This window comes from Rhinolophus sinicus, chromosome 1, assembly GCF_057876585.1.
Source record: "Rhinolophus sinicus isolate RSI-liver-muscle chromosome 1, RSI-T2T, whole genome shotgun sequence".
Lineage (NCBI taxonomy): Eukaryota > Metazoa > Chordata > Mammalia > Chiroptera > Rhinolophidae > Rhinolophus > Rhinolophus sinicus.
In genome coordinates, this window is record NC_142501.1 from 197,979,454 (window position 1) to 198,051,542 (window position 72,089).

The 72,089-nt window shown below is 45.2% G+C and overlaps 1 long non-coding RNA gene across 3 annotated transcripts; it reads left to right on the forward strand.

Moving 5' to 3' along the window:
- The first annotated feature begins 977 nt into the window (after positions 1-977).
- LOC109453822 (uncharacterized) lies at positions 978-49,152 on the forward strand. 3 transcript variants are annotated; one of them, XR_012492830.2, is made up of 8 exons: positions 978-1,120; positions 7,405-7,589; positions 15,919-16,007; positions 26,962-26,997; positions 41,301-41,409; positions 42,503-42,644; positions 43,022-43,115; positions 43,504-49,152. It is a non-coding gene; the product is annotated as an uncharacterized LOC109453822 (long non-coding RNA). The 3 variants fall into 3 exon arrangements; XR_012492829.2 differs by having other exon boundaries at positions 42,526-42,644; positions 43,504-49,151; XR_012492831.2 differs by lacking the exon at positions 15,919-16,007 and having other exon boundaries at positions 42,526-42,644.
- Positions 49,153-72,089: the final 22,937 nt, after the last annotated feature.

Genomic DNA, 72,089 nt, shown 5'->3' on the forward strand with positions numbered 1-72,089 from the left:
AGATGAGTCCCTTGTGGTGCGTATCTAGCAGTATGGAAATCGAGGTGCCCTGCGAAAATTGTTTTGACACTTGTAGTTATTGAATGAAACATTATTTTAATGAAAAAGCAAGCAATTGTTAGTAAATGCAATTTAACTATAATGAGGTTGTAAAATCTTGCATTTTATCATTGATCTTATAAGGACTGCAAGTAAGAAGAAATGGTGGAAATTAAAGGTCATTTTCTTTTTATTAGACATTTAATTATAGTCTTTCCAGACGAAGCTTATTTCCTGGGTTGTTTAAACTTTGTGTAATCAAATCACCTGAGAGTGTCTGCAGATTTTTTTTTCTATTTGAATGGCAGTTATCCTATTGGCACTTCATGTATTAGTTTTAAAGTGTACTCTATAGGCTAAAGACTTTCAGATATAAGTTTATATATTTGTGCACATGTGGCATTGACATGTGTGAAATCAAATTGTGTTAAATAACTCACTATGAACCATGTGGAAATGCTGCTTCATCTGACAGAATTTATTTTCTTTGTTTGTTCTCCTGGAAGATGCCATAAGTCAGTCATTCCATACCTAGGGTGAGAATCAGGGTTTGTTTCTGCCAGGGGCTGGTGGAAAGACAGGCTCCTCTCTCTTCTCTAGCCTTATGCAAATATGTCTCCTCCCCACGCTCAGTCTTGGGGGAGAACATCCCCCTTAGACTTCATCAGAAATGACATAAAACTCACAGACCAGAATTTTCCTATTGGGAAAATCATTTTACCAAGTACTTTTACACATAGAAAGAAGCTCTCATTTTTTTTATTATTTTTTTTTTGCCTTCTTTTAGCTTCTAATTTTGAGTCTCTCATGTGCTCGTCCACAGGCCTTTATGGAGCATTGTTTTATAGTGATGAATAGGACAGAGGAAGCCTCTGTTCTCATAAGGCACACATGTTCAGGGAAGAGAGTGACCCAAATCTGGTAAATAAGAGATGAAATAACCATGACAATGTTAGATAATAGAATTGCTGTAAGAAAGTGAAACAAGGTACAGTGGCCAAGAGTGACTGAGAGCCATGTTCAGTGGAACGCTCGGGAAGGTCTTGGAGGAGGAGACATTGGCCCTTGGGCCTGTCTGAAGGTATTTTATCACTTTCTACCTTGAATCATAGTCATTGGTTTTAATCTGCCATTCTGTATTCTAAACTTCATAAGGGTATTATCTCTATCTAACTCATCTCTGTATCCTGTAGTGTAGCTTATGCTTCGTGCCTTCTTCTCAAGAGGTGCTCAGTCAACAGTTGTTCTATCAGCGATATTATCTCATATATATCTACAAAGCTCACAGGTCTACCAATTATTAACCATGTTATAGAGACAGGTCAAGTTACTTGATTAAGGTAGTAAGTGGGGGTATTGGAATTCCAACCAGCTCCAGCATGCTGATCTTTCTGGAAGCCCATAGGTAGTTTTTGGAGAAGCATGGGAATGCAGTTTGAGGTAGGGGATTTCAAACTTTGAAATGGAAATACCAATTTAAAAAATATAGACCACCCGGATCATGAAATGGACAAGTCTGCAGTGTGACCGTCGGGAAATGATGAGGTGGGATACAGAACAGGAGAACGGAATGTTATCTAGGTTATAGTTACCCATTTTTAGAGCCTCTGAGTGGAGAGGTGATTTAGATCGCAGTCCAAAACAAAAACAAAAAACAAAGGTTTGGCCGTTTACAATTTAATTCTAATTACCTAGTTTCTAGTAAAGCCCAACACTGTCAATGAAGTTCGTACTGGGAAGTAGGAGAGTAGAATCGTGCAAATTCAGGACATAAATGAAGAAAATTCTCCAGTTATCATCTGGTTTAACCACATATTACTTCATTGCCCTTTTGTGACTTTTGTTGGACTTGGTGATATTTTAACCTAAGTTGGAAATCTATGTTTTTCAAGGTACCCATTCCAGGGAAGAAGATGTGAACAGAGTTTTGGTAACTATTAATCAGAAATGTTTCATTAGAGAAGGAAAAGGGACAAAGTTTAGATTATGGATAGATTAGATTATGTGTTAAGTTAGTGAATGCACAGGAACTTGCACAAACAGATACTGTGGGAGAGCGGAGGAGAGAAGAAGGGGGAGGCTGTTAATTGTTTACATTCTTCGGCTTGTGAGAGTGCGATGAGCCAAGAGCACAGTTGGAGTTCAGATGGACAGAGCATCTCCTCCTCTGTGTGAATGATTTTGTCATGAGAAAAGCCACGTGCAAATGAAGGAGGAAAAGTCGCATCACTTTGGGAAAGGTTTGCTGAGGCGATTAGGAAGACTTGTGCCCTGAACAAAGGATGAGACTTATTTATAGTGCCAATGCAAATAATTTTACTTCCAATTGTGGACTTGGTAACTTCTTGAGTAATGCAGACCTGGTGCATTTCTTGCTGACTAGGACACCGGGAGTATAAATTTGACAGATGTGGGTGAATTCACATTGCCTTACTTTTTTCCAGTGAGGGTTTTCCTGTATGGACGACACCAGGAACTATTCCTCTCATGACTATATTAAAATGGCTTGAACTATCAGCAATTGTGGTGACTTGTTACTGTTATTATTTTCCTGCTTCCCTTTGCTATCAAGGTTGCATGTCTGTGAGAGACCCTGGATTAGGAGCTCCCATTTCAATTTACGGGGAATCGTGACCCTCATAAACTGTGAGATAATAAATATTTATTGTTTTTAGCCATACAGTATGGCATAATTTGTTATGCAACAATAGATAACTAATACAGAAAGAAAAAAAAAGGGAGGGTCAACAGAGATACATGAAAGAGAAAGAAACAGCTTCAATGGAGCATTCCAACTCATAGTAAATTTTAAAACAGTACATCACTAAACCTGCTTCATTGTAATTCGAAAGCCATGATAATACTTGATATATTTGTTAAACTGTTTATAAATATGAAGGACTTCGAGCATATTTTTTATATCTGTTACTTTATTGACATTCTCTATTGGAAGAGCCATTCTTATACATTTCTTTAGTTATTTAGACATGACTTCCTTTGGTTCTTTGAACATATTTAAAATAGTTGAGCATATTTTTATATCTGTTACTTTACTGACATTATTTGAAGAGCCATTCTCACATATTTCTTTAGTTATTGAGACATGACTTCCTTTGGTTCTTTGAGCATATTTAAAATAGTTGATTTCAAAGTCCAAAACTTGTGTGTCTGCAGAGATAATTTCAATGGACTATTTTTTTCCTATGTAAAGGCCATACTTTTCTTGTTTGTTTGCACATCTTGTGATTTTGTTGTTGTTGTTGAAATTGGACATTTTGAATGAGATAATGTAGCAATTCTGGAAGTCAGATTCTCCCCCAACCCCTAGGTTTAGTGTTGTTGTCATTTGTTGTATTGTTTGTTCATTTTGTGACTTTTCTGAACTAATTCTGGAAAGTCTGTATTCTTGGTCATCACTGGTTTCCCTATTGCTCTATTCCCTCTACCAACGTCCATTAGCAAGTCGTTAGAAGGATCTTTTGGCTCTATCTCCAAAATCCAGTCAAAATCTCTACACTTTTTTCCAGCTTCCACACTAGTCCAAACACCAGCTTCTCTTTTCTAGAATTCTCCTAAATGGACTTCCTGCTTCCTCTTTTGCCCCTCTAACAATCCATTCTCCACATAGCAGCCAGAATGGTTGGACTCTTCCCAGTTCATCTTGAAACACTCTACCAAGGTTGCCTCACTGTGTCCTGCATGTAATAGGTGTTAAATCAGTATCTATTTGCACATAGTCAATTAGATTCTGTTACTCCTCTGCCTAAAGCTCACCAGTGACTTCCCGTTGCACTTAGAATAACACATTCACTTCCCTTCCAAGACGCCTGAGGCCCTGGCAGATAGAGCTCCTGTCCACTTCTCTGATCTCATGTCCTCCCACCCTTACCCTCCCTCAGTGGGTTCCAGCTGTCTAGGTTTCCTACAGTTGCTTAAACACACCAGGTTCATTTCCATCTTAATGTGCCTTGACCTTTTTCCTTTCTTGTTTGGAACATTCAGCCCAACATTTTCATGTGGTTGCTTCCTCTGTATTATTCACTTCTCAGCTCAAATGTGCTGTCCTCAGAAAGGTCTTTCGTGACTATCCTGTTTAAAGGAGTGACTCCCCAAGTCTGTTTCAAGTCTTCAAGTCAATCCCACAATCCTGTTTGATTATCCTCACAGCACACATCAGTATTAGAAATGATCTCCTTTATTTAATTTGTTGTCATGGTGGTAGTCTACCTTCTCCTGGAGAATATAAACACAACAGGAACAGGGCTCTTGATGGTATTATTTTCTACATGCTTGACATGTAGAAAGTAGTAATTGCTCAATAAATATTTGTTGAATGGATGAAGGAATGATTCATTGAATGAAGGAATAATGGATGGTATACACACAAAAGTAATAAAGCATGGATGCATATTAAGAGTGAGGTCTGAAATAATTATAATAACAATAGTAATAACTACCCTGTTTCCCCGAAAATAAGACCTAGCTGGATAATCAGCTCTAATGTGTCTTTTAGAGCAAAAATTAATATAAGACCGATCTTACTTTACTATAATATAAAACCGGGTCTTATATAATATATATAATATAATATAATATAATAGTGGGTATAATATAATACAAAGCAACGTCTTATATCAATTTTTGCTCCAAAAGACGCATTAGAGCTGATTGTCCAGCTAGGTCTTATTTTCGGGGAAACAGAGTATTATAAAAGCCTCAGATGGGACTGGTCCCTAGAAGCAGTCTTTGTTCTCATCTTGTTACCATAAAATAGAAGTTGGCTCTTTGTCACATCCAACCCAAACAACAACAACAAAAAAATTGAATTTCAGAAAGTATTGCTAAGTAGTAATAAAGTGTGTATGAGGCTGATTGTAAGCCCTTTACATGTATTAACTCATTTAATTCTGACGAGAACTTTATGAGACAAGTGCTATTATTATCTTTGTTTTACAAATAAGGAAACCAAAGTATGCAGATGTTCGATTAAATCATTTCAAGTTGCAAAGCCAGTGGTGTGTGAGGGGCCAGGAGTTGAAGCAAAGCATCTGGCTCCAGAGTCTGTCTTCTCAACCACCCTGAGGGAAAAGCTGGTGAAGACACACAGGAGAAATGGCAGACCGTGTTACATCCCACTGCACAGGGCACAACAACGGAAACCCCCATGAAGTTCTTCCTGTAATGTTTCTTTTTAGCTAATAATGGCTCCTGTTACCCCACATTTTCCTCGAATAGAACCTGTAGCTTGAGGGGTACCAGCAGTTCTGGCTGCTCCAGAATTCTCATTTCCCCCTCCCAACTCGTCTCTTCCCTCTTCCTTTTTCTTCAGCAACACGAGCTGGCTCTCCGAAGCCTTTCCCCAACTTGCACACTCACACTCGCCATCTCTCTTAGCGTGAACACTCAGAGAGGAGTCCTCTTTAGAACCCAGTGGGGAATAAGAAATTAGTTTTCCTGCCACAACTGTATTTTCCCTTTTGTCACACTACAAATATTGATGTTAAAATTAGGATTTGGGCTGATAGTTGTGAGAGATGTAATAAGGTTTCCCCTTCTAGTTTATTTTCTTCCTCTAAAAAAAGAGAGCATGGTAATACCAACTAAATACATTTCCTGACTCTACAAAAATCACTTACCCTCTGGCTCTGTTTGTAATTGTACCTGGGAACAAAGGCACCCTATAGAGTGAAGATGAAAGTATGAAGTCAAAATAGAAAGAAAGAAGCTGAATGCAGAAATAATACACTTCAGTAGATTTTAAATAGGCAAAAAGATGCTAGGCCATACTGACCCTTGGGAGGGAGAGATACTGAAAGACTTGGGTGTATTCTATTTCTGCAACACTGTATAGCACCAAGGGATCTGTCTCCCAACCCATGTAAACTGAAGAATGCCCACCTTTCAGGGAATCAGCTGTACTTGATAAACCCTCCTGACCCTTCCCTTTTTGCCGGGTAGCCTGGTTTATCCCTGAGCGTACCCACAGACCTCCCTGCCCTGGGGAAGGTCTTAGCTCATCAACCCTGGAGCCCAGAATGACCTGGTCTGGGTGACCCTGGCCCTGAGGCTCAGGAGGAAGCTGACCCTCTGTTGAGTACCTTATCCCCACATGCCACCTCACAAGATAGGGGCTAGAACTTCTTGTGTGTGCTTTAGGTGAAGGCATTGGGCTGCAAGTATTTTGCTTAAGTTTGGTGGTTTTAAGCCCATACTCACACTCCAGATTTCCAAAAAAAAGCAAGGACAAAGTATTATAATCACATAGAGTTTTGAGAATGAAATCACTTTATAAAATGTTACCACTGGAAGGCCTTTGCGGTTCTCCAATCTAATCCACTGATTGAATGGAGGAAGAGCTGAGATCTGGAAGTAAACTGACTTGCTGTCGCCAGCTAGGGGCAAACAGTGTCAGGACTCCCCATTCAATGCGCCTTACACCCCATGATGCCACCCTTCGTAAAAGCTCGATTCCGCTCAGCTTTCAAGCAGAAGCCTGTAGACAAACACATTAGCGGAAGTCACACATCAGTCTGAAGATGGCCATTTGTGAAGAAAAACCAAGGCCACCTAGAGCTGGATTGGAAAGCATAGATGTGTTACTATAACACTTCTCTTGACCCTGTGACCCCACTTACCAAATGTCCTATTACTCTTACTTCCTTTTGAGACACTTGGTTACAAGAGACATGTGTACCTGTTGTTTCCTCTCCCTTTTACTGTCTATGACTCAGTAAAATTTCCTGACTAGACGTCTCTTTAACCCCCTGTAACTGGGCTTCTGTTTCCATCACTTTGCTGAAGCTGCTTTGGCAAAAGTGATCAATGACTTCACATGACCAAAGCTGATGGCAGATTTCCACATCCTTCCTTTTCTTTCTAGAACTCTCTGCTGTGTTTGACACAGTTGGCCTTTTTCTCCATCTTCAAGTAGCTTCCTTGTTTTCTGTTGCTGCTTCCTGCTCTCCTCCTATCTCTTTGAACATTTCTGCTCAGTGTCCTTTGGGGGCTAGCTTCTAATCACTTAAAATTCTTGTTCTCCCCAGAGTTGTCTTGTTTTATTTTTATTTTTTTATGTGCTTTCTTGGAGATACCCAATCTCAATGTGTTGTTGATCTTTATCTGTTTTGGTGACATGTTGCTACAACAAACCACCTGAAACTTAGTGGTTTAAAACAACAATAAATTATGATCTCCACAGCTCTGTGAGTTAAATAGGTGATTCCTCTGATTTTTATAACATTGGCTGGGGTGCTCAGAGGGCTGATAGTTCCCAAATGGCCTCACACAGCTGGCAGTTGGTGTTGGCCACTGACTGGGAGCTCAACGAGGGCTGACATTTGAAGGCCTTGGTTTTCTTTTATACAGACCTTGTTCTCATGGATGTCAAGCTTCCTTAGAGATGGTGGCTATGTTCCCCGAGGAAAGAGGTGGAAGCTTCCAGTTCTCTTAAGATGGAGAGTTGAAAGTGCCAGATGTCCCTTCCACTGCATCATATTGGCCAAAGCAGTCACAAGGCCAGCCCAGGGGAAATAAACTCTACCTCTTGATGGGTAAGTGTGACATCGATTCTCTTATTGACCAAACGCTACTCAAGCTTCCCTGAACTCTTTGTCAACTAGGCCTGACTTTTGGACTTCCATGTACATCTGTGTTGTCCAGTTTTAGCAAGAATCCTGCTAAGTTGGTTTAGCCAGAATCCCCCATCCTCCATATCTGATCACCCTCGATATCTAATCAGATTCTTTATCTTCCACCATCCCCCAGGTGATGTGTGATCACTCTGGGTCGTCTTCAGCAAGAATCTTGCTAGGTCAGTTGAACCAGAATCCGCCCTTACCCCAAAGTTCCTTTTTAGTAATTTTTCATCAACTGACCACCCCCTACACATACACACTGCTTCTTGGCTATAAATCTCTACTCTTTCTATCTTTCATGTTATTGTAGGCAGCCAGTCACTCATTATTCTGCCAATCCACACAACTCATGTCCCTTATTCTTAAATCTTCAGTAGCAATTTCCTCACTGCCCTTTCAACATCTGTATCTCTTAAAAGCCCTTCCAGCTTCTGCCTGCTGCCAGATTCCAAAGCCAATGCCATGTGTTAGACTTTTATTATAGCAGCATGCCACTTTCAGGTACCAATTTCGGTTTCTATTGCTATGTATTAAACCATTTAAAACTAGTGATTAAAATACACCACCAACCATTTGTTATCATGATTCTGGGGGTTCATAGCTTGAGTTTCCTCGTAGCATGGCAGCTGTATGCCATCCTATGTTCCAAGAGGAGTGTTCCAAGAGGAATTAACTTAAAATTACCTGCCTTCTTAAGGCTTGAACTCAGAAGTCCCAGAATGTCTCTTCCACAGCATTCTATCAGTCCAAGCATTTACAAGTCTAGATGAAATTCAAGGGGAGGGAAACAAATTCCTCCTGTGGGTGGGGGAGTGGCATACACATTCAGGGAGGGAAGAAAGTGATGGTGGTCATCTTGGAAATTAGCTATCACAGCCTCTAGCCAAGTTTACGCTGCCAGTGCTGACATAGCTGTCTGGGTTTCAGACCCATCTACTTCCTGTACCTGGATGTTTTCTGCATGTACCTCAAATCCATATGCCTTAAACTAAACCCATCACCTTCTTTCCTGGATAGGTTTTTCATTCTATGTGCTATATTTCAGTAGATGACAGCCATCCGGGCCAGAACCCAGCATTCATCCTGGCTCCTCTAATTCTGTTACCACCCCAGTTCCCGGCTCACACGTAGCTGACCAGTTTTAACCCTTAGCGATTTCTCAAACGTGCGCCCACTCATTTCTAGTGTTATTCCAGGTCAGGCCGTCAGCATAATCCCTCGCCTGGTTCATTGCAGTGACCTCCTACATGCTCTTTGCACCTCCATTTTCATCCCTGTGGTGAAGTTGAGGTATGGTTTGGGGCCAATTTAGCCACTTGGTGAAATAAGTAAGATATGAGAAGAAAGGAGAGGAAAAGGAGGAGGAGGAAAGGAATTGAGGAAATTAAAAAAAAAAAAAAGTGAAAAAGAAAAGAGGAAGAAAAGAAATCTAGTCACGCATATGTTAAAATTCTTCAGGCTGATGGTGTCATGGTTTAATTTGTATATTTAAGAAGTAAATACTATGTTTGGATTAAGAGACTAACTTTTAGTAAAAAAAAAAAATTGTAACTTCAAGATATACCTCTTGGCCCACTTTCCACACAGTTGCTGACACAGAGCCTCCCGATAAAGAACTACTAGAGAAGACAGATAAACTGGTCCCTCTCCTAGCCTGGAAAAAAGAAAAAAAATGACCTGCAACAGAGTTGCTAAAGTGACCTTTCAAATATCATACTACTCCTTTGCTTAACCCCCCTCCCTCCCCACCGCACACACAGGCCACTAAACGCCTTAACTTGGCCCACGAAACACTATGCTTGGCTGGACTCTCGTGTTCATTCAACAGATGTATATGGTCTGCCTTTAATGTGTTAGGTTCCCAGATATATCTCACCCCACCCTCTTCCTCATGTTTTATACCATCCTACCCTCAAACTGTGTGTTGCTTCTTACACACACACTTTTTTTATTCCTGCTGCTTTGGTTAGTTTCCTTCTGCTTCTTCAGCTCCCTAAATCATTCTTACCCACTCCCCAAGATTCTGGGTAGAGCCTACTTTCTCTAGGCAGCCTTTATCCCCTCGACTGGACTCAGGGCTTCCCAAACACCCTGCTCATATCCATCGTCTCTGTCGTCATAATATTGGTATTACCTGTTTATGAGTCCGTCTCCCTGTAACCTTCTTGAGAAAAGAAATTACGTCTCAAGAGACACTGTAACATAGTGATTTAAGGCCCAGACTCTGAAGACTTATTGTCTCAGTTTACATTCCAGCTCTACCACTTACTCCCTGGGTAATTCTGAGAAGGTACTTAGTGTTTTGGTGCCTTGTTTCAGCATCCTTGCTGTGGGTATGACACTAATAGGTATAAACATTATAGTTTTGTTATGAAGCGTAAATGAGTTAATACATATGATATACTTAAAACAGCGTCTAGCACCTGGAAGGAGGGTTGCGAACATGAGCTGCTATTCTGACTATTGTGATTGTGATGATGAGTCAGCCAGCACAGCACCTAATGCTTAATAAATAGGTGTTGACTTGAATTCCTTCTTTTTCCTGTTTTTACTTTATGGTGCAACTTTCCATTCTTTTGTCAGTTTCCACAATTCTCTGTTTAAGTCACAAGTTGTGTTTAACCTTTGAAAGGTGGGATTTCCCACCCGCACTCCCTCTGACCTGGAGACAGATGCAGAGGTAGATGAGATTCCAAGATATACTTCTGTTTGCGTCTCTTAGTGCTGGTGACTGTCTCCTTGGCTGATTGCAAAGGTTCTTTCCCAACACCAGCCAAACAGAGACAATATCTATCTGGTTGTTACTAATTCTTTATCTGCCCACATCCTGAGCAAGACAGATGGGGGAATTCTTCACATACCCAGAGGAGTCCCAAAGGTAAATGGTCAAATCTGAACGCTTGATTGCCAACCATGATTCAAAGAAAATGTGGCAATAAAAAAGCACGTGAGTCCCTCGCCATAAAAACAAGGCTCCGCCTGAAGAAGGGAGCGTTCCCTGAAAGCTAGAACCAGCCAAGAACCAGGAATAGTGAACTCGTTTCTTCGTTATCCCTCTGGTTTCCTGTATAAAAATAAAATGAGGTTAATCATGTTTGCACCTTAACTTCTGCCAATATGGCTACCCCAGTTGTCAGGGGACATTTTCCTACAGCCTTATTCTGAGAAATTCTTCTTTTTAAAAAATTCCTTGAATTTCCCTGGAACTTCCTGCCCAGGCAGTCCTGACTTCTGACTTCACTCTTATTTTTGAAAAGGTCACATGATTCCTTTGTTGCAAAGGATTACATGATTCCTTTTCTGCTTCTCCCCAGTAATAGAGAGGGAAGGGTTTTGCACTGGTCTTTTGTCCCCAATTCTCTTCATGCTTTGTGTGCATGAGGTAGTAAAGTAGTGTGGCCTTTGACCTGTGGGCTTGGCTGATCCCTGAGAACCGCTTTGTAATATCTCCTGGAGGAAAAGACTTTCTCCTGGAGCTCTTGATGTGAGTGTGGCATCTGAAAGGATGGTTTTACTCTGAAAAATGTCCTTCACTCCTTTCTTGGCACTTTAGAAAATATGTCTATTTATACAATGGCAAAGAATGATTTGGTTATGTAAAAACCATAATACGATAAAATAAAAACACCCCAAAATGACAACAACCTATCTCAAAACCAAAGCAAATACAAACAGTCATATCCCTTCTCCTTATCACATAGAAGTTGAGAGTGTCATACAGATTCAGCCAGGAACAGCCTGAATTACTCTAGTGCAGTGCTTCTCCCTGGGGGCAATGCAGGAAGTTGAGCTTTCTGGGTCCCTGCCTTCTAAGAGCCAGTAGTGCCCCCATCTCCACCCCCTCCCCAGATATAGAGACAGTCCAGTAGAATTCCACAAATTTCCAAATGCCATCCCCCATCCCAGGGGGCAGTACCACATTCTACAACATACCCAGGTGAAAATCCTACACTAAAGCAAGCAAGCAAACAAAAACGTTATATTAATTTTCCACATGCCCTAAAACCTGCCCTTAGCTGAGTAATCCAGTCTAGTCCAAGTTCTCCAGGTAGGCATTTATGGTAGACACTGATTCCAACGGTTGCTGGCTAATAGGACCACCTGCTCCTGCCCTTAGCTGAGTAATCCAATTGAATCCAACCCAGTCCAATCCAGTCCAGTCCAACCCAACCCAACCCAACCCAACCCAACCCAACCCAACCCAACCCAACCCAACCCAACCCAACCCAACCCAATCCAATCCCATCCCATCCCAACTGGGTCGGTCAGCCTCTTTCCCTCCAGAATTGATCACTCAGAACTTGAAGTTGTCCCATGCATGTCAGCTCCTGCTGCTGAGGACACTGATTGTCCCAGTCCTTGCCTTTTCCACGGTGCATTAACTTTCCATTTTGGGGGGTTAATCTCTCAAGTATCCTTCTCTGCAATTACCTTTCTTCTTAGGCCACCCACAATTGGTTTTTGCTAGAAGCCAGAAATCCTTAGCTGATCTATCATTTGAATCCCCATTTCCCCCACTTTGCTGTGTGGTCGGTCAAATGATAGGTCAGGGGGCTCAACTATCAACCAACAGGGGAACCACCAATGGGTTCATATATTGCCAAGCGAGAGGACCAAGCACTGAGTCCTCCCTTGGAAGCATCCATGGCCGCCCATGCCTAGCAGGGATGAGAATGTCCAGGCCATGGTACTTCTTCGTCTCTGGAAAAGTCCACCCTGACTTTCAGCCAGAAAAAAAAAAATTGTCTATGCTCATATATTGGCAAGATACACCTCTTGCTACAATAGACAAGATTGCTTTTCGGGGGGCTTTTGGATAACTTTCCCTAAAGCTCCCTGCATCTTTTTGTCTTTCTGTCATCTTTGCAACCCCAACAAACATTGTCCAGATCTCAAACATATGATTAGCTGGTTTTTTTTTTTCCCCTTTAAGTTCATTAGCCTTTCTGATATATTAGTAGATTATCAAAAGCAGTTTCAGTATGTCATAAAATCTGTTTGGTATTAAGTTGATACATGATGTGTTTTTCTCCATCCAGCTAAATAGTTTCCTTCAAATCTGGACCAGATGAGCACCCTGGGACTTGCATGAGCTCATGTGTGCGTCTGCATGGAATGCAGTGCACTGGGTCCCACTGGACGTGTGCACAACGCACTTGGCCCAAATGGAAATATCCTTAAGCACTGATGCCTCAATTAGGGAAAAGATAAAGAAACACGATCAGATATAAATTTGTAAAACAGTAACATCCTGGTGGTGCTCTATTTTTCGGTTCTGTGTGATGGCTGGTTTAAGCAAAATGGTGATATGCATGGACTCGCCTTTATTGAGCACCCCTTTGGGAATAGCACCCCATCTCTGCCTAGAGCTGCCTCAAACTCACTAATGCCCCATTGTGTGCTCTTGCTCATGCATTCAGTAGGTCTCTTTCGAGCATCTATATGCTAGATATAGGGAAAAGGCAAGAATAAGAAAGTCCTCTTTCAAGATACAGAGGAGGGAACAGAACTGTGACCAGACAGCTGTCCTACAGCAGGATAGATGTGTGGTCAGGCACTATTGGAGCAGGTGAAGGGCTCAAATTAGGCTGAGTGTGGATCAGCAAAGGCTTCCTGGAGAAACAACCAAGGATCAGAACCTTGAAGAACAGCCAGGAATTAGGGCTGCAGCCGGCCCATCGGGTGCCTTTGTGTGACTAAGAGAAAGGTACCCCTTCTGACAAAGGGCAGAGGACACAGCTCGGCAGGCCCACTGTGATCTGGATTTCTTTCCTCCTTACCCTCTCAGCTAGGTGCCCTTGTGACTTCAGCAGCCTGTCAGCCTTGGATGACACCCTGGGGACAACCCAAGTATATTACTTTCCTATGGCTACTGTAACAAAGGACCATAAACTGGCTCATTTAAAACAACAGAAATTTATTCTCTCCCAGTTTTGGAGGCCAGAGTCTAAACTTTAGGTATTGCCAGGGCCACACTCCTTCTGGAAGCTCTAGGGGAGAATCCTTCCTGCCTCTTGCAGCTTCTGGTGGCTCCTGGCATTGCTTGGCCTGCGGCTGCATCACTCCCATGTCTGCCTGTCTTCACTTGCCCCTCCCCTCCGCCTGTCTCTGTCCAATCTCCCTCTGCCTTTTTCCTATAAGGACACCTGTCATTGGGTGTAGGCCCAGCCAGTTCATCTAGGATGCTGTCATCTTGAGATTCTTAAGTGCACTACAGCTGCAAAGATCCTATTTCCAAGTAGGGTCCCATTCGCAGGTTCTGGAAGTTCGGACTTGGGCATGTCTTTCTGAGGTTCACTATTTAACCCACTTCGCCATGTGAAGGAGGGAAGGAAGGGGTTTTCAGACAGACGCAGAGCATGTAAAGACACAGCGATGTTTGAGGATGCTTTGGGTCCTGAGAATGGCAAGGATGCAGGACACTGGGTTCTGGGGCTTGTGTAAGAGCTGAGGCTGCCCGGGAAGCAAGGAGCCTATCATGGAGGGGCTGGTGGGCTGGCCGACAGGCTGGGACTGTGCCCCAAAGGCAGTCAGCAGGCTTTGCATGATCTTCGTTTTAAACTTAGGAAGATTACTCGGCTTGAAGGTTAGAGAATGGATTATAGGATGGCAAGACTGGAGGCGAAGAAATTCCTCCCAGAGCTTATTGCTGCTGCTCCGGTGAGGAGTTCGGTGGCCTGGCCTGTGGAGAAAAGGAGGTGATCTTGTGATTCTGAGGAAAGGGGACCTACACACAGTGATTGGTGACAGATGGGAGCTGAGTGGGAGGGAGTGAAGAATCCGGACAAGGTTTCTGTCAGTATTCCAGCCACAGCGTGGTGCCCACCCCACCATCCACGTCCACACGGCACTGGCACATGAGCAGGGTTCTTTAGAGACAAGCCATTTGTTCTTTAGAACTTGAAAATGAGTTTTCGAAACAATTGCACTTCAACTTAAAATAACATCCCTCTTGTACTGGGTTGAATAGTACACCCTCCCCCCCCTGCCCCCCCCAAATTCATGTCTACCCAGAGCCTGTGGATATGCCCTTATTTAGAAAAGGGTCTTTGCAGAAGTAATCAAGTTAGGATGAGGTCCTACTGAATTAGTATGGCCCCTAATGCAACGACAGGTGTCCGTGTACAAAGAGGGAAACTTGGACACAGAGGTACACAGGGAGAAACTTGAAATGGTGGGGGCAGAAATTGGAGCGATGTGTCTGCAAGCCAAAGAAGGCCAAGGATTCTGGCAACCAGCAAAAGCTAGGAGGAAACAAGGAAGGATTCTTCTCTAGAGCCTCTAGAGGGAGGGTAGACCTGCTGACAACTTGGTTTCAGACTTCTTGCCTCCAGAACTGTGAGAGAATACATTTCTGCTGTTTTAAGACATCCAGTTTGCGGTCATTTGTTACGGCAGCCGCAGGAAACTAATACCTCCCTGAAAGTGGATTTCCAGATTCTGTGGACAGTCATGGGGAGTGATATTTCTGGGAACTTCGATGCGGTGCCGAGGAAAGAGCATGGACTGTGGCATCAGGACATGGGGCCCAGGCCTGTGCCATGAGTCTCAGTAAGGACCTTTCCCTCAGAGGGATCTTGTGAGGATTAGATGGGAAAACAAGGATAGATGTCTATTGAAGCATTGCTTAGAATGGTCCAAAGAAAGGACAGGATGGCAGTGTGACGGGAGGGAGAAACAGTAGATTGGGTATATAAATTGTAGATTTTGCATACCATAAAATTAAAAGAAGCTATATATGTATACATATTTTATGTATGTATGTATGTATGTATGTATGTATGTATACACATTCACTCTACACACACATACAGTCACTCTAATGTACTGTACATAAGAAAGGTAGTGGCCATAATCTATATGCCTTTTTTCCAATGAACTGAAATATATATATATATCTGTATATACATTTTTGTGTGTGTGGAGAAAGGGAAGGAAAGATACACGACTGATGATGTTTGGTACCTCCAGGAGAAATGATAAACTTTGAAAGAGTACATCCACGGAGGGCGTGTGTATATACAGCCACCTCAACACCCACACATACACACAAAGGTAGTTCTGTTCATTATCTTTATAATCCCTTTGCTCTTTCATACCTCTTTGCTTCCCAATCTGCAGTCCCATATCTTGATAGTTAAAGGTAACAGCTTCTTTTATTTAAAAGTAGCCTTTTTAAAATTATTATTATCATTAAGTCAGTCCAGAGTTTAAGGTCATTATTTTTCTTTTTCTCTACTGTCAGGAGCTCCTTTTGCCCTGCCTCCTTTCCAAGATGGCCTCTGAGAGGGTTGGAATGGAAGGTGCTCTTTCCTGGTCCTTCCCCATCCCCAGGTATCTGTCACAAATGCCTATTGGGGTGTAGCTCAATGATTTCGTGACTTTGGGGGGCTCCCACTGCAGAAGTCCATGGACCCATGCCTTCACTTCTTACTGAGATTCCTGCATGTAGAGGCCTCCTGGTCCCCATTTTCCAGGTCTCCCCTGGTCTATTGGTCCTTCCACATCTTCTTCATGAAGTCACACAGAAACTCCAGTATGACATTCCATGGGAACTGGGGTGTTTCCTCCATCTGTACGCTTACACACTCTCTCAGCCTCCTTTAAACCACATCTGGGCAGTACCTTATTGCTTGGCCACTGTGATAAACATGGGGCTTCTTGAAGGGATTTCCAGTTGTCTGAGCTACACCCTGAGTACCCATCAGCAAGTCCCTGGCACTTGGAGTTCCCAATTGGTCTGCATTGTCAGACTCCCCTCCCTTCTCCCCACCTAGGCTTTTTTACCTCAAGGTGGGTGGGGATCCAGATAGAACCTCAATCTGTCCTCTTGCCTTCACCTTCCCCTCTCCCCTTCTTGACCTGTCCTGGGACTGGGTGTACTCTCTCTTCCCTTTCTGTCCCTATATCCTTCTTTTTTTCCTTTTACCTTTTTTCCCTCCTTTCATTCTGCTTTGTGGTATTTGCCCTCTCCTGAGACAAAAAAAAAAAAAAAAAAAAAAAAAAAAAAATGAGGAAAGGCTGTAAGGAGGGAAATGAGTCTATTGAAAGGGGAAAATACATTGACAAAATTTTCCAAAACTTTATAACTCCCTCATATCCATCTTTAAATTCTATCACTAGTTAGTATGGTGGGTTGAATGGTGGTCCCCCCAAAAATATGTCTGTACCCTAATCCCTGGTACCTTTGAATGTGACCTCATTTGGAAAAGGGTCATCGCGGGTGTAATTAAGTAAAGGATCTCGAGATGAGATCATCTTGGATTGTAGGTGGGCCCTAAACCCAATGTCAAGTTCCTTACATGAAACACACAGGGAGAAGAAGAGAAGGCCATGTGAAGACAGAGACAGTGATTGGAGTGACGCAGCCACAAGCCAAGGAACACCAAGGATTTCCTTGGAGCCCCCAGGAGCTGGCAGAGCTGAGGAGGAGCTCCCCTCTAGAGCCTCCAGAGGGAGTGTGACCTGCCAACATCTTGATTCTTTTGCTTTTTGACCTCCAGAACAGTGAGAGAAGAATTTTCTGCTGTTTTAAGCCACCAAGTTTGTGGTAATTTGTTATGGCAGCTCTAGGAAACTAATACAGATTGATAATGAGCATGAAATACTTTTGACATTAAAATAAGAAGAAAAAGGCAAATGCACATTGCCTATAGAGGACTCGGCATATGGGAAGTCTCTTGTAGTAGCTGTTCTTGTTCTAATGGGAGCCAAAAGCCTTTGCTACGTCTCCAGGGACCAAGCTGTCTTGACCTTCTTAGCAAGTACACTAATCCCTCCACCTGTTCTCGTCGCTAATATAGCTGTTCTTTCTGTCATGCCAGCATACACCCGGGATGCTGACAGAGTTCAGAATCACTGTCTTTTGATACTGATCATGCAATAAAAATGGCAAGCTGATTAGTCAGCCAGAGAGGAGAAGCCTTTTTTCCATTATAAGCATGATCTAATGCTGTAATCACCTAGCCTGCTGCCAGCGGCCAAGTGCTTGTGGTCAGGGAGAGGCCCATAACAGGTGAACTCTGTTAAAAGGCATCCTGCTGCATGGTTTCAGCTGTCCTGCAGACCAGTTTAAGCCTCATTCCCTAAAACGTAACAACCACGTAGAGCTCATGTGTCCCTGAGTTTGTTACAGCCTCCCAGGGGCATCCTTATTTAAAAATATGCAAATCACCCAAGCTTCTAACCCATTAAGACTTCGAGAAACCCAAGGCTCTTCCAAGAGTGTGGACATAACCTCCATGGTCAGTTATCATTCTCCGTCTGGATGGTGTCCCTGACCCTGAAATGGACTCAGTGCGTGCTTTACCTTGGAGGCAATGTGAACAGGAGCTTGACTGAGAAGTTGAAGGAGTATCAGTGCACAAAAGGGAACGTGAAGTTCAGTGCCAGCTAGGACCGCACACCAAGACCCAGGGCCGTGTGTCACCCGGTCCCCACTGGTCTTCCTTGACCTTCAGGTTCCCAACAGATTGCTGAGTCTGGCCCTGCTTCCTCCTCACCTCTGCACAGGGCTTCACTCTGACTTTCCTCCCCAGGGCCGGCTTCCAGCCTCCCCTTCCCTCCCTCCCACCAGAAAATACGCACATCCATTCACATCAGAACAACTCCCCACCCCTTCACTTTGCTATATGCAGCATTTGAAGGTCTCCTTGTCTAGGCGTTCCCATTCCAGAATGGAATTTCCTTTTGTACCAATAAAAGCCCAATTAAATGCTTTTTTTTTTCCCCTACAAAAAGCCTTGGCCACCACAAACCAATTTGAATTTCCATTTTTAGCAGCACAAAGAATTGGCAGAAGCTTTGAAATTACAATTCTTCTTTAAGGGCTCCGAAGAGCCCAGATCCAACTCTCGGCCAGGATCAAAGTCCACAAACTGAGTTTCCCTCCCCTTACCTCCATTACAGGGATAGTTTCCTCCAGCCCACTGGGAACTTGGTCTTTACAAAGCAGGAGACACATTTCTTCTTCCATTTACCAGGCATTGCGTGACTTTGGGAAAGAAGGTTAACTTGTCTGAGCCTCAGATTCTCTATCTGTAAAATAGAGTTCGTAACACCTTTTGCATAGGGTTATTGTAAGAATATTTAAAGAAGGAACTTAAGAAAACTCTCGAGCATGGTGTGTGGCACACAAAAAATATTTGAGAAATCCTAAGCTCGACTTCTTCCTCTCATTATATGATTAAACAATGGTCTGCTTTGTTGCCTTATACAAGTATTGTAACGGAGTTCTAAGGACTATATGAAGGTTCAAAAACTAGTTAACAAAGATACACGAGACCCCAGAGAAGCCAAAATGCTCTGCCTTGTTGAGCTTCCTTTTAGCTGTCTTTGCACATGTCTCTACTTGTTTCTTTAATATTAATACCTAGATGTGGAATTGGCGGTCTAAGGTACATACATTTTTAGGACTCTTGCTAACCATGGCCACATTGCCCTCCAGAAAGTTTGTACCAGTTTTCATTCCCCACAGCACCGTGTCAAAGTGCCTTTTTTCTTGAAGTCTTGAGTTTTTCTTAAACTTCATTAATTTGATGGGCAAAGTGTGTTCTCTCATGGTAGTTGTCGAATTGCTTTTCAAACCTGGAAAACAAGAATTTAACAAGACCAACTCACATATTTTAAAGATGAAGATCCTAAGTCAGAGAGATTAAGGGACTTGGCCAATTCCTCTAATTAGTAATGCAGCCCAAATTCATATCCCATGTATTCTGACTCTGGAATTCTTTCCATTATATCATACCAGAGAGGGAGAGGGAGCCTGGAGGTGAAACCACTCAGGACCTACTTAATAAGAAGGCTCAATTAGATTTGAGGAAATGTGTGGTAGAGGAAAGAATCAATGAAGGGAGCTTTAATTAGCTAATTTATCATGAGATAATGAGTATCGGCATTCTCCATGTTAGCGCCACCTACTGGTGACAATTCCAGCTGGTACAGGGTCAAGTTGAAGGTAGGATGGGGAAAATCACTGGGAGATTTGGACTAGTTTAAATGGTCTTATTCTAGGAAGAAGAAGATAGAAAAAAAATTCAGTATGGAGTCACTGAGTCGTGAGCCATTGGGACTTGCGCTTCTGTGGTCTCCTGAATTGCTGGGAATGAAGTTCCAATTTCCTGTAGCAGCAAAGTCAGTTTCCTGTTCCTTCCTATTGTATACACAGAATGTAAGCATCTTCATTTTTCTATAACCTCATTTCTAGTTTAAGCCCACATTCTGGTGGTGGCAGGAAACTTCATATATAGGGACTTCCAGAGAAAAGTCACTCGTGTTGGTGTTTACTCATTTTGGTTTCAGTCACTTAATTCAACATTTCATTCCTTTCCCTTCTTCCAGGGGTTGCAGCTAAGGTCCTGGAAGCTTAGGATTGTTGAAGTGTCAAAAATGGGGTGCCAGGGGAGTGAGGAAGGGAGGGGGCGGTCTGGTCCACAGGCATCTTGAGACTGTTGCAGGCCTGATCTCGGCTGTTGGCATCTCTTCATACTGGTACCCAGTGGCCATACTTGGGCTTCTGCCCAGGTCCCCGTTGTTAGGGGGCCCTCCATCTCAAATGTATCCTCCTCATTCCAACTTCAAGCCCTGCTCAGGTCTGCTGATCCTGTTTTAGCCATTTTGTGTCCATTTGGGGGAGGATGGCGAGCAAGGGAAATGATGTTCTTCCTACTTCTGGCTGGGGGAAAATCAGAGGGCTTTCCCAGGGCTCCGCTGCCTCTTTTGCCCTGCTGCTCTGCCTTCTCTACTGTTGCTTAGCACAGAGAACGGGGGTTGGCAACCAGTGTCCTGGAAAGGGTCAGATAGTCGACATTTTAGGCAAGCCTTCCACTCTGCCAGTACAGCAGCGAAAGCAGCCACACACAGTTTGTGAACCAATGGGCATAGCTCTGTTCCAATAACATTTTATTTACAAAAATGGTAGCACTCTGAATTTGGCCTTTGGGCGGTAGTTTGCTAACTGCTAATGTTCATCTGTGAGCCACCCCCTAACTCCAGGCACCTCCCAGAAAACAAGGCACAAATTCTCTCAGGTCTTGGCATCTCCTAAATCTATCTTGGAGATTTGTTACCCCACCACCCAAAGTCACAGGTGGGGGAGAATGCAAGGTAAGGCACCTCAGGGATTTGTCATCCTCTAGCCCTCTTCTCCCCTCTCCTCTCTCTCTAGCCAGAGCAACCATCCTCTCCTGTCTTTCCATTCTCTTGGGTGGAGTATAAACTTTATGTCATGCTCACTTGGGAGTTAGCCGTTAGACTTGATCAGACCTAGCTCTTGCACATCACAAAGCTTCACTCTGGAGGCTCTAAACTCTGTAATAAGAGGCAAGAGCCTAACTAGCTCAAGGTCAAGAACTTGATGTTTTTGTTCTCCATGACCTTCCTAATCCTTCCCTTCTCTGGGAGCAGTCGATGTCTCAAGTGCCTGGAAATAATGGTCAATGATGTCTTCTCAACTCATGTTAAGTTTGGGGCCTAGACCGAGTCCAACCCATATTCTAAGGGCAGCCCAAAAATATTTGGTTGGTGCAAAAGTAATTGTGGTTTAAAAGATTTAAAAAAAAAAATTGCAAAAACCGCAATTACTTTTGCACCAACCTAATAAATGTTCTGGCCGTAGTCTGTTCATTTGAGTTTATCTTAGGAGGAACCGAGAAGAATAAGGTTGACCTAAGATTCTTAGGGGAAAAAAATGGCCTACTCATGTGAATAGAAATAGATGCTTTCAGGGCAAAACCGTTTAGAACAGAGCTTTTCAAACTGCAGGTCGCAACCCATTAGGATGGGTAGGCCAACTCTTTCAGTAAAGGGACAAAAAATAGTATTTTTCGCTTTGTGGGTCATACTCAACATATAACTCTCCACTCGCAGCTACTCAACTCTGCAATTATAGCGTGAAAATGATCGTGGACAGCACATAAGTGAATGAGCGTGACTAGGTTCCAATAAGACTTTACTTATGGACAATGAAATTTTAATTTCATATAATTTTCTCATGTCATGAAATCTCATTCTCCTTTTGATTTTTTCCCAACCATTTAAAAATGTAAAAGCCATTCTTAGTTCGCAGGCCATATAAAAACCGGTGGCTGGTTGGATGTGGTCCTTGGGCTGTAGTTTCCTGACCTTTGCATTAGGGGGTCAAGAAATCAATTAAGGGAGGCTGGGTCAGGGATTGAAAAAAAAAAAAAAGAAATACAACAAGGGAGAATGAAGAAGACAGAAAATGTTAGACTGCAATGTACCCAGAAAAGCCTTTGTGAAATGTTTATTCCCCTTAATTCATCTATGTGTGTCCATGGAATTGTGATGCAACATTTATTTCTTACTGTGGAGTGTGGCTAAAGAAAGGTGAAAATCATCCATTTTGAGAAATATTCCTTTCTGTATGACATTTTTATCTCTGAAGAGTTACTCGTCTATTCATTCCACAGACCTCAAGATGTGATGTTCGTATTATCAGAATACAGGACAGCAAGTTCAATTTTAATTTCAGATGTAAAAATATAGTATAAATATGTCCATACTTTAGTATACTCGTAAGTATGTCCCATGCAATATTCGGGAAATAGTTATACTGAAAGTATTATTCATTTTTTTTAATGTGAAATTCAAATTTAACTGAGCAGCCTATATTTTTTCCCCTGAAATCTGACACCCCTATTTGGTATATTGGTATATAATGAATTGTTTTCATTATTATTGTAATGATCTTAAAAGTCGGGTAAGGGCAGTCTAGTCCAGTCGGTAACTTAAAGAAAAAATCTGACATTTAAAAATTCCTCCGATATGCCAGGCACTGTACCCTTTCACAGTAGCGTAAGTACTAACCCTCATTACAAGCTCTAAGAAAGCAACAGTTTTATTGTTTCATTTCACAAATGAGGAAACTGAAATGCAGTTTGCCCACAGCGAAGGGTGGAGCAGGGATAAAAGCATGGCTCTTCTGACTCCAGTTCCTTGCTACCTCACCAGGTTGTCCTGGGAGGTTGTTCTGAGGAAACCACGCCAGCAGATGTTGGTCCCAGCGCAGAGGAGGGGAAGGGGACAGTGGGAGATCCAGCCAAGGTGCAGACGATAAGGAGTACGGTGCTTGTGGAGAATTTAAGCACCATGTAAAGGCGATTCAGGTCTGTTTTTGCTATCACTACAGGATGCCAGTGATAAACTACCCCTCCTTATCAGGGCAGACTTACCCACGCTACTGAATATGCCGCTACTGGGTGCATAGTTGGTGCTTAGTAAAGTTACATTCCTCTTTCTTCCTTCTGTCTTGTCTTTCTTTCTTTCTCTCAACCTGGGGTTGGCAAATAAGTTTCAAACCACTGGCCAACTCTAATTGGTGATGGCAGTCTGGGTTGTTGTGTTGAGAAAGACTCTGAAGTGGAGTCTTTGGGCAAAAGAGTGCCCTGCTTGATCAGTGATATCTGCCACGGAAGGGGAGTAAGGAGTGGCAGCACCGATCCCACGTGTTTGCCATCCTGGAGTTAGACTCTGCAACTTCCAGGCAGCAAATGGCTACACTGAGCATCTATTAACCGTGAATCCAAAGCTCCCCCAACTTAAGACAAGGGAAGGAGGGAAGAAGGAGAGAATGTCTGTCCCTGGTATCACCTCTCCCATCCCCCAAACACACACAACTCCTGCGTGACCTGGAGCTCTATGAAGTAATACAATGGAGGCAAATCAGGCAGGTAGGGAAGGCGCACGTGTCCTTGGGGCCAACAGCCAGGCGCAAATTAATGTCTCCCATCCCACAGCCTCTCACCCCCTTAAGCTTTTGTGTGTGGCTTGTGCATACTCGTAGTGTGACCAGAGGCCTCTGCTCGTGTGTGCCCTCTTGGAATCAAGGAATACCTTTTCTTGATGCAGACGTGTGTATGGCTGAAGACAGGGCTCAAAAATAGGCCGAAGGCAAGACTTTCCATTCCTCTGTATCCCCAAAGCAGTTTCCTCTTGGACACAAACCTTCATCTTCCTTAAATTCCCAAATTGAGTAACTACTTGGAAGGCTTTCTTGGGTTTTTTTTATGTTAAAATTATTTTTCCAGCTGTAATTTTTCTTCAGTCTGGAATTTTGCTCTTTCTGCTTCGAACTTCATTGTAAAGCCAAGTTTAAAATCAGATTTATTATAAATAGCCTTTGTGTACGGCAGGCGTTTGGGTGTGCCATGTTTTAACCTTGAAACAGTCTCCCGTTTAGATGGCTCCATGATTCCTCTGCACCTCAGTTTATCTCCCTGCCCCGGAAATTAGAGGTAATAAAAGCAAGGCAAGTCTTCAGATGGAAGGAGTTGATAAGTTTAAGAAAGCCTTCAAGGTCAAAGTAAAGGAATGTTCAAAGGCACATAAGGGCATTTGGATATTTAATAGTATTGGCAATACCTTCTTGGATCTTTAATAGCGTTGGCAATACCTTATTTTGTTGAGTCAGTACCTTGTGGGTCTAGAAATGGCTTCTAAAATTATCTGGTCAGTTTCCTCTTAGAGAGTAGTGATGTGAAGGGGCAACAATTTCTCATACAGTTCAGACCAACTTTACATTTTGTACAGAAGTCAAGATATTAGTTATGATATAAAGAATATAATCTTTTTATGATTCTGGCATACGTACATCTAAAAACTCTGGATTTATTTTTTCTTAACACAGCAGTGAGACAAGGATCTCCAAAGAAATATGGCTCTACTTGTGCTTTGTTTTGTGTTGCTTCAGCCAAATGATTTAGTGAGTCATTCATTGTCCTTTTCCCTATGGATTCAGTGTTGTTTTCCATTCTGTCCTTAAGCCCAACTTCTGGGCTACTTGGTTGTGTCTCTTCACCAGACTTTCTGGAGCCATATTAATTCCTCCCTTGGAAACTTTGTTCCTGCGTAGATACCCCAGCTTGTCTCTCCCCCTACACCTATTCCCCTCCTCAACTTAGCCTTCAAGGTACCATGGACATCAGGTCAATCAAGCCATCCTTGGCTATTTGTCCAATAGTCTAGAATTTCGCCCATCTCTGATCTCCTGTCGGGATCACTGTCAATATTCAATCTTTGTACTTGATCTCTGATGACCTCCTACAGTTGTTCAAATTTTTCTTGAGGGAAAAGACCACGTCTTATGCTTTTTCTATGTTTTCCAAGATGTCTAGTCCACGTTGGGCATCCCTCAAGCAATACTGGATTGATAAATGGTTGAGAAGTCTTAATTGTGCTTACAGTTTACACATCTAAGAACAGGGAGCTTCCCTTATTCTTTGTGGTATTTGACCAGAATTTGCTCCCAGCCTTACCCGATTACAGGAAAAATAGTGTTTGAAGTAGGAAGCTAGTTCTGTGAATCCACATTTCCTTTGTTGGGCAATGATCTAGCTGCATGTGGCATGACTTTTGCTGACACATAGTGTACTCATTCTTTTCCTTTTTTTTTTTTTTTTTTTTTTTTTTATGTCAGAAGAAGACTATTTCCATTCAAGTCACAAGTGGTGAAGGGTGGTAGTGGTTTCTCTGTGACCTTGGGAGAGTCGTTTCACCACCTTCAACTGCAGTTTCCTCTTCTACAACTTTTCCAGCTCCAGTGTTCAGTGATTCTATGGTTTTGTGGCTGCTCAACTCTTCTCACGTATCATCGAACAGATTTGTTTCTATGAGAAAGGGAAGAACTCCCTAGTTCCCTCTTCGTTCTCTGCTCTGGCTCTGATGTTGATGGATGGAGCTACTGACGTTAACAATCGGTGACTGGGCTTGGCCTTCTCTCTACAGAGACTGTAGCTTCTTATATCCCACTGAGCTAAAACTCAGAGCCCACCTCGACGATGGTAGCTTTAACTTGTCCACCCAGGGACATCTAGATGTTCTGGTTTAGGGAAAATTGTTCTGCTAATCTTTCTCCCTACTACTGTGTGGATATCCTTGGTAGCACCGAATCTTCTGCCTGTGGTTTTGCAGTATGGGCCAAGCCAATGCTTCTGTTAGAGTCTTTGGAAAATTCATGACATGTACTAGAAACTAATAAACCGACTACTGCAGCCTTTATTAGATGCCCTTTCTTTTACATGGTTGATGGTAAAAACAAGACTATGTACCATTGTTAGCTGTAATTTTATGAGTTGTTGCCTTTGATGACTTATGTTCCTGCCATATCATTTTAGGTGTGACATCTTGAGGACAGATGTCCTGGGTAAGACATGAGTTGATTTTCATTCATCAGAAGTTGGCCCTTGTGCTAGAGGGGAAGTAGAGGAAACCACTCCATTATTAGCCTTTCAAATGAGTGTTTATATCCCTATAAAGTAGTCTGCTTTCTGCCATGATTGAGGAGAAATCTAAAGTTAGCTCTAAGAAATAGCTATGATCTAATCTCTGCTGTGTTTAATAAGCTGTTTAAGACAAAGAAATTATTTTGTGGAATTTTTAAAAGTCATTTGATTAGATGCACTTTGGTCTTCTAGAAGGTTTGCAGCATTTTCCCTAAGAAGGCGTTGTTCAAGTGGGAAGTGACAGTGGGATTAGTCCTCCATGTTAAGTAAATTTGGCGTGTGATTTACGTGCTTATATTTCCACGCACACTCAAGAAAGCAATTCTCCTTTGAAACTTACAAAATAATGATGCCAAAAAAATAAATAAATAAATAAGTAAAAAGAAAGTCAGACTTTCAGGAGAAAGTAAATTGTTTGGATTAAAGCTGAAACCATGTGGGGCCCAGAAAATCTTGTAACATTCTGCCCATTAGAAGTTCTTCAAATAAATGTGCACATACAGAACAGAGGGAGAAAAAAAAGCCCTTCATTTGGATTCAACAGCATGTCAGCTTAATTATATTAGACAATGGTGAGCTCAATAATTCCACGTTTGATCCATTGCTGTGTGAAGTTCATTATTATCTGTTTCGAATTATTGTTCATTTCAAGAGCTGTACAATGAAAAAGCATGTAAAGACTTTGAAAGGACACTTGGTGCCTTCCCCGAAAGCTTTGTGAAACATTTCTTTGGAAACATTTCTGCTGAGACTGTGCATTGGTTGTGAGTGGGCGTAGGGGATGGGTCTCTGTGCTTCCCCTTTTCACGTTTGTTTACCTTAAGTACGTCTCCATGGACACAAGGCCTACTTCTAAGCTGACTTTGGGGTTGTCCATAAGAAGAATGAATACAAAAATACTGATGACTAAAATTCTCATATAATCCAAAAAAGTGTCGGAGAAGGCAAGGGAAACTAGGGTTCATTGAACCCCTCTTCCGGACAGGTGATTTTAAATAAATTTTCTCATTTAATCCTGAGAGCTAAATGGTATTATCTCTGTTTTACAGATGAGGGCCTTGAACTTCTGAACATTTACTCAAATGGTAAGTAACAAACCCAGATTTGAACCCAGGCCTGTCTGATTCTGAAACCCACGCTCTTTCTACAAAACCACATTGCCAGTAGTTGCAACCTTTCCTCCCACCTCCCTCAAGCATTTTCCAGAACTGTATAAAAATGGGCCATGCTTGAGGTTACCTTCTTCTGGGTAGATAAAGTGCTTCTGAGGAAAGAGATGTTAGGAAGAAAGAAAATAAGTGGCCTGGATCATCCAAGCATGAAACTGACAGCGTCAGCATCACCGTGAGCAGCTGCCCAAAAGACTTCCAGAAGGCAAGGCTGGTGCAATAAAGCCTCAGTTAGCGAACGCTCTTGTAGGAAGGCCTCCACTTACCAGATTGTTGGCTACACTCCACTTTGAAGAGAAGACAAGCTGATGGGCTGGAAAGGGTGATGCAGATCTGGGTTCAAATCTTGACCCATCCTTATGGGATCCTCTGCAAGATCCTTTACGTATTTCAGTGTGTATTTCCTAACTTCTCTGAGCCTCAGATGTAAAGAGGGTATCTTGATGGGGCAAGATCTGGCCCCCAGGTGTTTGGGGCCATGGCGAGAGCACTCACACTAAGGGAAGTGGTACTGTGTGGAGAGATGGACCCAGGAACCAGGCCTGAATGTTGGCAAAGAGGTGGAGCCCAGCATTGTATTATGGCTGATACTAGAATTCAGCCCCACCCAGCAATTAAAAAACGTTGACATAATATGCCATAGCACGAGAGTGTGAGCTGCTGATTGTGGGACCCCCCCCCCCCAATCTCCCACTGTAACTGGATCTAACACAAAAGGAGCATTCTTTTTATCTCAGAGGTGACAAGATCTTGGGCATTGAGGTACAGGTGTTTTCAGCTCTCATGGTACCCAAGCAGTGGAGACAGAGATGGAACCACCAACTTGGAGGGACCCCTCCCTGGAACAGTGAGGACCTGAGACCAAAATCCTAGCTCTGTGGGCAGTAGATGCAAGTAGACAACCAAGTGTTTTCCATGGGCACATCTAAGGGCCCCTGAGTTTTCCCAGGAATATATGGGGAGGGCAACCCATTAAATATTGTGTTTCATACTCGTGTGGTCAAAGAAGTAGGGTTTTGGAGCCATTGGAATTTAGGTGGAGGTGATGCTGAGACTGGGTTATACTCACTTGAGAAGTTACCTTTTAGGTTATTGGGATAAAGTGCAGTGCTTGGCACATAGTACGCCATCAATACATGTTAATTATCTTGGTCTGTCTGGGGTATAAGCTGGCCAAGCAGGCAAGCACGGGACCTGGGCAGAATCCTGCAGTGCTGCCCCAGAGCTCAAGGGGTGTTAAGCCAAAGAGACCAGCTATCAGGGTACGGTCTGAAAGAAACATTAGACACAGGAAAATGAGAGGTGTAAATTCATAAATTAGCTGGGAGGATGTGGAATGAGAGAGGCCAGCCATGAGGACGCCAGCTGGAAGGGCTGGAAGAGACGTGAAGAGATCTGGAGGGGTGGAGAGACATAGCCAAAGTTACGCACTCACTCAGGGCCAAGTGGGAACTGGAGCCTAAAGGCTCTCCCCTCTTCTTTTAACTTGAAAACTTTGATATTATTTTGTACTCACAGAAAAGTTACAGGAACAGTACAAAAATCCCTATTCACCGTTCACCCCTATTTCCCAAATTTTCCACTTTGCTTTACCCTCTATCTCTATCTCGGTCTCTATCTATATATCTATACATATATCCTCATCCATAGTGTATTTTTTCTGAACTATTTGAAACATGAAGCCCCTTTACATATTTCAGTGTGTTATTTCCTAAAAATAATAACCTTTATTTTATTTTATTTTATTGGGGAATATTGGGGAACAGTTTGTTTCTCCAAGACCCATTAGCTCCAAGTCGCTGTCCTTCAATCTAGTTGTGGAGGGTGCAGCTCAGCTCCAAGTCCACTCGCCATTTTCAGGGGGCACAGCCCACCATCCCATGTGGGAATTGAACCGGCAACCCTGTTGTTTAGAGCTTACGCTCTAACCAAATGAGCCATCCGGCCACCCCAAAATAACATTATTACCCATGATCAAGTTCAAGAAATTAATGTCCATCGAATATCATTATCTCATGGACAGATCTTACCCATATTTCACAGATTGTTCAAATAAAACCCTTTAAAGCAAAAGAAAATCCCAGATCATACATTACATTCAGTTGTCACATCTCTTCAGTCTTCTTGAATCCGCAATAGTTCCTTAGTCTTTGTCTTTCATGATATTGACATTTTTGAAAAATACAAGTCAGCTATTTTAGAGAATGTTTTTCAGTTGGGGTTTGTCTGATGTTTCCTCATGAGCATTTTTGGCAGGAATAACACAAACGTGATGTTGTATTCTTCCTAGTGCATCATATCAGGCGGCACATGGGGTTGATTTTTCTCATGACTCAGAATGTTCACTTTGATCATTTGGTTGTGGTGGTGCCTGCTAGGTTTCTCCACGGTAGGGTTACTGTGTTTGCTTTGTCTTTAGTAAGAATGTGGATGGCAGATACTTTGAGACTATGTAAATATTCTATTATTCCTTAAACGTGCCCGCTACTCTTACCATCCAAGGATGTTTTGCCCAAAACAATTATCATCATGATGATTTGCCAAATGGTAGAACCCAGTCTCTTGACTTCTCTGTGTCAGTTTAATGAGCAGGGCACGGGCATGTCCTTCATATATCCTCCATGCCCTCCGTGCCTTAGCTTGTGTGCTGCTTCTTTCCTGGAATGCCCTCCTATCCCTGGTCCCTCAATATTTGCCAACAACTTCTTTCAAAACCTAACTCCAGATTCATCTTCTCGAACTTTTTCCATGGTTCACTGCCATGGACAGCAACTACTCTCTTGCTTTCGTCTGTCTTAGGTTTCTGGGTATTTCTTGAAGGCTTGGCTTTTCCTTACTATGTGACTAGGGCGGCATCATCTTGAATAACATGTTTTTCAAACTATCTATGGTGGAGGGCCAGTTTTTGAACATTTCCAAAATACTGTATGTGACTCACCACCCGAGTTCAGTAGTGCCCATTGCAGCTGGTCCCAGCGCCCTGTTCACTGAGACAGGCCCACTGACCACGTGCTTGGATGTCGTGGCAAAGTCATATTGCTCTAAAAGTTTCTAGACTTAAATAAGCCAGTAACATTTTGTACTTCACATGGGCCAGTAATATTTTGAGTAGCATGTTTTAGGGTATCCTTCCCCCTCCCTACACCTGCCTCTACTCCCAGATCCAAGAGAGTTGCATAATGATAATCAGGTGAAAGATAAAAGCCTTTTCCCTCCATTCCGTTTGATTTTGATCAAGATTCCTCTTTGTGACATACTTGTCACCAAAAATACCTGAGACTTCATGAGTGAAGAAACAATGAATGGGCTGGGTGAGCAGCTTGCCAGACTCTGCCAGGTTTATTCAGCGTTGTGCCCAAAGTGAGTGATAAAGCCTGCACTTGAAGATACAACTTCTGTTTGCAAGCCTGTGTTAGCCCCTGTCACAACTGACTCACAGAGGTTAGGAGTGTGGGCTCTGAATATAGACAGACCTAAGTCCCCATCCAGTCTACCACTTGCTCCCTGTGTGGCTTTGGGCAAGTTGCTTGATCTCTCTGAGCTTCAGTTTCTTATCCGTAGGGTGGAGATAATTAACAGGAAAACGGAATAAGATAATTAATACAAAGAAAACACTTCATGCATAGCACGTACTAAGCAAGGCTTTGATAAGACACATAATGCGTGGACATTTAATTTTACTGAAGTAGCTATTTGATTATACACATGCTAATTAAGTGCCTTTATTATTAAAATTTAGGGTATTTGCCAGAAGCTGCAAAAAGAAAAAGACTCAACTTTTCTTAAAGCAGTCACAAAAGGTTTGGAAAATACACTTATCAAATGACTCAAATTCATGGAATGGAACCCACTCCACAAAGGAAGGGCTTTGAGGTTTCAGAGAAGGAAAAGTTCATATCCTGTCAAGTGATTAGGAAAGGCTTTATGAAATATTTGGTATTTCAGAGGGCCTTGAAATGTAGATAGAATTTCATAGGTCTGGGGGTAAAGAGGGCACTCTTGGCAGAAGAGAGGAAAGAGTCTGAGCATAGGTATACAGGTTACTCGTGAAACAGCAAGTTTCCAGGGGGGTTTTCTTGTAGGCTAGATTTGAGAGACTCTTGGGATATAAGCCTGGAAATATAAGTTGATGGTCGACTTTATATTTAATCTAGGAAGGAAATGGGGAACCATTGAAGGCCACTTTTTACCCCACTAATGTCAATATTTTCCTATGCTTCCAAAGTGCAGTTATACTGGAAGGCAAAGGGGCAGTGGGTCCATTAGTGCTTTCCTGGCCACCAGCAGTGGTAGGGCTCTACCCAAACCCCCTTGACTGGGCTGCTGTGCTCATTCCCCAGCTGCTCTGAGGTTGATGTGGACAGCTCAACAGCTGTCCCCTTCTCCAAGCATTACCCCTGACCAACCCAACAGGACCTGCTTAGCCCGGAAGTTAATGCGCCCCTTCTGGGTGTAACCTGCTGCGAGTGACTGATGGCAATGGGCTACACAAGGCAGCACCCACCCTGTGGTGGAAACTCACACTCCCAGAGCTACTCAGATAATCCGGCTGAAGGAGACTCCGGCTGACTCCACATCCTTGTTTAGCTCCTGTCTGCCTTCTCCAGCTTCCTTCACTCCCCTTCTCTCCGGAGAGTGCTCCGCAGTGAGTCACACACACACGTGAATCCTCATCTCAACAGCACTTCTGGGAACCTGACCTAAGATACCCCTTCTTCCAAGAAGAGCTTTCCATCTTTGCCCCCTCAACATTTTTCTTTGGTCGACCTGTGGCTCTGGGCACATGATACAACTTCTTTACATTTTTCTGGGATTTAACCAGCAAGCGATTGCTGAAAATGTCAATGACATGGCCCTGGCACCTGGAAGATAGACTGCCAGTGCCAACAGGCCTCAAAATGGTTGCAGTGGTTTGAGGAAAAGGGGGTTAATAAGGGCATGGCTTAGTCATAGCACCTGGCCCATGATGAGCATGAAACCAGGAAAACTTACAGCTTCTTATTTACTTGGGAATCTTTCAATTCAAGTGTCTAATACTCAGTCGGTTAAAACATAGCACTAGTAATGTGATCAGTAGGGCTGTCCCTTATGGGAATGTGGCAGAATAGCCCTGCCCTCCCTGTGAAGCTAGGTGTGAGCACATGACTTTGTTTTGCCAATGAGATGTGAATAGAAGTGACGGTACCCTTTCTGGGCAGAAGCGTTAAGACCCAGTGTATCTTTTTTTATGTTCTGTTTTCCTCTGCATCCTTAGAAATGGCAGCTTCTCTGTCAGCTCAGATTCCTGAGTAACTAAGATAAGCAAGGTGCTTGCTGATACACAGTTGTATTAAGCCACTAAGATTTGGGGGCTGTTTGTTACTTCAGCATACTGAATGATACAATTAATTTTTAAAAATGGCAACTAACATGCTAACTATATGCCTGACACTGTTCTAAATGCTTCTCAAATGTTAACTCATTTAATCTTCATATCAGCTCTATGAAATACATACTATTATTGTCTCCTTTTTGAGATGAGAATGTTGAGGCCCAGAGAGGGTAAGTGTCTTGCCCAAGGTTATATAATTAGTAAGTGGCAGATCCAAGATTCCAACCCAGACCGCCTGGTTCTCGATCGCTAAATGTATATCAAATACAACACATAAAAGATAATTTAATGCCTCCTATAATGTAAACGTCCAGGTGGAACCTGCTTCAGGTACAGCTGTCCAGGTACTCAAAAGGTCGATTGGAATCACTCTGTGTGTTCTGCTTTCACCTCAGATGGTCTTCCAATGAAGAGACCTCAGGTTCAAATTCTTACATTAAGTAACTACAGGGGAAAGAACTTTTCCTCCCCCAAAATTCTAGCAAAAGGATTTTAGGGAACCATCCTCCCTCCGTTTTCAGTCTGTATCATTTAGTGTGACTATCCCTGAGAAGGGGCAGATGGGTACTGAGCAGGCAATGGCAACATGTCCCGGCACATATGGAATGACCACAGCCGTGAATAACTGAGAACTTCTGTGAAACTGCCAAAGAGCCCAGGAACTCTAAAATCTGCACTTGCTGAAGTTGTAAAAATAAACAAACCCCCCAAATGAATACCAGATAGATTGTCAAACACTGCCATAGAATTAAAGGTGGCAAAATTCCAGGTTGGAAATCCTTGGGACTCGCGTGCATATTGGAAGGATTTCTGAGTTTCATTTCCTTTTTCCCCTTTTTCTTCCTTGCCCGAGTTCCTCTTGCTCTCCATGGCTTAGCTGATGCTGTATGCTCACGCACAGAGTTTTATGCACACATATATTTTTCCCAGACCCCACAGACACATCCAGGCGCACACACACAGAGACCCAGGGACACGCGTACTTTCTTTGCCTTTGTCTTCAGAGTGGTATTAGAAGGCGCCTTAGATGAGGGATCAGGAGACCTGCCTCTCATTCAGCTCTGCTCCCTGGGAACTTGGGAATGCCACCACCTTACTCTGGGTTTCAATTTCTCCACCTGATAAAAACGTGCCCTTGGACCAGCTGATTCTAGACACCCTCCCTGCTCTCACACTGTACTTGATTCCAGCGCCCCCCATCCCACTCCCCAGCTTCCTCCCTTAGCCCCACCCCCCCGGCCTCATCACCCTTCCAGCCCCACCCCCGTCCCACTGGAGACCCCCTCTCAGTGGCTCCCCAGTGTGCAGCTCCCTCAGTCCAGCCGCAGGCTGTGTCAGGGGATAAGGGGCACAGTTGAAACCTGACAGGCCAGGCTCACCTCTAGGGGTGGTCTGCCACTGAGTTGCCGTGTAACCTTGGGCCAGGGCCTTACTCTCCCAATGAGCCTCAGTTCCTTGTAGCAAAATGGCGGTGGTAACTACAGCTCCTTTTTCCCTCCTGGGGCTGTGAGGGTTCAGTAAGACCATGCGTGTAAAGCCCATGCCAGGTGCTGGCCCATAGCAGGCTTGTGGATCGCTGCAGGTTATTATTTTCTGCCACAAAAAGCTGTGAGGAATATTATACAGCTGGTAAAACAAGGAAGTTAAAGCAGTGCTCGATAGCAACAGTAAAGGGAAGAACACACAACATGTGTTGTTTGATAGCTTTTGTTTAAAAAGAGAGGAAAGCACGAATTTAGTTGACGTAAATGTAAATAAATATACACGACACACGTCCACCCTCTAACATTACACAGGAACCTAACAGGAATGGTGACCTGTGGGAAGAAGGAAACCGAGTAAACGGGGGTCAGGGAAGATTTCACTGTACACTTCTTAATCTATGTTTACGAATTTTGTCCCAAGCAAATATAGACCCCATTCCAAAAGTTGAACTTAAAAATGTTAGAAGTAAAATAAAAGCCAGCCCCCACTTATTTGCTGGAAGTTGTGAGATCTGGTTGTGGGGAGAAGGGCTATTGGGCAGGTTTCAGTTTTCAGTCTGAGAGAAAGTTCACCAGACTGAGGAAATGTCACTTCCAGGCACCCTGGAAAGTTACAGTATAAAGACTTCAAATCGATGGGGGAGCCCAGTTCCTGGTCAGAGATTCCTATGAGGGAGGCAGGGCAACTGAACTGGCTTATGAGTCACCCTTTTCATCCTCATCACCATCAAGAGTATCAAATGGAACATGCGGAACATTCGTGTGGTGCTTTAAAATTGACGCCGTGGTTTCACACGTATTACCTCATTGAGTTTTCCAGCCCTACGCTGAAGTTAGCATTCAAGTTGTTATTCTTCTTCTTGTTATCTCCTTTTATGGTCTGCAGCAGGCACTGTCATTGTCCCTCCCTCAAGGCCTGGGAGCTCACCATCCTGCTGGCTTCTTCCTATGAACATGGCGTCCCTTCCTGAGGGCGTTCTCTGGCCACAAGCTCATCTCAGCCTGTGTTGGGGGCAGGCCAGAGTATCGAAGAGTTGTGCCTCTGGGAACAGCCTGACTTGTGTCTGATGGGACCTGGTGGCTAAACACCTCTTGGGTAGGACACTGAGAGCAGTGCTTCCCAGTCTCCCCGAGGTCCCAGCTGGGATTCCTCCTGAGTGGCTGCCTGCCATGATCTGCCCCTTAAAGCACCCTGGGGTAGCTCCCTTCCCTTCCCTTCCTCACATCTCCCCTCCCCTCCTGGTGCTTCATGCCATCCCCGAACAGATGGATTACATGCTGGCACATCTTTGTCTCAAGGTCATCCTCCAGGGGGGGTGGGGGGACCCCAGCCCAAGTCAAGGTACATCACTGGTGAGTGAAGGAGCAAGGAGCTGGCTGCAGCATCCCTGCCCTCTCCACCCCTCTGCTCTGCCTCCCTCCTGAGCTTTCCTGGAAGACAAAAGCCAGACCACAAGGGCAAACTTTCTCTTCAAAACTCAGGCTGAAGAAAGCTACTAAATCAAGCACAAGAGCTCTGAGCATCCAGGAGTCAAAGCAAAGAGAAACACGAAGCCAGTTAATGAGCACAAGTGTTTAAACTTGTCTTTCAGAACAAACATTTTTAAAGTTGTTGGGATTTTTTTCCCCCTTTAACCATTCACTTCATGTTTGCAAAATAACTATAAATATTGACGAGGGCTTTTCCACAAATGTGCCACTTTGATTTTTTTAATGCCTTACTTTCCTATCCAAGAATTAAATGGTCATTTAAAATTGTCATCATTTTCTTACGAAAATGTGATCATTTGTTGAAGGGAGCTCCGTATGTTTCAAGAAGGGTAAGGGGACTGCGAGGGAAGGCTTTGAGAGGAGCTGGCATTTGGGCTGAGACCCTACAGGATGAGTGGGGGTTCCAGAAGGCAGGAAGTTGGGAGAGGATTTCCCAGACCAAAGGGCTGGCCTGTGCATATGCAAGAGGCCAGGAACATGCTTCCTGAGAGCAGGGCTCTGGCTCAACTGCATCGAGTAGGATAAATGTGTGTGAGTGAACAAGCGTGACCTCCCTCCCAGAGGCAGTAAAGACTGAAAAATGGAAAGGAGTGGTGAATGGGGAAACTTGCCTGGTTTCCACCAGACCAAGACTGGGGCCCTAAAGGCGGGCCTGCCCTGGCACCCACACTGCATAGGACTTTGTGTGACACCCTTGAGTCATGGGGAGTGCCCGTGGTAATAGCTGTGGACAACTCCAGGACACTAGAAGCCTTGTTCATGACCCAGCCTCCTTCCTTACGACAGAATCTAGTGAGGTGGGGTGCCATAGGGAAACCTTCTTACCAGGTCAGGGTGTCCATCCATGGAACAGAACGGGCAGTCACGAGGGCATGCGGTACTCACAGCTAGCTTGTGTGCTAAATATTTTTAAGTGATAGAAGCTCGAGATCAAAAAGCTTCGAGTCCACTGTTCTATTACAGCTCCTATCACTTGTGTTATAACTGGTGTCCCCAGAGACACGGGTTCCTGCAGGCCAGTCTGTTTCACGCATAAATGTTTCATGCATATGGAGGGTCTCTTATCCAGCATAGTGCAGGGCACACAGTAGGACCTCAGTCAACGGCTGCGGAGCAGAATGTATTCGGACGCATTCTGAGTTTCGGCATTTTCCCTACAACGAGGGAAAGGAAAAAGATGGCTTTTTACTTCAGTCATTACAGATGAGTTGGATCGGCTGGTGATCCACACTGAGTGCATCTCTGAGTGACATCCTGCCGCTCTGTGTCTCTTATTGACACCTCAGCATGATGGCCGCACTTGCAGCGGTTTCGCTGCGACAGGACTCGTCTTGCTCAGCTGAGCTGCTGCCACAGCCAACTGATCATTCAGAGTCTGAAGGGTCCATTCTCAGTGACTGATTTTTCATCACATTGTCACCTTCCCTGAGAAACCCCCTTTCTGTCTTTCCCTGTAACATGGACCTTCATGGTAACCTTAGGAGAGGCCAGGATTCGTGTGGAACTTTGACCAAGAGGGAATGAAAATACCGGAGCATAACTTTTTGGTCGAAAATGTGTTTATGAGGCAATAAGGACAAGAATGCAATGGGTGAGGCTTTCCCTCTCCCTCTCCCCCCCTGCACGCCTCTCCCCTGCCTGCCTCCATCCTGCCCTTAGCTCACTTTAACCTTCCTCTGACATGTCTGGTTTTCTTTCCTTTAAAACTCAAAGGGAGGCTGCAGGAGTACAGCCTGCTGCCGGGGTTCAAGTCCCAGAGCTCATGCTGGCCAGCTGAGCAATTATAGGTCTGTTTCTTTGAGTGATGGTAATGAGAGTATCTCACAGGTTTGCTTGAGGACTAAATAAATTAATAACTATAAAAGACTTAGGAAACTACCTGGCACATGGTAAGGGCCGTATAAGGTTAGTTAATGTTATTCTCTGGTAGAGTTAATTCAGGCAGAAGATACTAATGAGATAAAATACATTTTGGGATGACCACATGCTGCCCTTGAAAGGATGGCCGAAGCTCCTGAGGGTTTCCGGATGGAAGGAAGCTCACCTGGGAAACAAGATGGCCTTGTGCTGGGGCAGGCTAGGAGCTAATAACTTCACGTTCTGACTTACTCGCACATAGAGTCTTGGCCTTGCTCTATGACCTTGGGCAAACCAATTACTCTCCCTGGGCTTTAAGTCTTTTATCAGCTAAAAAAGAGGGAGAGGGGGAAGAAAGTAAAAAGAAAATGATAGTACTGTCTTATTTGACCGAAAGACTTGGGTCCTAAGGGAGACTGGAGGGTCTAAACAATGGTAGGTGACGTTTTAAGTAGAGGCTGGATGACAGTGGCTTATTTATTGTCTTTAAAACTCCCAAGGGCCGGGGATAAGCTTGTTGCTAGATGAGACAGAAATGAGCTCTCTCAGATTGTGCTTCCAATGAACGTGAATTAATGTAAGTTAAAAATAGAAACGTATTTCCTGGAAATCGTGGTTGATCAACGTCTTCTTTATCACTTCTCTGACCACAAGGGACACAACTGTCAACCGATGGTAGCTGGCACCAATTCAATGCCAACAGGAATCCCCAATTTGGGGTGCAGTGGAGAAGGAAACTTTATTCAGTGCAAACAGCTCAATTGTAATCTAGCACGACTGTGAGAACAGCATGGCTGTGAAACAGCTCAATAGTGGTACAGCTCAATTAGGAGACAGCATGGCTGTGAGGCGGCCCTGGAGTGAGGTGGCGCTGAGGCAAGGCCTGTCTCCAGCTACACAGCTCTGCTCTGCTCCACTTTGGTCAGAGGCAACATCTTCAGTGTTTCAACGCCAGCCAGGAAACACAATCTTAAGTCTTCAGTGGAAAAGGAAAGTGTGCTGCTCCCTGCATGATTCCAACTATATAACATTCTGCAAAAGGCACAAGGAGGAGCTGACTTATATAGAGGAAAGTCACTACCCTGATCCCTGATTTGTCCATCTTCATGCAAAGGAGGACTCCAAATCCTCACAGTTTGATTGGTCCAAAAGGCACTGTCCTGGTTGGTCAGAATGGAGATGCTCTGACTGGTTGATGAAGATGCTGATGGGGGCTCTGGCTGCACAGCTCTGATTGGATGGGGAAAGTCTCAGTTCTATTGGTTCAAATACAATTCCATGTACTCCTCTGTAAGGACTGACTCAGGCAGCAGGAACACAGTGCAAGCAGGCAGTTCAGTGCAGACTTCTCCCTGAAGTGCAATTTGCGTGAGAGGCCTCTGTGTAGAAATGGCTGCTAGGCTCTGCTTTTAAATTTGAGCCCAGTTAGCCACCAGGAGCCATCCTTGGTAAGTATCTTCTTTCTCAGGGTCCACACCTTTATCTGAGGCTCAGAACACTGGGTCTGTGTTTTCCTCCCAGCTTGGAGAGCATTGCTTTTGAGACCTAAATTGTGCTGCAGGGTTGATCGAAGGGTTATTTTTCCTTTGTGAAGATATTTTAAAAAGGAATAAAGATCAAGTTATATTTGGATACACACACACATGATTTATGCTAAATATTTAATCTTTTTCAGAGTAGTTACAGGTTCACAGCAAAAGTGAAATGAAAGTATAGAGGTTTCCATGTAACCCCTGTCCCCACACGTACATAGCTTCCTACATTATTAGCATTCCCACCACAGGGTACATTTGTTACAGTCGATGAAACGACGTTGACATCATATCACCCACAGTCCATATTTTACATTAGGGGTCACTCTTGGTGCTGTACATTCTATAGGTTTAGACAAATACATAATGACATGTATCCATCATTGTACTATACAGAGAATGTTCACTGCCCTAAAAATCCTCTGTGCCCTACCTACTTATTCCTCCCATCCCACCCCTGGCAACCACTGATCTTTTTATTGCCTTCATAGTTGTGCCTTTTCCAGAATGTTATATAGTTGGAATCATACAGGAGGTAACATTTTCAGACTGGTTTCTTTCATGTACTAATATGCATTTACGGTTTCCTTCATGTCTTTTCATGGCTTGATATCTGAATTCTTTTTAGTGCTAAATAATATTTCATTGTCTCCACATACCACAGCTTATTTGTGCATTCACCTACTGAAGGACGTCTTGGTTGCTTCCAAGTTTTGGCCATTATGAATAAAGCTGCTATAAACATCCATGTACAGGTGTTTGTGTGCACATAAAATTTCAACTCCTTTAGCTAAATACCAAAGTGCATAATTGCTGGATCAAATGGTAGGAGTACATTTAGTTTTTATAAGAAATAGCCAATCTGTCTTCCAAAGTGCTTGGACCATTTTGCATCTCCACCAACAATGCATGAGGGTTCCTGTTGCTCCACATCCTCACCAGCATTGGGTGTTGTCAGTGTTCCAGATTTGGGCCATTCTAATAGGTATATAGTGGTACCTCATTGTTTAATTTGCATTTCCCTGGTAACATATAATGTGGAGCATATTTTCATATACTTGATTGTCATCTGCATTTCTTCTCTCATGAGGTGTCTATTAAGGTCTTTGGCCCACTTTCTTAATTGCGTTTTTTGTTTTCTTACTGTTGATTTTTAAGAGTTAATTGTATATTTTGGATAACATTCCTTTCAGATGTGTCTTTTGCAAATATTTTCTCCTAGTCTGTGGCTTGCCTTCGCATTCTCTTGCCAGTGTCTTTGTCAGAGCAGAAGCATTCAAATTTCATAAAGTCCAGCTTATCCATTATTTCTTTCATGGATTGTGCCTTTGGTGTTGTATCTAAAAAGTAATCAGTATACATTTGGTTAACTATTTTTTAAAGGATTGTATTTAAAAAAAACAACAGCAACAACAATAGAAATATAGATTGGGCCTGCCCTGGACAATCTGAGATGAAGTGCAGGGGACAATTATTGATCTCACCAGCATCCATCTATCACTTTCCAGGAAGCCCTGATTTTTGTTTGTGGGCCCTATGGCTCCATGCTGAAGCCACCTTGCTTTAGGAAAGGAACATGCGCTCCAGATTAAACCAATCAATGGGCCTGAGCCTTGGCCACAGTGATTGGCTCAGTGCTGGGGAAATGTCCAAAGCCAGTCCAAGCAAAGTAAAGTTTGGGGCTCTTATTTAGAAATTTGGGACAAAAGCATTCTCTCTCTTCCTCAGAATCAGTACAGTTTCTGGTTTTGAGGAATGGAGGTACTGTAGCTGTTTTTACTACCTACAAGGTAGCCATCCTGAAAACAATATACATACAGAAGAGATCAGTGCTGGAAAAATATTAGAAAACAGAATGGGGCCCTAATAAGATTCAGACCCTCTGGAACACATTGTGCCTGAAGACTGTTCTCAATCTGGACTTTTAGGTTACATGATCCAATAAATTTACTGTATCAGTTGAGGTCTAGTCAGGAAAAGAGAAACCACACTAGATATTTCAAAACACAGGGACTTAAAAGAATTTGTTACACAAGTAAGAAATCAAAAAGAGGATGCTGAGGTAATCCAGAGATTAATAACTCCTGAGGCTAGCAGAAAAATGGGGAGAGGGTCTTGGAGGAGAGTCTCATGAGACTGGTGCTGGGTTCCCGAGAAACTGCATTGCTTGTGTTCAGTGCCTTGAAGCACTCACCACTGAAGAGGGGGCGAGATTTGACAGGGGCTCACACCTCACCGAGGTTGCCCTGATGCCCCAGAGCACAAGGTCCGGTGGGTAAGGAGACATGTGCAGCTGGCCCGCCCCCTCCCCAGGGGCCATAGCTGATGGTGGGCTCCAGTCCCTCTGCAGGGTCCTGGTGAGGGGGTGCTGTGGGTGCCAAAAGGAGCTGGGAAGTGGAGCCCACTGTTTACGCCTCCTGGAGAGAACTGAAAGACAGAAATGAAGTCCTTCTTCTTTTCTCCTGCCTCCTGATCTGCCTCTAGTGCCTCCTATCGGCAGAACCTCACGGAAAGCCAGCTGGCAGGAGAGTGTGTGAAATGTGGCTTGCAGAGAACCATCCCAGCATCCCAGCCCCAAAGAGGGACCTGACAGGTGAGAGATCAGAGGTAAAGAGCTGGCATGATGGAATAGCCAATTTGAATGGGGTTTTCTGTTACTTGCATCCAACTGATAAACCTGATTGTCATAATTACCATACTTACAGCCGTATCCCATTTTGACTTCGGCTATAATCTGGAAACTATTTTAGTAATCCTAAATTCTATCGTTTGCTTTTAAATCCTCCATTGATTGCTGGGATATTCATCTTCTGTTCTCTCTGATGAGAAGATCCAGCATGAGGCGGCCATGGTCGCTCCAAGCTGACCACTTCCCTTTTGGGAAAGCTCCTAATGAATGGGAACTTTGGGGTCCGTTGCAAGAAGAAAAATCTGAGGCTTCTTTTTAGGTTGGGAATTGGTCTAGGATGTTTTGGGCCACAAGAAACAGAAACCCTGCCTAAAGTCGCGTAAGCAATAAGAAAATGTATTATCTCACACAACTGGAACTCCAGGGGTAGGCAGCTTTTAGAAAGGTTAATGCATCAGCTCAGTTATGTTATCAGACACTGGTTCTTTCCATCTTTTCTCCCTGTATTGGTCTTTGGCTTGATTCTTCAGATAACGCCGTGACGTGGTTACAATGGCTGCCTCAATTCCAACCATGGTACCCAGGTACAATGTCAAGTAGAAGAAGAGCACCATCTTCTTTTGTGTCTCTTTTTCAAATCAAGGGTGCTGCCACCGGAAGCCCCCTACTGAGTTCCCGCCACTGGCCAGAACCAGGTCACAAGCCCACACCTAAACCCATTATCAGCAAGGACCCTGGGCACACATGATTGGCTCAGACCACCCAGAATTCACTCCTGAACTGGGGATATGATATCTATATCAGTCAGGATTCAATCAGAGAGGCAGAACCTCTCGTGATTCTCTATGTGAATGTGCAATAGGATTTATTGCAGGATGTGACCTTCTGCAGTTTTGAGAGCTGGTTACACCACCTCTATATGGCTGCTGTCTTTGCATCTGATGCTGTAGCTTGCAAGTCCACAGGAAAGGAGGTGGAGGAGGGAAGGAGGGTGTAAAGGGGGACAGAGTAAGCTGGACCCCACATGATGGACTGCAGCCCAGGTCATTTCTCACAGCCCCCAACCTCGCTGTCCTGCAGGAGAAGTTGGTGTCCTTTGTCACTGAGATCCGGAATCTCCAAGGCATTGGAGAAGCCAGAGGAGGATCCAGATAGAGGTCAAGCAGTTGCAGGTCTGGCCACCACTTCTTGACACCAAGGTATTATCTTGGTGACCCGCCCCAACCTTCCCAGCTTAAAATCTGCCTTCCAAATGGTAACATGTAGGAAGGGGGATTCTGGGAAACAAACTTCAGGCTAGCCCAGCTCACACACTACAAAGCCACCATAGTAACCATCCCTGAGGAAGGGATCTTGAACAAAATTGGGGAGCTGTAAGTGAGAAAGAAGTAAGGGGAACAGATCTGGGGGAGGCAACTCAAAGTGTCTGCTGTCAGGGAAGTTTTGCAGCTGTCTCATGTTGGGATTGAATGTCAGGAGTGTGTATGTCAAGTATACATGAAAATGGAATATAACAACAGTGAGTAAATGGAAGGCTGGCTCTCTCTCACTCTCTCTCTTTCTCTGGGCTTATCAGGGGCCAAGATCTGACAGAAAACACTAGAGAAAAATAAAGTCATGCCTTCAGCATTAACTGGAGCGCCTGGCAACCTCTGAGTCACCACCTTGAGGTTTGTTCACTTCCCCTGCCTGGAACCCCCTCTCTACTTCCTGTTCTCATTCAGCAAGCACGCATTGAGCACCTACTGTGTGCTGAGTGCAGGGAATACAAGACAAGAAGGAAATGAACCCGAGCTCCTGCTTTAGGGGGGGAAACCTCGTTCCTCTGCCCCAAATCCCCCTCATTCCAGAAACCCTCCCAGATGTCTTCCCAAGCTCTCCAGCAAAATCCCGCAGCCCCTGTGCAAGGCTTCGCAGGGCTGTTAGTGATTATCTACAAGTATGTGTGTATATGGACATGTCATTTTTGTTTTTAATGAATGCTTTATTTTTGTTGGTCCCATCTTCCCCCTGGAGCGCAGAAGAACTTTGAAGGTCGGGTTTCTGTTTCCTTTGCAGCTCATAACTACGTGCCATGTGCGGGGCGGCTGTGCTCAAAAGCTGGGAGCCCCGGCCAGGGTTTCCAAAGGCAACACACAGCGTTTCCACGTGTCTTGGAAGATGCAAAATGGGTTCCTCACACAACCATTCTGTGTGGTCCTTGACAGCCCTCCCGTTATCAGTCCTATGATTGTCCCATTCTACCAGGAGGAAAGGAAGGCCCAGGGTGGTCGTGTGACTTCCCTGAGGGCTCACAGCTGGAACGTCACAGAAGGAAAGCTCTAGTCATGCTCCTGCCTCCAGGTCTACACTTAGATTCAGGGTTCCGCTGACGGGGGTGGGGGATGAGAGACGTGTGGGTGTGGATGCGGTGTCACACATTCACAGGGCGAGGGGGTCTTATTCTGTGGTGGACACTGGGCTAAGCCTTGCCACACCCCTCCAGGTGTTATTAGTATCTCCCCTTTTCAGGTGGGGAAACTGGGGCTTAAGGAGTGTGTGTAACTTGTAAGTGGCAGAGCTGAAGCTCAAACCTAAGTCTTTCTAATACCAAAATGCACGTTTTTAACTGCCATGCCATCCTGCCCTCACTGTGATCTACAATGATGTGAACTTCTAGAATTCACTTTTCCGCACCCTCAGAACTGGGTCATGGAGTTAGACCAGGGTGGAAATCCCAGCTCTGTGGCCTTGGGCAAAATATTGCATCTCTCTGAGAGTGTTTTTTCTGCTGCACAATGAAGATTAAACAAATAAAAAAAAACAAAAAAAACAGCACCAACCCCATAGGCTTGTTTGAGGATTAAATGAAAGAAAAAAATATACACGTGTATGCTTTCCACAGTGTCAGGCATGAAGCGAGTGAACAGTAACTGTAGCGTTTATTCCTATAAGAGCAGTCATGTTTATTATTGGCCTCATCCAGTCAGTCTGGCCAACAGCTTACCTACATAGCAAAGCCACCTCTCGCAGGACATTGCTCTCGCTACCAAGGACTGAATTCCAGGGAGGCTTGGATTCCGCCAGAAGCTTGTAGGAGAACCATCCCTGCAGCTGCCCAGGAAAGCCCGTGCGTGAGGCAGGGCTGCAAAACCCAGGCCTTATTGATGTCCTGTCTTCACCGGCCCCACTCAGTTGCTCCACACATGTTGCATAAATGGGAGTCATTAGCGGTGAGCCCCGTAAACACTCCCTTCTAGCCGTGCTGTGCCGCGTGTGCTGGCTGTGTGGCAACCGCTCCATCAAACCGTCAGCCTCGAAAGGAAACAGCTCTCGGCGTGGCGTGCGTACAAATAGCATGCCCTAAAAAGAGACTTGCAGGGGCCAGCAGGGCGGCTTCTCCTGGCTGTGTGGATGGACTCTGCTTTCACTCATAACCCCGGAAAGGACCAGTGCATTCAGATGAGTAATCACAGGGCTCTGGCTCAGATTTCTTCACCAGGACTTTTGAAAGTGATGACATTCTTTGCTTTTAATAAAACGTATTTATTAGGGTACCCCTACCCCAGGGTAATCGAGGGAGCAGGTTCACAGCAAAGAGGGTGACACTCTTGGATTTGCAAAGCTGAGACAACTCCATTGCATGTACCAACTCATCGTGCGTGCAAGTGGCTGCCGAGGAAAACTTGAGAAGCTGGGAGCTGTGTCAAAACACAGTCTTGCTCACTCAGAATGGGTTCTGGTGGAGCCTGGGATGAAAAGAGCCACAGCATACAGGGAGCTTATGCTAAATTGGGGTGAGGGAAGGGACAGTGGAAGCAGGAGGAAGCTGTGTGTCCCAGTGAGAGGGTGCAGAAGGTGGATGAATCAGAGAACTGAAATTAATAACCCTGATGCAACCATGTTGACCAGACCTTTCCTAAGAAGAAAATGGAATTAGATGCATTTAGCAAGTGGTTCCTTAGTTAGGGGCAGTTATGGCAGCATAAGCTCCAGAGAGCAGGTACCTCTGTCTCTCTCGCCTCAGTTTCTCCATTTGCAAAATGGAAATAAATATAGAGATCAGATGTCAGAGGAAGCAGTGTCTCTGGGCTGGGGTTATACTGGGAGCTGGCACAAAGAACGACAGTTATTGTCCCACCCTCCCCAGAGTGTCTATGAGGCCAACTCCTGATTTCTCCCGGCCCTCTGCCAACGGCAGTGGGAGGGGAAGGGGGACTCCGAAGTTCAGAGGGGCAGAAAGAGGAAGAGAAAGAAAGAGGGGGCAAGGAGAAGGCGGAACAGAGAGGAGGCAACTGGCCAGCTGGGGAGAGGAAGAGGTGGGCAGCAGCAGGCTGGCGGGAGAGCCCACCGGCAGCTTCCTCAGCCAAGCAGCCATCGGGGCCCTTGGGTCCAGCCCAGCCCTGAGGGAGGGGATGGAGGGCACAGCTGGTTCTCCCACAGTGGCACCTGAGGCTCAGGGAGACTTAAGGTTCCTTCTGCCTGCCAGTGCTGGGAAACAGCACCAGCCCCACTGGAACATTCCAGAACATTAGGCAAACACCGTGGAGGCTAGGTTGCTGTCTCCCACAATCCAGCTGGTTACTGGATTAGGAAGGCATGGGGGCATGGGTGCCTTTGGAGGACAGATCCACAGATCCCAGGATTTCAGGGGCTGGAGAAAGCCCTTCATCCTTCCCCTTTTCTGCCCATCATCCGGGTCTTCCATCCTCCAGGGAAGCAAAGGCTATTTTTCTGTCTCAGGTCTTTGTCAAAATGCTGCTTCCTGTCTTTTCTCCATCTCTTCTCTTAGGAGTTCTTTCTGGTGGTGAGAGTGGGAAATGAGGTGAAGGACATCAGACGGGAAGCAGGTGCTACAGAGGGAAATGGTAGTGGGGTGGGGGTGGGGACACCATCATTACTTGGCCAACTTTGGAGACAAGAGGGCTAATGACGTGGACTCAGATACTGGGGACAGGCAGGTCCCATAACCGAGATTCGATCAGGGGCAGGCTAAGGCCCAGGACCCGTCCTGAGCACTGTCACTGAGTCCCCACAGCGCCCCTTCTGGCTGCCCCATGAGCTGCCTCTGGGGCCGGCACTGAGCATCAGAAGCCCCAGTCCCTTTGCTCCTTCCTCCTGCGGCCCATATTCAGAAAGCTTCCTACTCTGACAATGACCCAAACCAGAATGATGTCTCTTTCTGCAGAGGGAACTCCTTATATGGCCTCCATCCCCTTAAGAACCATATTTCTTTGTCCAGATGACACCCTGCTCTGGCTTTCAAGCAGGAACCTTCTTTGCAAATTCTCCACGACAGACAGCACTGTTCCCTATTTTCCCATCTCCTGTTCCCCTTAGATTTCAGGCCACTGAAATGTATCTAAAAGAATTTATGGTTCTTCCTGAGCCTTTAGGATTTTGCTTTCTCTCTGCCCTGCTGCCCTAGCCCTGCGTTAAATGTTAATAACTTTAGAAACAAATCTAAGAGGCCATGGGGAAGCGCTAGGCTGTCATCTCCTGAAAACGCAGATGGTCTCCTCCCTCCCTGCACCTCCAACCTGCAAACCCCTGACATTTCTATAGTCTGTTTCTTTCCCTTCATCACACCACTCACCCCTCTGGCTTTATGTTTTGTTTATTACCCCTTTAAATTGCATACCCCCTTAAGAGAGAAAAAGAAAGTTTGACATGGAGAACAAAGAAAGTTAAGGCCTTTTAAAGTACTTTACAAACGGAGTAAAAAACAAGTGTGAAAGGATTTTTCAAGGAAAAAACATGCTTTTGCAATTTGCTGGAAGTTTTCCCTTGTGTTCCAGAAAAGCAGCCTCCCCATTACTCACCAGGGAGGCACGCAGGCCAGGGAGGAAGGGGGCTCAGCGAATGAAAACAGGCCTTCCCCCATCCATGTGCAAACAGCACTTAATAATCAAATTGAAAAAACACACAAATGAAATTAAAACGTTTTCCAAATGGGCTGCAGCCCTGAGGCCAGACTTCATGGGGCCATGGCTTGCGAATTTGTATCTTTGTCTTAATTGGGCTCCAGGCAAAGCCGCTGTGGGGAAAGCCAGATTCTGGTGTCAACAGGAGGGTAGGAAGGACAAAGCCAGCGGAGGCAGGGAGGCCGTAGGGAACAGCTCCGCAGCCTCTGTTACCTCCTCTCGCAGGGTATTACCCATCTCCTGGGACTCAGTTTACCCACCTGCTCAGACCTCTCCCATGTGTCAGAGAACCCTCGGTTGACCTCGTATCTGCACTGGGTTACTCACTCATTCACTCACTCAGTCACATAAGCAGATGGACCAGCTATTTTTCTCCAAAATTAAAGCAAAAATTACTTCTAAAAAACCAAAAACTTCTCTTCACCTTTCTTCCCCTTTGGCTGTGAACCCGTCTCTCTACTCCTGCTGTAGTTATGTGTACTCACGGTGTCCAATTACACCCTTCCTAATTTCTCCTGCACCCCATCCGGTCCAGCGTGCTCCCACCTCAGTCCATCAAACCCACCCTGTTGAGCTCAAGGTCAGCTGTCCCTCCTTGTGGATGAACTGAAGTCTCAGGTCTTATCCTTGACCCGCCAGCAGCAGGGACCAGCACTTCCTTGTGGAGACACTGTCCTCACTTGGCTTTTTCTGGGTTCTCCTGCTCTCCTCCGTGCTGGCCAGTCCTGCAGGCCCGCCTTGGCTGGTCTTTCCTTTCTCCTGACCTCTTGCTTCAGAGCTCCCCAATGTGTCCCTCATGGACCTTCTCTTTATATTCATCCCCTTGGTGATCTCATTCAGTCTTACGGCTTTGGAATCAGCCACTATGCTGATGCCTCCCAACATTTTATCTCCTTCCCTAGCTTCTCCTCTGAGTTTCAGACTTGTGTACCCAACTGCCTACTCAGCATCTCTACCTGGATGTCAAATAGACATTTCAAACTGAACATATTGAAAACTGAGTCAAGTCCAAAGTCTTTACAATTACCCTGCACATTCTACCCTCTTTGAAATTTGCTCTCCCACCTCCAGCAATGCTGGGCCCCTTGCAGTTCCTTCAAAGGTCAGGCAGGGTCCCCCTCTGGGGCCTTTGCACTGACTGCTCCCTCTCCTTGGAAGGCTGTACCTCCAGATAGCCACACAGCTAACTTTCGTTTTTCAATTTTTTCCTGAACCAGGATCCAATCCAAGGCATTGTTGTGGTTGAATCTCTTTAGCCTCTTTTAAGTAGAAGTTCCTCACCACTTTTTAAAAAATGATACTGATTTTTTTTAAAGAAACCATTTCCAATTGTGTTGTTCAGTGTCCGATGCTCTACAGTGGCCTGACCATCTCCTCTTTGTGTCATTTAACTTGTTCCTCTATTTCCTGTATTGCCTGTAAATATGGCCGCTTTTTAGTCCTTCTCTGTGGTGTCTCTTCGTAGCATTTGACTCATCTTCCTGTTTCCTTAAACTCTCTGCTGGTTCCCTACCTCTGTGGTTAGCAGCTCCTCAGCCAGCCTCCTCAGGGCTGCTTGCCCTTCCTCACTCATGTGGTCACCTGAACCATCATCGTTCCCCAAGTTTTTATCCCTAGCCGCCATCTCTTCTCGCTATATGCAAACTCAGTTAGTTCCATTTCTTCATCTACCCTCTTTATGCTAATGCCCCCAAATTTATAGTTCAAACTATCTGCTAAAATCTCCAGTTAAATGATAGGCATTCCCCTTCTTCTTCTTCTTCTTCCTCCTCCTCCTCCTCCTCCTCCTCCTCCTCCTCCTCCCTCTCTCTCTCTCTCTCTCCCCCCCCCCCCCCAACCTCACTCTCTACGACCAACTATGCAACAGGCATTGCAGATAAAGTCATGGACAAGACGACATAGTCCTTGCCCTCTTTGAGTTCACTGTCAGGTAAGCTAGGCTGTGAACACATGGGCTGGGAAGTGGGCAGGGGCACTGTGTGTCAGGTACAGTAGGTCACCCTGAGGACTTCGGACTATAGTTAAGAAGACCGACAAGCCCGCATCGAGCGTGATCAGCTTGCCCTCGAGGCCATCACTCAGACTGCAATGTAGGAAACAGACCTGAGGGAACAAAAGCAGATGTGCACGCCCAGGTAAGAAACAGGTGGCAGTTGATGGTGCCATCCCAGACTCAACATAGCCCAAACTTGTCGTTATCTTTTCCTAAGATCTGCTCTAGTTTTTCTAATCTAGGCACCCAGTTATCTAGGCCGAAAGCCAAGAGCCACTGCTTTAATTCAGACCTCGCAGCTGCTGCAGGGGTTGCCTACGTGACCAGTTTCCCTTTATCTTCATCGTGGAGGTGATGGCTTCTTTTCTTCTCTTGCTCAACTCATTCCCTGTACCCCCGGCCCCAAACTTTCTGGAGTGGTTGCCTCCAAGGCTAAGGGACTTGAACCTTGTAATTTAAGAAGACCCTCTCTCTATGCCGTGCTTAGGGGCTGGAACATCGCTAGTCAATTTACTGGTACATCTGGAGACATATCTGGAATGTTTTTAAAGACATTCCATAATCAGAATAGATGTTCATCTTAAATTTTTATTCCACCTCCTCCACCTGCAAGATCTCTAGCCGTTCAGTCTCAATTGATGAAGTAGGTAGTGACCAACACCTAAGCAGGGGGTGTTGTGGATTGGAGTGGAAAGCAAATGAAAAGCTCCAAGGGCTGGGAAGGAGCTGAGATAGGATACAGGAGCAGGTTCTCAGGTACTCTGCTGGCTGAAGCGTGGCTATCAGGTTGGTCCCAATAGTGTAGAGGTTAAATATGACATGGGAGGAGTTAAGTTATCCAAGGAGCCCACTCAAAACTCAACACATGCCAGACTCAAACTGGGCTGGGCTCTAGCACTTGAATTTTATTGGGAAGTGAATGCACTTGCTTCAAAGGTGAATGCCCATATGTGGGCATGTGCATCCCTAGTTAACGGAGGGAACATGCCCCTACTGTTCCCCCCTCTCAAAGGTGAGCAGATACCTGGATTCCTCCAGCATAGAGGACAGAAGGCGAAGGAAATCTGTGAATGGATGAACGATTGAATGCCGTACTCTGTGATGTGCTGCATGTATCATCCTCCAAGGCAGGTGCGATGCTTTCTTCTTTCTGCGAATCAAGATCTGAGGCATGGTAAAGGCCAAGGGTGCACAGTAGGATATTTGGGAAGGAAAGGGAGACCTGATGGGGAGGGCACAGGGCCAGGAAAAGGGGGAAGAGAAGGGTGGCTGGGGAGCTAAGACCCATCTTTTAGGTTTCCCACTGTTTTCTTATAACTACTACATTCTTTGCCTGTAGAAGAGTGGCTCTTCAGAGAGCTGAGAAAATCCTTTTCAGTTCTGAAGTTGAGAATTCATTTCAACTCAAACTCACTCTGCTCCCCAGGTCCTCAGTCTTGGGCATAAGTGGAAAGGTCTGAGTCGGCCAGGTTGAAGGTGTAAAGGAAACTTCAGCTGGCGTGAGTCTTCCCATTAACGCTATGTAGGTAGATGAGTCACAGGGTCAGAGGGGTTGCACTTCAGAATGTTTAACCGTGGTAAGTCACCTCCTCAGAGACCCCGCAAGAATAAGGACCCTGTGGCAGCTAGAAAGCACTTCTGAGGTCACATGTCTGTGTTGGATCTTTCCCTGACATAAATGGACAATAAAAGTCAACAATGACTAATATTCTTTGAGTCTCCACAGAGGCTTGGCCTGAAGAACACAGAGGCAATCCTTAAAACATTTGTTCCTAAATATTTATGGAACTCTGACAGTGGGCTAGGCGTGATATCTGGAGGAGAGCGATGAACAAGGTAAGCTCCCTTTTTACTCAATTATAGTTTAGTGAGGCAAGATGACACTGACACAAATGATTGTGATTCAATGAAGGAAGTATAAGAAAGCATAGTGTATGAGAGAGAGGAAGTGCAGAGGAGGGCATGGCCACCCCTCCTTGATTAAATCAGGAAAGGCACTTTTGAAATGAGTCTTGTTGGGTAAATAGGAGTTCTTCAGAAAGGGGTGAAAGATGCCTCTGAGCCAACTCGTGTGCCAGAAGGAACATGTAATAGAAAAAGACACAGGGAGAAAAAGAATAGAACGTAGGGGTTCGAACAGCTCCTTGCACACCCGTGTTCATAGCGTCGTGATTCGCGATAGCCAAAAGATGGAAACATTGACAGATGAAGGGATAAACAAAACGTGGTATATACATACAATGGAAGATGACGTAGCCTTAAAATGGAATGAAATTCTGACACATGTTATGACATGAATAAACCTTGAAGACATGATGCTAAGTGAAAAAAAATCCAGACACAAAAGCACAAACTTTGCATTATTCCACGAATATAAGGTCTTTAGAATAGTCAAAACCATTCAGAAAGTAGAGTGGTGCTTTACCAAGGGCCAGGGGAAGTGGGGCATGGGCAGTTTTTGTTTAATGGGTGCAGAGCTTCCATTTGGGGTGATGAAAAGTTCTGGAGATGATGGTAGTGATGGCTGCCCAACACTGTGAATATACGTAATGTCACTGAACTATATACCTAAAAATGGCTAAAATGGTCATTTTTATGTTATGTAGATTTTACCACAATTTTAAAAAAAATTAACTAGAACAAAAAGATGGAGAAAGGAATGGTTGTGATGTATTTGGGAAAAGGTGAACATGTAAGTGTGGTCAGAACTTCAGGGACAGGTGAGAGACTGACAAGCTAAATTTAGTCCAGGTAATGAAAAGTGTGGTCCCTTCAGGGGGTGGGACTTCACTTTGGGGGTCATGGAAAGTTAGCATTGGTTTGAAACAGGGAAGTACCATTGTGTTGTAGGAAAGTTTCAGCTTTCAGAGAAAAAGACCAGAGGTGGAAGGCTAGCTAAGAGGCTAGTGCGGTCGTCCACGTAGGAGCTGGTGAGAGCTGGAATTGCCATGGAGATAAAGAGGAGGTGAAAAGATCAAGAGATGACGTCGAACTAATGGGAGTGTATGTCTGTGGAATTGAGCGTGGCGTTGAGGGACCCTGGGAAGCTGAGGCTGCAGCTGAGGCTTCTGGTTTGGGTGACTGAGAGGACAGTGACACCAGCCACTTACTGAAGGGTTTCAGGAAGAAGAGAGTGTTTCGTAGGGAAGAATCCAAATTTGATTTGAGATGCATTTAAATTTACGATGCACTAGTATTTTGTGCCATGTGATTCTATCGTGTCTTTTATTGGTCTGCATTTCTTTCACTGTGCTCTTGTCTCTAAAGCTAGGTTTTTAAGCACACAGATGTGGTGCATTCATTCATTCATTCATTCATTCCACAAGCATTTATTGAGCACATCCTCATTGCTGGCGACACTTATTTAATTTTCAGCTCCACATACCCCAAAACCAAGAATAAGTGGTACAGCATTTTCCTCTGAAGGCATTTCTTCCTCTGGGCATGGAATGCAGATGTTCTGCTTTTAGGGTCTCTTCACTGTACAACAGCTTCTCCCCGACCTAAAGAAAGAAGACAGGGTGTGTAGCACGGCTCTCTCTAGGCTTGACTCTCATTTAAATTCGCTCAACAACCCTGTGAGGTCAGTACTGTTATTATTTTTCAGGGAGAGAAGAGTTATAAAGGGACAACAGGTAAGTTCTGATGATGGATATGTTCAGTCTGGTGGTGATAATTAACAGGAATATACACAAGTAAAACCTCATCAGATTGTAATTTTAAATTTGTTCCGTTCATTCCATGGTGGTTATATTTCAATTGAGCTGTTTTATACAAGTTTGGTTACAACAAAGTAACTTCTGATAAAGGCGTCATTCGCTGAGGGGAAATCAGTAATTTAGTTATGAAAAACAAGCAACAAAAATCTGTCTTTCTGTGTTTCCCTTTGTTTCTTTTCTCGCCATTTAGATTCTGTTTCCCTTTTTGGCGGGGAGGGCTACGTTTTTCCCTTCCTTCTCCAGAGTTGCTTTGGTTCCAACAGAACTGGTTTTGTTTGTTTCAGGTATGATTGACATTGGTCCAATCGATCCCTTTTAGTGCACCGTCCTGTGTACTTTGACAAACAGTCAGACGTTTAGACACCACCACAATCAAGACAGAAAACATTTCCATCCAACCTCAAATTCCCTTGTGCCCTTGGAAGTCCCGTCCCCTCAGCCCCAGCTCCTGGCCAACCACTCATGTATGTTTTTCCCCTACAGTTTTGCCTTTTCCAGAATGTCATATAACTGGAATCATATAGTGTGGGTGGCCTTTGGAGTCTGCTTCTTTCACTTGGCTCCAGGTTTCTCAGCTTCAGCACTGTTGACGTTTGGGGCCAGACAGTTCTTGGTGGGGGGGACCGTCCTTGCTCTAGAGGATGGGTATTAGCATCCCTGGCCTCTACCCCCTAGAGTCCAGTAGTATCTCCCTACCCACTTGTCACAACCAAAAATGTCATCAGACATTGCCCCATATCCCCCTTGTGGGAGCAGAATCACCGCTGACGGAGGACCACTCATCCAGCATAATGCATTTGAGATCACGCGTGTTGGTGCAGCTAGCAGTGTGGCCCTTGTCACATACACAATCGTAACTACTACCACATACTGTCCGTGCAAAACATGACAGTGCAGGCTACACCCCAAAAGAACTGACAGGACACAGAGCGAAAACACAGGCATAGGCTTCTCTGAGAGGAGGTCTGAAGATGGCAGTTTTGTTTTCCTCTGAAAACATTTCTTCCTCTAGTCGAAGACTTGAATTACAGAGCCCACTGCTCTCCATACCGTGTTTCCCCGAAAATAAGACCGGGTCTAATGTTAATTGTTGCTCCAAAAGACACATTAGAGCTTATGTTCAGCGGATGTCCTCCTGAAAAATCATGGTAGGGCTTATTTTCCAGTTAGGTCTTCTTTCCGGGGAAACACGGTAGAATAGGAGGTGTGGGTCGAAATATCTACTGCCACTGGACTTCCCACAAAGTAGCCACACTCAGGTGTCAACAACCGTGATGGGCAGTGAGCCTCCCTCACAGGCGGGGTGAGTTTCTCAGTCCATCTCTCAGTGTCTCATATATAAAACAGGGATTCTAACACTAGCAGGGAGCTTAGCACTGCCATGAGGAGGTACTAGGAAATGAAACCAAGCAAGTGCAGCCTTCTGTAAGTGGCTGGGGCAGGCGCAGCCATCTCACCGCTCTGGTTTCCAGTCTGCTTGTTGGCTCATTTGTGCATACTTCATGCCGTCTGTCCACTAACGGCCTGTACCCACTTAATTGTGTGTGACCACACATCTGCTGTGGTGGTGAGCAGCCTGCAGTGCCCTTAAGGGGGTGGGGGAGGGCTTTCGGCAGGGAAAGGCTCTCCAAAACTCTGGAGCATGATATGGGGAGCTAACAAGGCCCTGTGCTCAGCCAGACACCGTGCATTTGAGGTTTGCGCTGATTGGATGGGGCTCTGAAGTTTCTTTTTGGAACAAGAACACTTCTACAGAAAGCAGTAGAGGAATCAGCCTTTGCATTTTCTGTTGGAGTAGTGCTGTTTATAATAATAACAATCACATGATTTTACAAAGCTGCATTTGTTGACTGATTAAGTAAATAAGTGAATACACTTAGTATACATCTGGCCCAAGGCAAGACTGGGAAAGAGATAAAGCTGGTCATGGGTGTTTCCAAACTATACTTTCTCGGAAGCCCTTTTCTTGCTGTTTAACAAACTCAACCAATATTTAACGAGCAACTCTTATGCTACAGACCCTGTGCTGGATGGTGAGAGGGCAGAAATGGCATATGTATATCAAATTATCATGTTGTACCCTTGAAAGATATTACAATTTTATTTGTCAGTTATACCTCAATAAGTGAAAAAACAACAACAACGACCAAAAAAAAAACAGAGAGAGAGTACAGGAATGATAAAATACAGTCTTCTCTCTTCAGTAGCTGACAGTTGTGTCACAGCTGGAGACGGCTGGATTATTGTGTGATGAATGGACAATAGAGGCACAGAGGCCACCCAAGCTCTTCGTTGTCATGCTCTGCTTTTTCATGTCACATGGGCGAGACTTTATTCAGATGCTAGATCCCAGGTTAATTCATTCACCAAATAGCATGTATCAGACATTGTTCTAGGCACTGGACATATAGCACTGCGGGGGAAAAATGATAAGAATCTCTGTTTTCAGGGGTCTTACAGTTTAGTGGGGTGAGGCCCACAATACAAAAAAGAATAAATACATGATATGGTAGATCAGATGGAGAAACATAAGACAAGCAAGAGAAATGGGCGCTGCAAGGGATTGGGCTGCACTCTTCACCAGTATAGTCAGAGAAGGCCTCCCTCTTGAACAGATACTGGAAGGAGTTGGAAGGTCAGATATCTCTGGAAAGAGCATTTCAGACAGAGAAATAAGCAAGTTCAAAGGTCCTGTGGTGGAAGCATCACATCTGTGGGACAGTAAGGAGGCCAGTGTAAGTACAGTGGAGTAAGCTAGGGGGAGAGCCGGAGACAAGGTCCAGGGGTGGGGTCTCAGGTGTGGAGGGCCTTGCAGGCTATGGGGAGGACTTTGGATTTCATTCTGTGTGTGATGGTGTACACTGTGGTCTAAATGTCTGTATCCTCTCCAAATGCACGTGTTAAATCCTAACCCTCAAGGTGATGGTAGTAGGAGGTAGGGCCTTTGGGTCATGAAAGCAGAGCCCTCATTAATGGATTAGTGCTCCTATAAAAGGGACCCCGCTGAGCTCCCCTCCCCTTCCACCATGTGAGGATACAATGAGAAGTCTGTGACTCAGAAGTGGTCTATTACCCGACCATGCTGGCACCCTGATCTTCAACTTTCAGCCTTCAGGATGGTGAGAACTGGATGGTCATCACCCATCACCTTTCACAGGTGCTACTGCAATGCCTGGTCTCCCTGCCTTCCCAGCCCTCCCTACTCTCCAGATCCATACTGCTGCTAAGATCCTACAGTGTCGGCCTGGCTTGGCTGTGTGTCTTGTGCTGGCATCATCCATGTTCCCAGCTACAATGCAGCTTTGTGTGCATATGGAAAATTCCTTTCCCAAGGCTGTGCCCAGTGCCAAAGTCTGTGCTCTCAAACACAACACTAAATCACCTCCAGATCCCCAGGCTATGTCATGTCCAGGGGTTACCCTCCAGTATGCCTACCGTACAACACCACCAGTCCTTGGAAAACAACATGGAAGTACAAAATAGCACATTGGTCCTGATTATTTTTACATACCCCCTAAACTCAACCTTGGGACCACTCCACAGGAGATGGCACTCTTTGGTACTCAAAGGCACTAGAAACTTTGGGAATTTCTTCTGTTGTGGAAACTGGAAGTGGTGTCTTGTTTTCTGTTTAGACTCTATGGCTACACCACCATCTTTCCCATAGGCTGGGGAAGGCTGAGGAATCTCAGATTACATCTATTTGGATATATATGGAGGAAGAGGACATTATAAAATTTTATGAGATACTAAAAATGACACCCATTTGAGGCTTACTAATTCAAGTGTCTCCCCACCCCAACATCCCCAGGAAATAGCAGGTTTGTTCCAAAACCCCAACAAGATGATTCTATGGTCTCTCTTCCCTCAGCTTGAGCTCATATGGACTCTGACTGGCATGGTCTCTATCCCACCGAGGTTAGGGTGTTCAATTCCATTTCAGATGTACTTCCTTCTTGTGTGTAGACAGTTACAGTAACAACTCCCAATGGAGCCAGGGCTCCCTCCCTGTATCCACACCCTGGTGTAATCCCCTCCCACACTGACTGGAAGCTTGGCCATGAGACTTGCTTTTGCTAATGATACAGCAAATATAACACAAGCAGAGACTGGAAAGATGATTTTGAGTTGAGCCTTTTCCTCTCCCTTGCTGCTTTTGGAACCCAGCCATCTTGTGAAGAAGCTGAGGCTGGTCTCTGGAGATGCACGGCCCAGCTAATGACCAGCATCAATTGCCAGAAAAGTTGAGTAAGGTCGTCGTAGACTACTCACCCCATTCTGAGCTGCCAAATGACTGCAACCCGATGACCCCAGGTGAGATGGGCAGAAGAATCACCCAGCTGAGCCCTGACCAAACTGCTGACCCACAGAGCTATGACTCAATAAAATGGTGGTTGTTTTCAGCCACTGAAGTTCTGAGGTGATGTGTTATGCAGCAAAGGCTAACTCATACAATTTTCTTTTACCTTTTGTCTTTTTCTACCAACTTACCAGCACCTTCATCCTGTTAGTCAACCCCTCTGGAAGGACAGTATCCTTTTCTCCCTTAGAGGAACCTCAGCTGAACTTTCTGCCAAAGGGTTCCATGAGCAAAGACCTAATGACTGTCCTACTACTTCCCCTCAAGAGTTAAGCCCTGACTTCATGGCATGCAAAGTTTCCTTTAATTTTTTTTTTTTTTTTTTTTTGGAAAAAAATGTGGTTTTGCTTCCAAATGATGTTCCAGAGCACTCTGGCTCACCATGGAGTAATCCCTCAGCTGGAAAGACAGTGATGCTGCTATTTCAGTGTGGCGCTAGGCCCCTGGCTTCTGGATTCTGCCAGGGCTGCTGATGCTTCTTTATGGAAAACCAAATCAACTGCCCAAAACATAGAGACTCATCCCAAAGGGACATTTCAGAAAGGAGAGGCCCTCTGCTGCCTTTCCATTCTGCCTCTTTCAACGCAACCCCTCCATCCCCCCACCAAAGCTGGGTCTTCTTCCTCCAGAGTAATGAACTTCTAACCTGCTTAAGTGGAGGCCCATCTGTTGTCCCTGACCCTCTGGCCTCTCCCCACACGCATCCTAATTGTTCTCTGATGAAGGCTGAGCATAAGCCTATGTAACACTCCAAAAATGCACGGCTGGCCGACCAAACATTAACAAGAGAGACAGCTAGGAGAAAACAATATGCCTGTTTGCTCAACCTCCCTTTCTGCCGGCAGACTAATTCTGGAAGCGTTCCCACTCTCTGAGGGAAGAGGTGCTTTACTAATAATGCCAAGTGTCAAAATGGATGGCGTTTGAACAGCTTCCTCCAGCTAATGCTGTTTTTCAGGCTGTCCCTTGGTAGAAATTCCTACGGATTCTGTGCCAAAAACATCTCCCCTGGACCCAGTCAAAGGGTTGGTTTGAAGAGGGGTCACTTCTTATGGAAGTAGTTGTTTTTTATCAAGTATGGTTGTTCCCGGAAGGATTAGTTGGGCAAAGGACACTGAGGAGAAGCAGAGGCTTCCGTGGCCACCTCAGGTACTGGAGATGACTCATCGGCCACAAGGAAGGAGACTGGGGTCTGGAGTGAAACCAACAGGTTAGGCGCCCGGGGCAGCAGTCTAAACGTCAGCTGTGACCACCTCTAGAGAAATGTATTCGAGATCCAGCATTCCTGGGTCTCACCAGTCTGGGTCAAAAAAGGCTCACAATGACAACAATGGGCCTTCCACCACTTCTTCTCTCCGTCTCCCCGGAAGTTCCAGGAGCACTTCCTTCTGGTCTCATGTCCTCAGGGAAGACTTCCTTGTCCCCCTCCCATCTAGATCATCTCTGGAATCTGTTATCTAATTTCTTCCTTCTCTGTGTCTCCACCGAGTCCTCAACATTCTCCCATAGAGAACTTCTATACTTGATTATCCTTATTTGTTTGCAGGTTTGTCTCCTTTTAACAGACTCTGGCTTCCTACAGAGATGGCACATGCCATAGTTGCTTCATATCTGCAGCTACCAACCCAGTGTATGCACTTAGTAGGCACTCAGTCAGTGCTTATTGAGTATTTAGGAACGATCCTCTTCATTTTCCATTTAACTCAGAGAAGGCAGCAGGCCCAATGTCACCCAGCAGGTGAGTGCCTGAAGCTTCATCTCAAGGTTGTCCCAATCTAAAGCCTGGGCCAGTCTAACATTCCACCTCGCCTCCCCAGGTAGTGGCCCCTGTTCACCAACTACACACACACACACACACGCACATACAAGTCATAGGAAAGCATGAGTAGAATTACAGAGACTCAGAGACGGAGATAATCGAAGACATCAAGGAAACCAACTCAATTGTTTAATAAAAGGAACTTAAGGCCAAAGAAATGAAAGAAATCATTTGTGTGAGTTCATGTGCTTTGGACCTACTTTAAAATTTGATCTAGAGCTATTCCTGTCACTAATCATCCTCAGTTTAATTTAACTGGTAGCCCCGTGGAAGGTACATAGCTGAGCGACATTCCTGCCCTCAGAGAGATGTCAGTGCAGGAGGGAGAGTAATACAAACATAGCTGTAAGTACAGGGCAGGACGTGGGGGGTTTAAAGTGGCTCAGGCCTCAGAGGGAGGAAGCTCATGGACTTGGAAGAGTCAGGAAAGGCTTCACACAGGAGACGACAGTGACAAGAGCCTTAGAAAAGGGTGAGATGATGGACAGTTCAGGCAGGGGGCGCAGCGAGTGCAAGGGGACTGAGGTAGAAAAGGCATCCTGAACACCAGAGGAATGGTAACAGGTCTGGGTTTTACCTGACGGTGTAGGTTGGGAGGTGAGGCTGCAGGGGGGTACATGCTTAAGGTGCTGAGAGCAGGTAGGAGCCAAAGCGTCTCTACCTGGTATCTTGGAGGAGAGATGCTGCTGACAGCCCCTTTAGGGAGTGAGCGAAACAGATGGATACCTGGGCATTTACAGAACAGTAAGAGAAAAGGAAAGCTAAGTGATTTGGATCAGAGGTGAACAAGTTCTTTGGGCTGCACTAAGTTTAAGGCACTAATGTGCTCTTCTCTCCGGTTTCCCACTCTCCTGGGTTCCTCCTAGATGTCCACCTGCCTATGGGAGGAGGGATGACTACGTGTGCAGTGAGGAAGAGGAGACGGGGGTGGGGCAGAAATCTACATGTATGAATTCATATTGGATAGGAAAGGAATTCCAAGAGAGACCTAGGTACTGTTCAGCTTTGGTCATTCCAAACAGGATTATGCAGACAGTTCCAGACTTAGAAGCCAGACCATTACCTGGAGAAGGGGTTTCCCAAAGTCTTTTTCCTCCTCCCTTAGTACATCAAGCCTAAACCTAAAGCTCAGAGTTCTCCAACATACAGAGTAAGACACTGAAGCCAGTCATTGGGGCTCACGGGAGTCAGAAAGGAGGAGAGAAGTAAAGAAAAATCTCACCCTTTTTCTGTACCTGAGAATGTTAAAAAAGAGGGGGAAGTGGACAGGCTGAGAAGAGCTAAGCAATCAATAGAATTGCCCAACTGTCCCCATCTCTGGGCCTGCAGAGGAAGGGTGTTAGAGCAAGGAGTATCACCCTTGGCACTTTTGGAGGAAGCCACTTCACATGCTGCCCCATTAGAAGCCAGGGCGCAGACACAGAAAAGGAGCTGCATGTGGTCAGCCTGGGAGAGGCCTGAAGTTCAGCTTTCCTGGGCCACCCTCAGTCCCATGGGTGTAGATGCTGCATGGAGAACCCATGAACCCACCAAAGGGCCGTCATGTCTTCAGGGTGGACTCCCAGCTAACAGACTGAAGAGCCAATGGAAAGAGCTAGGACTGCAACCCAGCTGAGGCTGAGTCACCAAATTGTCACCCGGAGCAGTGCCTCGGCTGGAAGAACAGGCCACACCTTCAATACTGAAGGCCAGGAGGTCAAGCATGATCCAAGCAAAACAAGGAGTTCTCCCCAAAGACCAGTGGACAGCACATATCCAAGGGCCTTTGCGGGGCCGAAGAACCCACTGGTCCCAGTGCCCTGAGGGGAGAGAGACCCCTTGCTCCATACACTCGGCCTCCAGAGTGGAAGGAAGAGGGAGCAGGGGTATCAAACTCACTGAGTATTTTTCTTCAAGACCGAACATTATCTGAAGGTTTAAAATATCAGCTCAAAGTTGAACTGGATTGGACATTTAGTTTATCCTCCCCAGCCCACTAACTAGTAGGTGGGGCTCAGAGGAGAAAGACCAGATTAGTTCTAAGCAAAATAACGACACTCTATTTTCCCTTCACATCCGATATGTGGTGAGTTATGTTTGTGCAACCTGGCTACTCTGAGCTGGATTCTGAAGGCCTGGGGAAGGGCCCCAGGGAGGCTGTGAGGAAGGCCTCCACGGCTGCTCTGACAAGAGGGGCTCTTCATGGGGGCCTTCCAGGCAGAGTAGGAGGCCATTCCTCTCTCGTCCTGCAGAGGGGCCAGGCCTCACGAGGGGGCCTGAGGAAGAGGTGGGGTCTTGCTCCACCAGGCGGGAGCCAGGGGTAGAGCTGCCCAGCTGTGAGCAGAGGAAGAGGTACACAGCCCTGGGAGCTAATACGGAGAAGAAAATGGGAGAATGGAAAAGTAAGATGCTAGAAAGAGACTTAGGAAAACAAGAGGTGCGGGCTTAATGTCCATGAAGGGAACCAAAGCTGCGCCAGGGTCTTTGCCACAAGCCCAGAATGGAAAGTGGTTCAGAGTGCTGTTGGGAAGCTGAAATACCCAGTGGGGCTGGGCTGAAAACGTGTGGGGAAAGTCTCCAGTCTGAGCTTCCAGGCACAGAGGACGGCAGCGAGAAGGAGAAGGGGAGGGAGTCCTTGAAGGAGAACAGTAATGACTCCGTTTACTGAGCACCCACCCTGTGCTGAAATTCGGGCACAGGGTTTTGGGGAACTCTTTGCCAAGGGCATGAGACCCAGGAAGAATGTCCAGGTCTTGTGGGGGCGCAGCAGGCCTGCGGGGAAGGTTGGGAGGGCACACTCACCCAAGCAGGGTTTCCCCAGTCGGGTGTCCCTGGGGACCCACCTTCCCGGGGAGGCAGCAGTGCCCCTGCTCTGCGCCAAGGCCTGAGCAGAAGCAGCCGGCTTCCCGCGGAGCACTGCTGCCCCCTCCTGGGGGACGCCAGACCCTTCTTGGCCGGGACCCTCCGGGCTGGGGGGTAAGAGAGGATGGGGTGGGGCGAGCTTTAGGGCGAATCCCTCTTAGCTGCCTGACTGTCCCGCTCAAACCGGCCCCTCTGTGCATCTCAGCTCAAAATCACTTCAATCCCTCCTTCCTCTTTGGGCCGCATCCTGTGTTTGCTCCGCCGGTTCTACTGTCTTGATGATTAAGGAGTCCCCCAGCGCCTGAGCCCCAGGTGCTCCCCGGTGACATAGGGTCGCCGTGAGGATGCTTGCCAAGGCGTGGCACCGTGCCTGGCCCAGGGCACTCAGTAAATGTCGTCATTATTGTTCACCTCCATCCCCCTCCCGTTCTCTTTCTCTCTGCCTTTCTCTGTCTGTAGCAGCTCAGATTGGAGATTTTTCCCAGAAAATGTTCACCGTACCTCCACTGGGTATTCTGGCTTCTCTGCACAGCCGTGGACCATTTTCCACTCTCTGGGCATGTGGCAAAGACCACAGCCCCCCTTTGCGCCCTCTCCTCAAGTTTGCACTTCTCATTTTCCTTAGTCTCTTTCTAGCATTTTACTTGCCTGCCTCCTTCTCCTTCCTTATTAGCTCCCACTACTGCATAACTCCCCCCTCACCTTCACACAAACCTTCTCCCCATCCTTAACGCGCCATCACCTCTGCCCTGACTACAAGTCCCATCACCCCCCGAGTTACCATGATCCTGATGACCCTCAGTTAACCCTGAGGCCTGGAAGGACCTCTTTGCCCCTCAACCCAATGCCTGCTTCTCAGACCTTATTTGACGGCTCTCTTGCATCCAGTGCTACTACTGACCATTCTTTCTGCAAATTCTCTCTCCCCTAAATTTCCTGAGACGCTCCCTGTTTTTCCTACCACCTTGAACCCAGTTCTCCTTCGTTTCCTTGTTGGCTCTTTTTTTGTCCCCCAGCACCAGCTACGTGACTCCCGCTTGGCCCTCTTGTCTTTCCATTCTACGCCCTCACCTGAGGGCTGTGATCTCATTCCCCCAGGGGTTCCAGCTGCACACCAGTCTGTCTAGCTCAGATCCTGCCTGGCTCCATATCTGCCTGTGCAGGGGAACGCTGGCCATCTCCATGAGGACAGACAGAAATACCCCCAACTCTGCAGGTCCGAAACTGGACTCATTTTCTTTCTCTTCAAGTTGGTTCTTCCACAGACACCTGGGAGACATTTTTAACTTCTTTCTCTCTCCTACTCCTCCTACTATCCAACTGGTCTCAGCATTCTGTTAATTCCATCTTATTCTACCTCATTGCCTAGAATTTCTTCTTTCACTGCCATGAACTCAACAGCAACTTAGTGGGTGCTTATTAGGTGCCGGGTACTGTTCTAAGCATTATACACATGTGGCCTCATTTACTTTTAACAATCCTATGGACGTGGGAAGGAACCAAGGCATTGAGAAGTCATTTGTTCAGGGTCATATAACTAATAAGGGGTGAAGCCCAGATGGGTCCCCCAGGTCTTGCTGTCCACAGAGCCTTGTTGTTGTTTTTTAGCACTGCTGTGCAACATTATTTCAGGATTGTATTCCTTGTGTAGATTGTCACATTTTTTCTCTTACTAATTTTCCTGACTTCAGTCTTCCCTTCCCTTCAGTGGAACTATCACCAAGACATCTTTTATTCGGTAGCTTCCTAAAACTAAAAGTTAATACTGAGACTCAAGAAACCTCAGCACCATGCACCCATCTGCCCGCACCTGCCGCTTGGCACACCTTAGACCCTACCCACTCCCTCTGCCATCAAAGCCACTGTATCACCAAGTTCTGTTCCTTCAACCTCTTAAGTGTCTCAATCCACCCACTTCTCTTCTCTCCACTCCAATTCCCCTCATTCAGGTCGCCATTTATCATCTCTGCTGTTGAATTCCATCAGATCTTTCTACCTCTGTTTTACCCAAAACCTTATATCTGTTCTCCACATTGTAGCCAGAGTTACCTTCTATTATAAATCATCAAGTTCACCATGACACTCCACTGCTGAAAACCACCACTTAACAAGTTGGTGGGCTGAGCTACCTTGGAAACCTTCACAGTATAAACACCGAGAAATTTAAATACATAGCTGAGTTTGTAAGAAAGAAAGATAAAAGCCTTCGTGTCAAAAACCAAGAGGATGCTGAAAGCGAGAATGGTCAGCACATGAGTTGATGCCACGACAGCTCTGGGAGTGAGCCTTAGGCCTTGAATGGACCCTAATGGAGGAACTGGGTTTCATCAAGGGATGCAACAAAGTGGAGCTTTGGCCTCCATATTTGGTCAATATCTTCTCTTCAGCTTCTGCTTTATCTTTGGCCTTTGGAAATTCAAAATTTCAAATTCTTGCTTTAGTGGCATCCTGGCATCCTTGAAGTTGTGCATCATCAATATTTGAGTGATTATATCCACCAGCTTATTCACCAATTTCACCAGCTTTGTCACTTGTGCCTTGCCTCTTTTCCAGGATTCAATCCAGGATACCAGACTGCATTTAGACTTATTCCGTTTTCAGCTACATATTCTGTTTTGCACGTACACGGTGGAAAGTTTGTGAACTTAATTGTCCGACTTCATATTCTTTAATCACCTCTTCATGTGATGAATTTATAATATAATTTTCTATAGACAAAGTAGAAAGATAATATAGTTTTCCCTCTAATGTGCTTAATCAAATTTGTTTTCTATTATTGGTAATTGAAATCTTTTTCTTTCAGCTTTACAATTTTTTTCAAATTTTTTATTTTTTTTTTGGTAATGGCACCTGAATGTTTAGGATTGTTGTCAACTTTGGGAAAATCTCTATGAAACTTCTTTCACCTCCAAGCTGTAAATATATAGTGTGTTTATAATTGCATTCTCAAACATATTCTTTATGGAAGAAAACTTCCATTTTAACCAGGCATTGAATAAGAATGAATCCCCCGCTTACAGTTTTACATGTCTGTTAAAAGAATTTTCCTAAGACTAGAAAGTTATAGATGGCTCTATACATCTTTAAACTTTGTTTCTCTACCATCCACATATTTTTGGTGCTGGGCATTGCAGGATGTTTTGCATCTCCATCTGTGTGCCAAGCCAGGCAACATGTGGATAGTAGGAGTATTTCTGGAAGCCATTCTAAAATCTGTATGCCCAGCAAGAACTAAACTATACATGGAAATGACTGCAAACCACCTAATATATCCCATGAAACCCAAAGTAAATGTAGACAAATTCTTCTTCCTCCTGGTCAAACCCTCAGAAGGCCCGTGGTGGTTCCAATGCCACCAACATGAGGAAACGTTGGAAAAAATTATAGTTAATTTTTAACATGTTATTTTTCTGGATTTTTATCATGTTTGTTTCATTGGTCAGCTTTCTAAAATTTGTTGTGATTTCTTTTCTCATTGTCAGTATTTACTTTCATTCTTAATTTTGTTTTCATAGCTTGTATTAGTTTTCTTGAAGGCCCCAAATTGCATAAGCGTCAGGGCCCAAGAAAACTGGATTGGCCCTCAACTCAGAGAGTTCACCACTCACAGAAATCAATGAAAAGCTACTAAAAGATGATCTTCAGGAAGAAAGAAATTGAACTCAGAAGGAAGAGGTGAGATTTATGAGGCAATGAAACAAATAAGTCAATGTAGTTAAGTAATAGTAATAAGCTATTTCTCATTGCTCTGGTTACAACACGAACCCTGTAATGTGGCTGACAAGGTCCTATATGTCCTCCAGCTTTATCAGGCTCTGTTCCCACTCACCACCTACTAGAGAACAGACTTGGCTCTTTGTACATCTGCCTCCAGGCATTCTCACATTCTGTTCTTTCTCACTGGAAGACTCTTCCCCTCCCTTCTGAAGGAAGGGACAGCTGGCACTATCAGCCTAGATGATGGCCCCTTCTGTCTGCTCTGAGGCAGCCTACTGTCGCATTCTCTTGTCATTAACTCATTACTTGTCTATACCCTCCCCCCACCTCCTGTGGCAGAGACAGAGCCTGGCTCATTTCCTGACATACCCCAGCACTAGCACAGAGCCTGAAGCAAGTAGGCAATCTGTAAGTACTTACCAAATGAATGGATCCATGGTTGAACCAAAACCTTTTGTTTTTCAGCCCTTGTCGTTTTCAACTAGTGCTAACAGGTAGTAACATTAGCCCACTTCCCTGCCTTAGTGAGCAGAGCTACGTGACAACCGTCCCGTCTTTCTGATGGCTGTGCCCTTCCTTGTGCCATGTGAGGCTACAGTAGGCACTGCAGACACAGCTGGTGCCCTCCCATATCCCCAACTTACCCCGAAAGCGGCCTCCAGAGGAGTCCACACCAGTCTCAGGCGTCATGCCTCTCTCTGCTTGAGGACGGTCCCTGGCTGTGGGAGTGCTTAGAAGTGCCAAGGAGTTCAACCCCAGGTGCAAACCTTAACCAACGAGGGACAGCTTCCTTGCCCGTCAGTGGGACAATCTGAAGCATGTTCCACACAGTCTCTCAGAGGGTCCCCAAAAGGGCTGAGCTCCAGATGCCCGGAATCGCTTCCCCTCTCCCTCATGTGCTTCCTGGGCTCACCTCCCAACTAAGCTACATGCCCCACCATCCTCAACTCAGGGTCAAAGGCACGGGGCCATCATTCCAGTCACCACCTGTCACGCCCAGGAGTGGAGCCGGGGCAAGTAAGTGCAGGACCCGGGGCAGAATTTTGTTTGACCGCAGGATAGAGCTCTGGAAGACAGCGGTTTGAAAAAGAAATTCCTTATAGTCAAGAATATTGTAATAGCTATGTACAGTGTCAGCTGGGTAATAGACTTATTGGGGTTATCACTGTGTGAAGTATAGAAATGTCTCATCACTGTGTTGTTTTGTACATTTGAACTAATACCAATCAATCAATCAATCAATAGCCCAATCTGTGGGGGAAGAAAAAGAAATTCCTGAAATGCATGAACTGCGATAGAATAAATCTTTCATCTAAAAGGTCAGGAGGTTTCAAACACTGAAAAAGGAAAGTGTCAAAGCAGAACAGTTCCCAGACCCATTCAGAGGGAGAGATGTGTTGAAGCACCGTATCTGGGTTACAGAAGTTTCACTGGAGTGACTTGGGTATGGAAGCAACCCCCCCCACACACACACACACACACACGCCCCGTCTGTGCGTTGGCCCGTCCCCTTCATTTAACACCGACAGCTGAGCCCAGAAGACGGTCGAGACTCTTAGGCTGGGACCAGCTTCCAGGGAGCTTAGAAAACCTGCTGCCACCGCCTACGTAAGCATTAGTATCAGTATTTGAAAGCAACCAGAGCCACTTCAGGCTGTGTCTGTCTTCTGACTCATTACCCAGAGGCAGGGCTCCTGGAAAGAAGCCTCCGAGGACGAGGACGGAAACAGGAGTGGTCTCCACTGTCGCCTGGTTTGCCTCTTGCTCATCTGGGAAGGAGAAGGCGACTGCTCAGTCCCTCCCAGGGTCCTTGCCAGGGCCCGGGATGCAGGGTCAACTGGCCAGGAGCAAACCATCCCCATGCGTGTGGCTCCCCTCAGGAAGAAGAGCTGCGCCAGGGGCTGGGCAGGTCCCCAGATAGTAAATATCTCTGCATTTCACAGGAGGCTTCCGGCTCCAAACCAGGGCAATGAAAGAGGAGAGTCTGGAAAGCTGAACAATTTATAGACAGATACAGAGAGAGAGGAAGGGAGAGTCTTTCTCTGGACTTGGTTGTCTGGAGAGACGCAGGCTCATGAAGAGGTTTCCAGAGAAGAGTAAAGAGGGCGGATGGTAAAACCATCAGAGGGAGGAGATGCCCGCAATCAGCAGAACGGTGCCCTTGTGCCCTGTTTGGGGACCTGTGTGTGTATATGTTTGCGACCCCCATCCCTCCTGTAACTCCAAGCTGGGGTCTGCTAAGAAAAATAACCTGGCTCGCGACGGCATTCTTCCAGCTCCACTTGAAAGTTTGAAAAACCCTCGCATAGGAAAATAACCTCAGGGAGCCAAGGCTTTCTGCACTTGGCGAAGTCCTAGACCCAAAATACACATAAGAACACTTTGCTTTGAAAGGCCTGCAGTATTCCTATCTGAGTCATCTGAAAACAAATAAAAAGAGACCTAAACAAACAAACCTAATTGTGCACGGAAACATGGCCAGGTTTCCAGCCTGGCTCCCCTTCTGTTTTCATTAGTCAGAAGCCAATATCTGCAGCTTCCATGGTGTCCAGAACAAGCAAAATATTAAAAACAAATTGCCGAGGTTTCTTCCCTTTCCCTCCTTCCTTCGTGGTGCAGCACACAGGCCAACTTCCCGACTTCTCTCCGCTTTGGCTTTCGAACCTCTTTTCCTTTAGTCCTTGGCTTTCAAACCTCTTTTCCTTCAGTCTTGATGGACAGCTGCCTGCTTCCAGGCTGCCCGTGGTGGACCAGCAACCCTAATTGTCAGGGGCATCTGTGAACATCAGCAATTACTGGACACTCAGATGAAATTTAAAAAGTAGTCTCTAGGGTCTTGAGATATTACCGTTTTTAGCAATAGTCAATGCAACTGGTTGGAAAATGAGGCCTGTCAACCCAAATTCACTCAGGATAGACCTACCGGTTGCTCCTTGCCTGCACCCTACCAGGGCCGTCTTTTACTTAATTCACCGTTAAGTAGGCATTCCATTATAATGGGCATTTCTTGGTCTTGCCTAGTCATTTTCCATTCTGACAATATCATCTAATTTTTCTTTGGAGAATCAATCCTCCCCCCCCCCCCCAGATTTTAGTCCCTGTAGTTTGGTTGGGGTTTGCCTCTCGCACCCTGATTCAGGAATGTGTGCTCCAGGCCTGGCCCATCAGATTCGCCCAAACAGGGGTAGGGATGGGCACAGAAATCCAGGTTAGGCTATTGAGACACAAGCCTGGGACTTTTGCAAAGACTATTGGGAAAGGAGCACACTTGTTTCTCCAGGGTTGTTAAGCTGGCAGAATGAAGTCTGAAGCCACTGGTGGTCATGATGACACATGCTTGTGTGACAGGAAGAAGAGCAGAACTGAGGGATCCAGAGGACTAGGAACTCATATGACATCATCTGAATACCTGGATCCAGCCATGACTGCTCTGGACTTTCCTGTCATATGAATAACTAAACCCCCATTTTGCTGAAGCTGCTTTTAGTTGGGTTGTTGTATCTTGTAGCTGAAAGAGTCCTAACACACACATGTGCATACACACCTTCTCAAAATGCCATGTGAAATTAAATTTTTGCATCTTCTAAGTGGACTATTACTTGTTTTTTAGTTTCTGGAGATAATCTTCTCAAAAGGAAGACTTTTTTTTTTTTTTTTTTTTAAGTGAATTTCAGTTTCAGTTAAATGTCACCGGGATGCCCAGAAGACAATCTAATTTAGCTCTGAATCCTATGAGAAAAATTGCCTCTGTCCCTGATAGTATAATAAGAGATGAATGAATTCTGTCACCTAACAAAACCCTGTAGTAATTACTGAAGAATTTCTCTGCAGTCTTTTGCTGGTCCTGATGACCAGTTCCAGGCATCGTATCCTGTGAGGCTGGGGGAACATCTAAGTCCAAGATTAGTCTGGATCCAAACCATGTGAAAAACAACAACAGTAACAAATCTCTGCCAAACAAAAAGTAAGGTAACCAATGCCACACAGACAGGATTTGGGTAACAATAAGAGCAATATATTTTCCTTGTTTTATATGCCATGAATAGGTGGGGACTTGGTCTATTGCCCCCTCCTGATAACTAACTAGAAAAAGCAACTCATGTGAACTGCTTTACTCAAATTCTCTGGTTAAGGGTAAATGTCAGGATGGGGTGGTGGGGTGGTATGTAGGAATGGAACAGGGGCCTGAGGAATTGGGCTAAGTGATCAGAAAGATGAACAGATTTTTAAACATTCGTTGTGAAAATAATAGCTATCCTTCTCCAAAGAGTTCCATCGGAGTTTGATTCAAATGTCACCTCCTCCGGGAAGCCTTCCTGCATGCTTTCATTAGAAAGTATCACTCTTTCCTGTTGCTCTTGCACAAAATTCAAAATACTTAATATTAAAAGTAAGAAGATGGAGAACATTTTAACTTACAAAAGTCTTCTTGGGGAGAAGACCAGAATAAATAATTTGATAAGTCCCTTGGATGAGGTAAGGGATAAACTCGCAAAGGGCATGCTCAAGTCACACGAGATGGTTCCTACCCTGACTTCTAAGCTTCATGTGTCTAGTTTTGCAAACAGAGAAAGAAGAAATATTTTGACGTGAGGGAGCTGAGAGAGAAAGCTGTGTCGCTTTGCATGACAAAGAGGAGCAGCACTTCTGTAAGACAATCTGGTACAAGAGGAGGTGCTGGTGAGGCTGGGGGCTGCCCCAAGGAAGGAGTAAGCCAAGGAAACACTCTTGGATGTGAGCAACAAGGTGGAGCTTTAAAGAACAGAGACATCCAGTGGGGTTGTTTAAGCTGATGATCGTGATGGGTACCGTGTACCCCTTTTTCTGTGTCCCCTATGAAGCTTCCAGTAGAGTCTCCATTGCTCACACATTTGTCTGATGTGGAACTCTGAAGGGAAAGGATTTCTGCGTGCAGGTTCACACAGACGAAAGCAGAGAAAACACACGCACACACAACTCTGAAGGTCAAGTTAACTTCTGGCTTCCATTTACCTGCTCACCTCTCCAAGTGGATGATAAAACTCCTGGGAGGAAGGGGCTATTTTCACTCACTTTAAAATCTGCACTTCAATGAATGAATGACCTAACCTTCAGGGAAACATCTGCAACAAAAATTACGGTCTGAGAGTCAAAGAAAGTTGTCAGTGACGTAACTCCTGGGGCTCCATATATATTGTGACCTAATTATCATTGTCAGTCGGACATGAGCACGAAGGAGCAGACCAGGCAGGTCCTAGTTGCTGCAGCTGGAGTGAAATGGGGCTATTTGACCTTATTGTTTTTGAATTATACATAGTTATAGTAAGCTCAGCTGAGAGCCAGACGAGGGCAGGGTCATTACCCTCCAAAGCAGACCGTGGTCCCTGGGTACATGCTGATGGCTGCGCCTGCTAATGGCTTCTGCACTTCTCAGTGTTCTCTTTGCTGCAGAATCCCCGGCAAGTTTCATTCCTGACCGGAGATGTCAGGGGGACCTCATGTGAACTGCCAGCCACTGCCTCGCTCCTGAGGTTGGAGGAAAGAGCTGGGAGGCTGCCCTCACCTTCCAGGCTGGACTGGGTTGACTGCAGTCCTATTGCTTACTCACAGGCCACCCGCTTGGCTCCAGGAGGGCTCTGGCAAACCTCTATTCTGGCAGGCTGAACCCACAAGAACCCCATCATTGCTGAGCGTACCTCAAGGCATGTGGAGGGAGAATGCAGTACGGACACAGGGGAAGCCAAGGCCAGGGAGATGGCCCTGCAGGATGAGGGGAAGGGGACCCAGGCCATGGTGGACCTGAGGGGGTTGGGAGTCAGAATTTCTGGACCCCGAAATCATCCTTATGAGGCACTGATAGGTTACAATTCTGAGGAACTTGAGAGGAACTGTGGAGTCAATGGCGACCTCCAAAGCCAACCACAAGCACTGGGCTGAGAGACACGAGCTGACTGACAATTCAGACCAGCACTGCCTCCTCCAGGAAGGCCTTTCTGGTTCCTCCCACCAGCTTCTCTGTCAGTGGCTGCTGCTGAGGACCCTAGCCTAAAATAGAACACTTCTCTACTGAATTCTTCCTGCAAGGTTTTGTTGAAGTTTAGGGCAACAGAAACACAAACCAGAGAAGGTTTGATAACTACTGCTTGAGCTTAGCATCTCTGGCAGAACTCCAGGTGACATGGGACAGTGGCACCCCTGTTCCCCAAGTGGCATCAGTGACCACAAACCTCCTCCAGAATGGCACTTCGCATCACCGTACAAATCCAACAACGCTTTGGCCCCTAGGAGGAGAGGAAAGTTTCCTTCTGTCTAG